This window comes from Lygodium microphyllum, chromosome 20 (genome assembly GCF_053477565.2).
Source record: "Lygodium microphyllum isolate KBCC chromosome 20, Lygodium_microphyllum_v1.1.10, whole genome shotgun sequence".
NCBI lineage: Eukaryota > Viridiplantae > Streptophyta > Polypodiopsida > Schizaeales > Lygodiaceae > Lygodium > Lygodium microphyllum.
Window position 1 is genome coordinate 64,113,503 of NC_141154.1, and position 72,089 is coordinate 64,185,591.

A 72,089-nucleotide genomic window follows, 5' to 3' on the forward strand; every position below is an offset into this window, starting at 1 on the left:
TCTTTGCTTCTTCTAACAACCTTTCATGTCGAGTTCACAAATGTTGGAGGGGTTTTTGTCGAAAGGTCGTATCCAACAGGAATTAGAAATAGAAGGAAGTAGAGATAGGAGATGGAAGAGAAGAAAAAGAATACACAAGAGGTAAATACAATAATGATAAAGCATAATGAATCAAATCAATATGTATTGACAGAACCTAAAATCCTTTGTCTGGCACCACTCAGAAGCAATCTCCAAGCATTAGATCTCCTCAAGCTCCTTCATAGACCAAAAATTTGGATTAGAAATAACAGCTCCTTCTCTGCTGCTTGAAACCTAAATCTAATTGCTCTATTGGCTTTAAAAGGGGGCTAAAACCTCAGGACACTTGCTCAGGAATCTCCTTGATCACTCCTTCTTCTTCTTCCAGTTCAAAGTGCAGTTTTCAGCTTGTCAATAGTGATTGCGATGTGCACGATTTTGCCAATTTGTCTTTTTTATGAAAAATCTCATAATTGACTAAAAAATCAACTTGCTTTTTGCATGCCATCCTAATCCAGAAGCTTTTCTAACTTTTTCATATTTTTACAATAAATAATAGGATAAAATTATCAAAAAAATCTAGTATTTTTGGATAATCCATACCACTCACACTAGTACCAATGACTCAGATCACATTTACTCTCTTGATCAATAAGAAAGTCGGATGATGATGCATTCCATGCTTTTTCACATTGTGTCCGCATAGCATCACGACACCATGACTAGTGAGAGTTCTCTGTAACAAGTCAGGATTAATTTTGGAGGTTTCTTGAAGGAGATATTGAGAAAGATGGAGGTTCTTGGCCGAAATAGTAGGTCGTGGTCAAATGGAGGCCCATTGGCCAAGGGTTCCTTATGACAATGAGCCTAGAACTAAAGTAAATGTTACCCATGATTCCAATGACTTCCAACAGTTATCAAAGAAAATTGGTAACATGAATGGAGGTCTAATCCAACTCACATATTCAATGGATGAAAAATTGGGTAAGATGAATACATACATGGAGCAACAAAACCATAGGATGAATGTCAAATTTGAACAGCTGGTCACAATAATCAGCAACTTGGAAAACAAATTGCAAAGCAATCCACCTTCCCATGCTGAAGATGTACCTATTGTTCATAGTAATTTGAGGCTCACAACAGCCCATCAGCACATATACCATCCACTTTTGAATATGGAGGACCTTCTAAGGTGAATGAAACAGTTTAGCCTCATACCAATTCTTGGAATAGGAACAAACCCAACTTTACTAGTTCAAGAGATAAAGGATAGCAATATTATTCCTTGCATAATGATAGAAATGAGTTTGTACATGGATGTCATCCCTTTTACAAAGATTTTAGTTCTCAACATACCCAAGTTCATCATGCAAGAGATGATCAAGGGCAGTATGCACATGATAAAGAAAGGAAATGAGATAATTTCCAATATGCTAAAGATCATGAAGATAGGTTGCCACATGGGATATCCACTCATAACCAACATTCACATGGGAACTCATTGTTTGGTCATCAATCTTTTGGAAATAATGGAGATGGGCAGCATTCATCTACCCCTAATCATGGACAACAAGCAATGAGTGATCATTTTAATAGACAATAATATTTTGGATATACCAACCATAATGGGCAATACTATCATTATGACAAGGAATACAAGGACAATATCAATATATCCAATTTCAAAGGAGATAACCGAACTTGAAGAATGGCTCAACAAATTGGAAATGTATTTCACTCTCTACGCATGCAATGATCAAGCAAAGATTTGTTATGCAGTCCTACACCTAGAGGGTTATGCATATACGTGGTGGAGATACATGAGCAAGGAGAGAATTTTTAGTCTTGGGAGGACTTCAAATTAGCCATGATTCAAGTGTTTGTGTCACCAATGGAGAAGGAAAGGCTTGAAAGGAAATGTTATGATCTTAGGCAAAGGGGTTCTACCATGAGGGAGTATTCCAGCCAATTCTTGAACCTTTCTATATATGTTGGAGGCATTTTTGATTCTACCAAATTGAACAACTATATGTTTGGCCTTGATCCAAACCAGCTGAAGTAGAGACAGCCAAGCCTACAAATGTTCATGCAGCTATTCAATATGCTGAGAGGTACAACCAAAAGTATAGAAGAGATTTGACTTCATTTCAGTCCAAAATAGGAATGAATTATTAATCAAATCATCCTATGAGATTTGGATAGCAGTTTAGCCAACAAAGAGAGGGATTTAGGGCTGAAAATAGGTTTCAAAATAAGTTCAGCAAGGTTCCAACCTATCCTACAACATATGCTTCAAAACAGGGCAATAATTTCAAATATAATGCTGATCCAAAAGGAGATTTCAAAAGGGCTAAAGGTGCAATTAGGCAATATCCCAATAACAATAGTAACAAGGCACTTCCCAATTATAAATCGAAGGGTCTATGTTATAAATGTGGGGAGAAATGGTCTCTTGAGCACAAGCAGAAGTGCAAAGGATATATTTCAAAGTCTAATATGCTGAATATTGAAGACTCTGATGAAGAGGAGACACAAGAAGGACATCTTCTGCAAGTAGAGGCAGTTTCTACTTGTATAGAGATGCATGAGCATGATGATCAGGACACACAGGAGGAATTATAACTAGTTGGTAAATTTCCTTGAGGTCCAAGTGGTCCATTTGATTCTGGTGGATTAGAGATTGATGATCCTTCTATGGTTTCTTGTCATCCCATGTTATACTCCATATCTCAGGATGCATGGATGGGTTCTAAAGGTGAAAGTACGCTTTGGCTTAAGGGTACTATAAATTCAAAGGTTGCCCATATTCTCATTGATATGGGTAGCACACATAGTTTTGTCAATGCCAAATTTTTCTTTGGATCTAAATCAGATGTTCATGGAGTTTACTTGGAATGGGTAGCAAGTAAAACTTAATGGCATGGAGAGAAAGTAAGTGGAAATAATCAGCAATAAGAAGATGAAGAAGGAAATTTGTTATAAGATCCAAGATACGCGCTCGACTTTCTTATATACTTAAAATATATATGGTGAATATTATGATAGCACAGAGGGAGAATAGATGAGGGAAAAGAAAGATGTAGAGAGAGAGAGAGAGAGAGAGAGAGAGAGAGAGAGAGAGAAATTGACACATACTAGGGAAAAAAAGATGGGCCAGTGCCCCCCTTGTGGAGTTATATTATTGATAAGGAGCAAAGATCCTCTGTTACACATAAACCAATTCTTACTTGTAGATCTTGGAAACAAGATCATGGTTCCTTGCATGGTATACAACCAGGTAACACTTGCACAACTTGGAAGTTGGCACCTTTTGATCCTTATTGAGTCTCCTTCTCTCCTACACAATATGTCTAGGGCTCTCCTCTTGGCGCTTGATTTCAACAGAGCTTCCGTAGCACTTGCACCTTCTCTTCGCCTCTTGGAACTTGATTTTAGTAGAGCTTCTGCAATACTTGCACCTTCTCTTCACCTCTTGGAACTTGATTTCAACAGAGCTTCTGCAGCACTTTCACCTTCTCTTCTCCTCTTGGAACTTGATTTCAGTAGAGCTTCTGCAACAGTTGCACCTTCTCTTCTTCTCTTGGATGCATGCAAAGTGATGCTTCCTTCCTCCTCCCTCACACCCAAGGAGAGCCTCATTTTTTATAGGCTTTCAAGAGCTTCTCTTCTTGGAGAGAGATTTGAGTTGATCTTCATGCAAGATGTGGTTGTTCCAGGACCTACTCTGCAGCACTAATTTCAAAATATCTCTCTGTGCCTTGTTCAGATGAAAAATATCTAAAACAAAAGTTGTAGATCTTGTTGTTTTTGATAACCTTCGTGACCCATTTTTAGATATCATTTTTCTATCGCGAGATATTTTAAAAATGCATTTTCCATGTCTAAAAAGACAAAAAATGGCCTTTTAAACTATACTCTTAACTTGTGGTCCATGCAACCACCTTGAGTCATAGCTAAGGAGAGTTCATTAGATTGCCTTGGGCCTCAAGCTTAAGATTGGATTCCACACAAAAGCTTGTGTCATTTTAGACCTTAGAAAGAGAAAATCACTTCTCTCCTCACTTCCAGAGGATCATGTCTCTCATCTTTCTTAGTGAGAGAATTACCTCTCTCGTCTTTCTTAATAAAAGAAAAGACCTTAAACCTTGACTTGTAGGGGAGAGGATGACCCCCAAATGAATACAATGCTCATTACACACACAAATAAACGTTCCCAGGCACCCTCGGATGCACACATAAATACATATACACAATGCTAATGAACTTCCTCTCCTTAGAACTCAATCCATCTTCATTTATGTGTAACTCCTTGGTTCTTGTGTGCACTCTTACACTTGGCAAACACTTCTTTTCCCCTTCATAACTTGTACTACTTGTACCAGATATCCCCATCACAGTGCTCTGATCACCCCATTAAGTGATGCACTAGGAATACTGGTCTTTAAATGGTCTCATGGCCATGCTAGATTGTCATCAATACTTAAAGAAAAGTGATTCATTAATTTATTGACATAAATTTATTAAATAGAGAATGCGTAATAAGCAATCAATTTAGTGACATCCCTCTATCTTCTAAATAGTTGACCTCAATTGAAGAGGGGATACAGGTCCTTAAGAAGATTTGGAAAGTCTTGTAGTTCTCTCTCAATCATAAACTGAGCATCCAAAGGAGGATAATTCTTAAATTTAACCAGATACTTTCATAATACCTTACATGACCTTAAAGTATTGTTCTGATGGTGTAAAATTCTTACAGGCACAAGGAACTCTTCTTTTTCTTCTATGTCAGGTAAATCTTCCTTGATTGGTTCCATTGGATGTTCTCCAATATAGGGACGTAGCAAACTTATATGGAAAGCATTATGAATGTTCCAATGACTTGGTAGTAGATCCAAACAAAAAGTCACATTGTTTATCTTATCTGTGATCTTGAAAGGGCCATAATAGTGATTAGAAAGCTTAACCACTTTATCCTTTTGACCTTTTTGCTTCTTTAAGCGAGCCTTCTCAAACTTAAGAAGAACATGTTGTTCCAACTTGAGATCTAACTTACAACGATGATTATCAGCTTCACGTTTCTACTTCTCTTGTGTTCTTTAGATAGCAGCTTTTACTTGAGTGAAAGTTGTATCAATGTCTCTAAAAAATGCATCTACTGCAAAGATCTTATCCTTCATAAGAAGTATGGGTGGTAAATAAGGCTTACCATAGATGATCTCAAAGGGTGCCTTACCAGTACTAGAGTGTACCGTGTTATTATATGCAAACTCTACTAAAGGCAAATACTTTTCCCATTCTCTTTCATTATCAAAGACATAGGATTTCAAAAGGTCTAGAACAATAGAATTAGCACATTCACTCTACCCATGCGTTTAAGGATGATAAGAGGATGAAAATTTTAACAGAGTCCCAAGGTTCTCGAAGAGAGGTTGCGAAAAGAGGTTGGTCATGCGGGGATCTTGATCACTTATAATGGACTTGGGCATGCCATGATGCTTGAAAATATGAGCAATGAATAGCTTAGCCATATGATTTGTCTTTGATTATCTTTTGGATAGGTATAAAGTGAGCTTTCTTATTGAATCTATCAATGATAGTCTAGATTGCATCGTTGCCTGCTTGTGTGCGAGGAAGCTCCATGATAAAGTCCATGGTTATACTTTCCCAAGGCTCATTGGGAATAGGTAATGGATTTAGTAGACCAGGTGGTTTATGTCTGTCATACTTTACTTTTTGGCATATCTTGCACTTGCAAACATATCTTTCAATGTCACCTCTACGAGTGGGCCAAAAGAAATATCTTTCCAATGCTTGAGTAGTGGGTAGAATACCCGTATGTCCAGCATATGGAGATACATGTGCTTCATCCATTACCTTGTGTCGTAATGGTAATGCTATACAAATTGCTTGATGATGATATAAATAACCATCTCAAATTGAGTAATGTGTAATTGACTGACCTGAGTTAAGCGGATCCCATATTGTTGAGAAGTCGGAATCAGTTGCATACATTTTGGGTAAATCCATGAATTCGTTATGGTAAAGAGTTGTGATTGCATTCAATCGAGATCTCCGTGATAGAGCATCTGCTAACACATTATTAGTTCCAGATGTGTGAAGGATTTGAAAATGAAACATAGCTAAGAAATTTTCCCAATGCATCTATTTCTCTAAGAGCTTCTTCTGAGTGAGGAAGTATCTTAAACTTTGGCGATTTGTTTTAATAACAAAATCTCCACCAAGTAAATAGTGTTTCCATACTTGAAGAGCATGTACCACCACCATAAGCTCTTTCTCATATACTGGAGCATGTAGCTCATGATCCTTGAGGTGTCGGCTCTCAAATGCTACTGCATGATGCTCTTGGTTAAGAACTAGTCCAATGCAATCCCCAAAAGCATTGCAATGAACTTCAAAAGGTTTTTAATGATTCAAAACTATGAGAATTGGTTCTTGAGTCACAAAAAACTTAATTCTTTCAAAGGCTTGTAGTTGCCTTGATCCCCAGTGAAAAGACATTCGCTTCTTAGTAAGGTCATATAGAGGAGATGCACCATATGCAAAACCTCATATGAACCTCCTATAGTATGAACATAGGCCCAAGAGACTTCTAACTTCATGTATAGAAGTAGGTGTAGGCCATTTAACAATGGCTCGAATCTTTTCAAGATCCATTCTCACACTCTTCTTAGCATTGACCTGTAGTCTATGCTTGCAAAGCTCTTGAAAAACAATAGATATATGTTTTCTATGCTATTCTTTAGATCGTGAAAATATTAGAATGTCATCAAAGAAGACACTTGTGAACTTTGAGTGAGATCTGAAAATTCTCTCCATCATTCAATTGAATGTGACCTGTGCATTAGTCAAACCAAATGGCATGACTAAGAACTTGTATAGTCCAAACGTTGTACGCAAAGTTGTATTATGAATATCTTCAGGTGCTATTTGTATTTGGTAATAGCGGCTCTTGAGATCAATGAAAATAAAGATACTAACCCCTTGCAACTTATCCAAGATAACATTTATCCTTGGGATAGGAATATGATTCTTGATTGTGATCTTGTTCAAACATCTGTAGTCTATGCACATATGGAAAGAACCATCTTTCTTTTGAACAACTAAGACTAGAGAGTAGTATGGAGAAGAGCTAGGTTGAACTAACTCTTTTTCCAACAATTCGTTTACTTGTTTTAGGATCTCCTCTTGATGACTTGCACTTACTTGGTAAGGCAGTTGGTTAGGTGGTGAACTTCCTAGGATAAGATCAATTGTGTGATCTTCCGAGCGCTTAGGAGGTAACTCTCCTGGGAGTGAATCACTAAAAAAATCTTCATATTGTTTAACAAAATCATGTCTAGCTTGATCAATTAAAGAGAGGGGTTCTTTTAAAATCTGAGACTTAGAAGCATTAGTTGGTATTGCGTGTTCATTAGAGGCATCAAGTGTCCTTGAGTCATTAGCTTCTTTTGACTCTCTCACAAAAATCATGTATGCATAAATAGCTTTCTTCATTTATTTAGAGATGCTAACATGACTAACCATTGGAACATGCCGGTCTCCAGTATCAACGATGCATACTATGTTCTGACCCTTGAATTGAAATGCAAGGGTCTTCTTAAAAAATTTAGGAAGAGGTCTAATCTTGTAATGCCAAGGCATGCCTAAGATAACATCACAGTTTTACCAATGGGTACAAGTAGAAAAGATTATTGGTCTTGGTAATCCCCAATTCTGAGATTCAACTTCCCTTGGATAGGAGTAGAATTGGTTGTAAGTCCTTCAAAAGATGGAACCTGATCCAATTGGTGTTCCCAATTGATCCGGTGGAATTTATAGGTTCTCAATAGTACCTATTGACACAAAATTATATGTGGGCCCTCGATCAAAGAGTATCAAAACTCATTGATTGTTGAGTGTCCCCCAACCCTTTAAAAGTTGTCTTTTCTTCTCATTTGAATGAGTGTTAGCTTGCACATCCAAAGTAGAATTTAAGGATGGTGGAGGAGGATCTTTAACCACATTTTCTTTCTTCCTTTTGTGAGGACAAGCAGGCTTCATATGCCCTAACTCACCACAAAGAAAGCACCTTCCTTCCTCTTTGTACTTTTGTATCTCAAAGGGTGAGAGATACTTGCACTTCTTCTTGTTACCCTCTAGGTTTGAATATTGATCATGGGTAAAGGTAGGTCTTGTTTGATTAGTCTTATCCCTTGGTTGATCATAGAGCTACTCTTGTCTAGCTCTATAAGAAATCATCTCCAACTTTCAATATGTACCAGGTGTATGCCCACTTTCAGCTATGATAGTAGACTCCATCATGTGAGATAAGGTTTCATGTGGATACACCTTCATGGTTTTGTGTAAATGAGGGAGTAGGCCAGCTTCAAACTTCCTTTTCTTCCTTTCATAGCTAATCTCCATGAAAGGAGTAACCTTGAAAAGAGTAGACTAAAACTTGTCCGCATATCTAGTGACCTTCTCATGCTCTTTCTGGCCTAGCCAATCCCACTCCTTCTTGACATCATTCTCAAAATCAGGAGGCAAGAACTGAGCATAAAACTTCTTCTTGAAATTTTCCCAAGTCATGGGTTTTCTTCCTTCTAAAATGAGAGTCAACCACCAATTGTTAGCGGTGTCTTTCAAGTGCAATGCCTACATGCCTAAGCTTGGACTTTTTTGAGAAATTACCATTAGTAAAAGCAACTTCAAATTGCCTGACAAAGGCTAATGCCTTAGCAGGATCTCTCTTACCGGAGTAAGAGTCAAACTTTATGTCCTTATCCCTAGACTTGAAGGTCTTAGTCTTCTTACACTTGCTCCTTTTATGGTCCCTCTTTGTCCATTTGCGGATTGCACGAGACTTAGAACCAAGAGAGTAGAAACTAGAAGACAATGTGGAGGAGGAGGAACTTGAGTAATCAGGGGAGTAGCTAGTTTCTGAGGGAGATGACTCTCTCCTTACCTCCCTCACTCAAGGTGAGGCCTTTTTACTCTTCTTGATCCGAAAGTCCTTCTTCATTCTAGGAAGCTTCTCAATAATTGGTTGCTTTGCACCTTCACCATCAATTGGTGCAATGGTGTTTCATCCAGTATCACCATCTTTTGGAGGATTCAGTCCTTCATAAGTAGCTTCTTCCCTTGCCCTTAAGCTATCAATCAATTGACGTACTTTGGGAATTTCCAGCAAGCTACGATACTATGTCAATTGACCTTGTAATTTCTCACTTGTAGGCACTTCATTAGTTGCCATCTTTACCTTCTTCTTGCAAGGATCACTTTACTTTGAGAAAAGCAAAGAGACCTACTCTGATACCATTGTTATAAGATCCGAGATATACACTCGATTTTCTTATATACTTAAAATATATATGGTGAATATTATGCTGGCATAGAGGGAGAATAGATGAGGGAAAAGAAATATGTAGAGAGAGAGAGAGAGAGAGAGAGAGAGAGAGAGAGAGAGAGAGAGAGAGAGAGAGATATCGACACACAGTAGGGACCACCAAAGAGAGAGAGAGAGAGAGAGAGAGAGAGAGAAAGATGGGCCAGTCCCCCCCTTTGTGGAGTTATATTATTGACAAGGAGAAATCTCCTCTATTATACATAAACCAATTCTTACTTGTAGATCTTGAAAATAAGATCACGGTTCCTTGCATGGTATACAACCAGCTAACACTTGCATAACTTGGAAGTTGGCACCTTTTGATCCTTCTTGAGGCTCCTTCTCTTCTACACAATATGTGTAGGTCTCTCGTCTTGGCGCTTGATTTCAACAGAGCTTCCGGAGCACTTGCACCTTCTCTTCTCCTCTTGGAACTTGATTTCAATAGAGCTTCCGCAACACTTGCGCCTTCTCTTCTCCTCTTGGAACTTGATTTCAACAGAGCTTTTGTAGCACTTTCACCTTCTCTTCTCCTCTTGAAACTTGATTTTAGTAGAGCTTCCACAACAGTTGCAACTTCTCTTCTTCTCTTGGATGCATGCAAAGTGATGCTTCATTCCCCCTCCCTCACATCTAAGAAGAGCCTCCCCTTTTATAGGCTTTCAAGAGCTTCTCTTCTTGGAGAGAGACTTGAGTTGATCTTCATTCAAGATGTAGTTGTTCCAAGACCTACTCTGCAACACTAATTTCGAGATATCTCTCTATGCATTGTTCGGATGACAAAACATTCAATACGAAAGTTGTAGATCTCGCTGTTTCCGATATTCCCACTGCCCATTTTTAGAGATTATTTTTCTATCACGAGATATTTTAAACATGGATTTTCCACGTCTAAAAAGATAAAAAATAGCTTTTTAAACTATACTCTTAACTTGTGGTCCATGCAACCACCTTGAGTCATAGATAAGGAGAGTTCATTAGATTGCCTTGGGCCTCAATCTTAAGATTGGATTCCACACAAAAGCATATGTCATTTTAGACCTTAGAAAGAGAAAATCACTTCTCTCCTCACTTCCAGAGGATCACGTCTCTTGTCTTTCTTAGTGAGAGAATTACCTATGTCGTATTTCTTAATGAAAGAAAAGACCTTAAACCTTGACTTGTAAGGGAGAGGATGACCCCAAATGAATACAATGCTCGTTACACACACAAGTGAATGTTCCCAGGCATCCCAAGATGTGCACATAAATACTTATACACAATGTTAATGCACTTCCTCTTCTTAGAACTCAATCCATCTTCATTTATGTGTAACTCCTTGGTTCTTGTATACACTCTTACACTTGGCAGACACTTTTTTGCCCCTTTATAATTTGTACTACTTGTAGTAGATATCCTTGTCAGAGTGCTATGATCACCCCATTAAGTGATGCACTAGGAATACTGGTCTCTAAATGGTCTCATGGCCATGCTAGATCATCATCAACACTTAAAGAAAGGAAAGTCATTAATTTATTGACATAAATTTATTAAATAGAGAATGCATAATAAGCAATCAATTTAATGACAAAATTAATGCTATGTCTTGCATTTTCACACTTCTTCCATCAAAGGCAGATGAAAATCAGCAATCTACTTCACCTAAGGAGCAAGATCCATGTCTATGTAAACTTTTGGAAGAGTTTAAGGGCATATTCTAGCCACCTACATCATTTCCTCCTCAGCAAGAAGTAGATCATCCTATTGGTTTAATGCCTGACACAACACCCATCAATAAACCTCCTTACAGGTTATCCAAGTATGAGAGAGAAGTAGAGAAAGAGGTTAAAGACTTGTTGGAAATTCATGTGTCTCAACTTAAGAAATACATTGGACCTAACATACAAGCTCTTGAAGAACTACTTCCTCTTGATGAAGATGGCTTAATCATTTATGAGCCCGAAAGAATTGTTGGCAAGAGAGAGAAGGTTCTAAGGAATCGTATTGTTATGGAATATATTGTCAAGTGGAAGATATTTCCTATGGAAGAATCATCTTGGAAACATACTTTATACTTGGATTAGTTTCCATGGCTTCTTCAAGAAGATAATTAGTTCATTGCACACTGGACAACTTGTTGTATTAATTTTCTATCATGAAAATAATTGAACTATCAGCATCAAAATAGGATTTTGATTATATGGATGGATACCTTATGAAGTATGCTTCATTTCTATCTCTCAAATGTGACAATTTGACATTTCAGTCCAAAGTTATGGGTCATTTACTATCACTATCCTATTCAGGACAACATTCCAGATTTCCAATGTTTTGAGCTTATTTTAGAGATTGTTTTCAACGAAAGATTATCTTCTTCACTGGAAAACTTCAAAAAGGATATTCAGCATTGGCCTCTTACTTCTCTTAACACTTACAATTCATTTTTCCTTTCACTCTTCAAAGTTTTGAGGATAAAAGGGATGGATTGTAATAAAGCAATTATCACGTTGCTTTAATTAGGAAATTAACCTAGTTTGAACTGGAGTATGAAAGGCAAGAGGGTGCCAATGTAAAGGATATTTTTCAATAATTTTTCACATCTCCACTTCTTGGAGCTTGTAGGTATTTCCTTCCCCACCATTGTAAGGGGTGAGTTCCTTACAACAGCCATCATCAATTGATTCTCAAGCTTCCATGGCTTCAACATCTCTTGTAATTATTGGTTGTAAGACATCTTGAATTAAGAAATGGCAAGCTATAGTTCTAAGAATTTCTTGCTAATTGAGTATTTCTTGTTAGTCTTGAGTAAATTTCGATTGAAGTGGTAACCTTATTTTCATAAGATCTCCTTCCAGCGCTCTTTCCCTCTCTGCATTAGGGGCAATCCTATTTTTGCTTGCTAGGGCTAGCACTCATCACTGAATCCCATGCGCATTTCTATGCTTTGTTGTTGCAACTTCTTGGCTTGCTACTCTTGATTGTAGTTCACTATACCCTACAAAGCTTCCCACGCTAGCCTCCTCTCCTCTTCTAGTTCTACTATGACATCCTAAAACATCCTAATGTGGTGGTCTGTTTGGGCATGTAGATCGTAATTGGTGACTAGTCATTGGATCTCTATCATTCGGGAGACCACCTAGGTCGAGCTCTTCGTCCCGTGCGTGGTTAGTGCTTGTCTCTACCATGTCAATTGTCTCTCTCTCCACCACGTGTCGATGAGATTGATTAGATCAAGTAGATCCACTCCTCCAATGGTGTCTATCCTTGTTGTGTCTGGCTTCTCTATTGCGTCTTTTGCTTAGTCCTACACTTGGGGTTTCAATCATCAGACTATGTCATCAGGTCTTCTCCTACTGGTGGGTTTATTCTAGGGTTACGTTTGAGTGCGCTCCTTGTTAATTACAACCAATCCTCAATTTGCAGTCACTCAGTGTGTACATGTGCTCTCTTTCATGCGTTGTGCACAATCAGACTTTCAACTTTTCTTAGGTGTACTTCAAGTGTTGAAAAACAATACGAGTGCGAAGGTAAAGTGACTACGCGACTCTCACGCTCTTGTTTACGGATTTGGCCTGATAGGCTATAAGTTTGGTCTCTGGCTGTTCTCACTGGTCCTAGGTTCTTTAATGCATCATTTTGCTCAATCAAGATCCGTTGGGGGATCTATGACTCAGTCTGGTGCTACTTAGCGGCTTGGATTGCTAGAGTCACTTCTAAGTTTGTGTTTCGCTAATTTACATATTTCTTGCACTAAAAAGGTGCTTTAAGCATCTATATGGCCTTTGGAGTTTGCAGGGCAGTGGTTTGGGTCAATCAGGGTCTTCAGGTAAAAAGATTGAAAAAATCCAAATTCAACCTAGCAAGTCCGAATTGTAGGGGGGGCTGAATGTCCGATTTGGCGTATCCGAATGGACGAGGGCCAAATGAGAAAAGGACCGAATGCAATTGGTTTGAATGTCAAACTTGGACCATCTGAATATAGTTGTTCGAGGTCAGTGGTGGCCAAACGGCCAAGAGTAAGTCAAGTGGGACGAATGCCACGTTGGTTTGAATGGTCAATTTGGCTGGGCTGAATGTCACATTGTCCGAGTGGGGTTAGGTGGAGTGGTGAATATCCAAATGGTAGTGGGCTGAATGACCGAACACAGGAGGATCGATTTTGGGGTTCGGCCTAGAATAGCTACCGAATGTGACACTATTTTGGCCGATACAATGATGAATCGATCAAATTGCAAGATTTACGTCATGTCATGTAGCATGCACCCATCAAAGTTGCAGATAGAGGAGAAGAGTCATTTATATATGCAATGTGTAAAAACACCTGGGTGAAGTGACTAATCCAATGTGGGCAATAGCTCTCTCTCTCTCTCTCTCTCGCAATGCAACAATTGTGCAAATGAGCTCTTCCTTGGCCTTTTGGGTTATAAATCCTTCGCCGGCTAAGGCTTGACCTCTCCAATCACTCTTAGTGACATAAATCCTTTTGAGTACTCTTTTTTCACTTTTTTCTTGATTTGTGCCCTAGTTGGGCCTATTTTACACTCGAGGAAGTTACAATATATATATCCTCCACATTACATGTGTTCAAGGCCTATTTATAAATATCCTTATGTGTGATTTTTTTCTAAATAAAACTAACCCTTTTCTATTCAATCTATAAATAACCCCTTTATATTATACCCTTTTGTATGTAAAAGATGTATAAAAATGGTATTTTAAAAATATCTTTTTTCGAACCCACGTGATGCACACATATATTCATGAGTAACTTACTTGAGATTTTGCAGCAGCAACCCAAAAGCTTTCCACTTTGATTTCTCGATCTTACCTACTCTAAGTGCAACAAAAATCAAAATTAAAGTACTGAAATGATTTTTTCTACTTTCTTAATCATCAAAAGCACAAAATACTTACTTGCTTCAAGGATTAAAAACCCAAAACCTACTACCTATCTCAAGCTCTAGTTCGGGGATGAACCCTTACTTTGATACTCAAGTGAGGAGCGCAAGCACTCAAGCTTGAAGCCATGGTCCGGACAATGGAACCAAAATGTTGAGATGAGCTCACTCTCAACCACTAAGACCCACGAACCACTTATTCTTTCAAGTATTTCAAGCGGAGCACTAATGGCTGCCTCTCACATAGCCGACATGCTATCTCTCTCTACGAGTTTAGTGAGCTTACCTCCATGCCTGATCGAGTTGCCTCCTCTCCTGAGCACTCCGGTAGCTCCATGATCCAAGTGCAAGATTCAAGTGAGCTTGATCCTCAAGCTCCACGCCACAAGCTCCATTGCCACAAGCAAGAGAAGATAAGAGAAGAGAATAGAAGAAGAGAGGAGAAGATGGAGAGCTTCTCCACAACTGTCCCTCACCCTCACACACTCTCTCCCTTACTCTCTCACAATCCCTCTCTCAAGCACAAGCTCAAGCAATCAAGAAGAAGAAGAAGAAGAGGAGAGATACTTTTGGCCATATACAAGAATGAGCTTCTCTATTCACCTTTTAGCTTTTATACATAACCCTAAATCCCTTTCGAGCGATCATCCCTTTTTTACAAAATCGGCCATTATGGCAAGGTTCTCTTTTCCATTTCCTTCTATTTTCCTTATCTCTTTACCTATGCTTGTCTAGATTTTACAATTTGCATAGGAGGGAGCCTGGCATTCTTTTACAAAATTCCAGGAGCGCCTTGCATTTAAACATGTGCCTTCTACCTTTTGCACTTGCCTTGGATTTTCAGGGGCTGTCCTTACACTTCTTCACTATTTCTTTCATTGTGTCCACATTTTTAGATTTTTCTTATATGCCATCGTACCTTCTTTTTCTTTGCCTTGGGCTAGGGTTAACATGAGTGATCAGCATAAAAAACATAAAAGCCAATGCTGATAAGATACTCTTTGATCTTGTCAAAGCATCCTTTAGGTGCTTGCTTTAGCCCATAGAGCACCTTCTTTAACCTACACACATATGTGGGATGCTCTAAATCCTCATAACCTGATCATTGCTCTATATAAAACTCTTCTTGCAATTCACCATGCAAGAAGGCATTGTTTACATCCATTTACTTCAAACTCCAATGTTTGGTTGTTGCTAAAGCAATCACACATCTAATAGTTGCCATCCTAGTAACTAGAATGAATGTTTCTTCATAATCTATGTCATATGTTTGAGCATAGCCTTTTGCAACCAAGCTAGCCTTATATCTACTAATAGAACCATTTGCATGATGCTTAATTTTATAGACCCACTTATAGCCAATAGCTATCTTACCCTTGGGCAATGGTACTAGATCCCAACTCATGTTGGCCCCTCTAATGTAGCCATCTCCTCATCCATTGTTACATCCCAATAAGCATGACTAACAACATCCTCAAAACAAGTAGGCTCAACATCCTCAACCACCTTTGCCATCTCCTCATCCATTGTTGCATCCTAATGAGCATGACGAACAACATCCTCAAAATAAGCAGGCTCTATATAAAGTTTACTTCCAAGGAATATGTCTAGACTATTTTTGTGCCAGTGCTATAAGTTACGCAAAACGAACCCTGTTCTCTAAATTGTTTAGTTAAGGATGTTGATTTTAAATATCACACATAAATGTGATAGGACATAATAAAATAACTAAAGAAGAACGCTTATTGGGGGAAGCAGGTGGGCAGAACCCCCTAAGCATAATGGTGAGTTGCATAACCTTCAAAATCAAATCTTTTAATAGGGTATCTAACCCCACTAGACCTATATACCACTGGATCACTTAGTGGAGCATTTACATAATGATACTCTCTATATAACTTGTTGGATGTAAAGGTGAATGTGCCTAATCACCTATGTATTACTACACTTATAATACTTGCACACATGTATATTGTAGGTGGTGGGTGTCTATCACTATCACTTCATTCTTTATTCTTTTAGTAACATTTTAATAAAGGGAAGGCCTTTCATACATTGTAACTATTGGAGTTTCGACATCTTGTGTGTCTCTCTCTCTTGATCTTACTCCTTCCATCATAGCTCTTACTTCCACTCACGTGCTTCCACTCTAGGTTCACTCCCTTCAACTGGTATCAAAGCCATCTTCCTTGAGAGCTTGAGCTTGTTGATGTAGCATTGCTTTAGCTTTCATTCAAACACCTAGAGTAGTTCACAATCATGGGTAGCCATAGCTTCAACCTTAAAGCTATACATTGAGCCCCGGCTTCTTTCCATCAATTTAAGCTTGTTCCAAGGCTTTGTTGGGATCTATTGGAGCTCCCCTTGTGCCACATTCTACTCAACAATGGTAGTAGAGATGACCAGTAACTTAGTGTGAATTGTGCTAGTTTACTAGCCTCCAACTCCGATTAGCGTACTTACTATCTTTAGCTCTTGAGCTCCTGACCACTCTTGGGAATTCACTTGGCATTGTAATTGGAACTTTGAAACCAAGTTTAAGCATCATTAGAAGCTGTGAGACCAACCATTGTCTCATAGTTTATGATAGTTTGTTGTAATATAGTTTAAGACACCAATTATCTCATTATTGTTAGGAGGTCACTTATGCTTCTTGAAAAGTCTATTTGATGCCAGATCACTTTGGGATGCTTTGTTAATGTTATGAGATATCTATGAATCTTAGATATCTGAATGTCATTCACATGATTTTTTGAGCTTTACTTTCTCATTTGGTATTCAAATTTTTCTTCAGTGGGAGCTACTTAGCTTTGTGTATTGAGCCACATTCACAATGAGACAATGGAACTCATTATGACATGCACATGCTCTCTTTAGATATAGTTATCGTATCATGTGCCGATTTGATATTTTGGCTTGGACATGGTGCTTATGTCTGTCAGAATGTTGTTAGTGGTATTTATATGCTTTTGGATTATGTATTGAGCTTTTCTTAGTGGGTTATGCATCATGAAATTCTCTTCATTTAGACTTGAGTCCTACCTTGTGCATGATATCTATGCCTATTGCATATATGGTTTCAGATACACTGCAGTTGTGATAGTCTTTAGTGCCAATTGTTCCTAGCTTCTTCTCTCTTGGTTGCTCATAGTTGGTTGTTGGAATATTCTTGCAATTTATTACAGCAAGCTGTCATTTAATTTTATGCATTCTATTTGAGGCTAATCACCTAGACTTGATAGTCTTTTGCTTACTCGTGGTGGAAAACTCATTACTTTGGCAATATCTCCTATCTCTTACTTGATTTAGCAGTGGTTTTGGGACTAATTTGCAGGTATTATAGCATCTTAGCTTGCCCTTCTCTATGTAATTTCTTGGTCTCATTATGGCTAGTGGTTCTCATGACAATGCTATCTTTAATATTGAGAAACTAGATGGGACCAATTACAACTATTGAAAGACCCAAATATGGAAGGTTTTAGTGCAAAAGTTGAAGGTTAGACCACTCAAAAATGGGATTTCTAGACCCAAAAATGTTACGGCTGAGGATTGGGATGAGATGGTTGATCTATGTAAGCCCACAATCATTTAATCACTCTTTAAGAAAGTTTACTACAATGTTGCAATTAGAAATCAAATTGGATATGAGCTTCGGATACAGATACAGAATCTTTATGACAAGTCCTACCACGGGGGATCCACTTAGAAATCATCTATATAAAGTATGTTCAAAGGATATTAAGAAATACCCTTTCTTTACATGCTATAAGGCCTTAAAATGACCCCTTTTAATTTAGTAAACTTACAATTTTTTTTCAAATTGTAAAAAAATAATTGTAAATATAATATTTCAAAAGTTACTAAATATAATATTGTTTCTTTTGAACTCACGTGGTATCTTACATATTCTATAAGGTGGACTCTACAAGAGTTCTACATCTCAAATATATTGGCTGAAATAATTAGTCGACCTTCGCATGAAGGAAGGGACTTCCATGTCTACACACTTGAATGAGTTTCACTCCATCATTAGCCATTTAGCTTTGCAAGAGATTGAGTTCAAGGATACTTTGTATCCTTTATTTCTACTTGGTACTCTATCTGAGTCATGTGACACTTTCTGTATGGCTCTATGTGCTAAGGATGGGTTGAACTTGCAGGATGTTGAGAGTGCCCTCTTGGCAAAAGTGGTGAACAAAAAGAATATGGATACTTCCCATACGTCACATGCATTAACTATGAGAGACTAGCTACACAATGAAAATGGCCATGGTAGAGACTCTAACAGGTCTTAGCCTAGAATTCTGGACAGTAAGTCCCATGGCCACAAGTCTAGTCTTACTTGTCATTATTGTGGGGAAGAAAGTCATATTCAGCCACAATACCATAAAATGCATGAAGAAAAGCTACAGGAAAAGGAAAAGGAAAAGGGTAAAGTACATGACAAGAATGATGATTCTAGCATTGTTCCTAACAAGTCTAGTGTTAAGATTGAGGAGATTAATATAGTGCAGCAGATATATATGATGAACTTATCCTAACAGCTTTTTCTTTGGATGCTTCACAAGTTGAGTGATGCTTTGTCAGTATATACTCAATGTTGGTTGATAGTGGTCTTACTCCTATTGCATTGTGATGATTGGATCTATCCATTTGGGTTGTGATGACTTGGCATTGTAGATACTTGGTATTGGTGATGTCTGGCCGTGTTTTGGTTTAGGAATCACATTCACTTTTCATGATATACATTATGTAGCAACTCTCATGAAGAGCCTTATCTCTACTGGTACCTTTGATGATGCACGTTATTTTATCTCTTTTGGTGATTCCTCATAGAATATTACCCATGGGAATCTTGTTATTGCACATGGTGCTAAGTCTAGTACCATCTATCCTTTGCTTGTATCTAGGTCAGTTGACCATGTTTTGACTGTGGCTATATTTCCACATGTATCTCTTTGGTATCGTTGCCTTGGGCACATGTCTTTGAATGGAATGAAAATTCTTACCAATTTATAGTATCTTCTGCCCGTAGACTATAAGTGTTTTGAGTCTTGCGATCATTGTTTATATGCTCTTTCTCAATAGTACATTGTAATAAAAAAGAATTACTCACAATAATACTCTCTTGGTCGTGGATAACCCTCGCAAGAGGTATGCCTAATATGAAGAGTCACCAGAGCCACTACAGTGTCCCTTGAAAGCTCACTACTGTTACTATTACTTCAATCTTCACTTTAAGTCTTCTTCTGCTACTTTTTCTTCTTCAAGCTATTCTGAGCTTGTATTCTTCCTCTTTGAAGACTACAAAATATTTTCCAAGCTAAAAATTCCATCCATTAGAATACTTATAGAAGCTAAGAAAGGCTTATGGACCAGATATAGAAGCTCTAAAGAACACTACATAACAAAAGGTCAATAGAAGGCATAAAAACCATACAACTCAAAATAAGATCACTTCAAACCATTAAAAACCATTTGACACACTCGCAATCATTAATAAAAATAATTTTTCACAATCCCAATCTCATAAACAGGAAGAAAACATACCAAAACACAAGCGAAATAGACCCTATTAGAATCAAATCGACACATAAAAAAACTTATTGAAACATCGTATCTCAACCAAAAACCATCATGAGCTTCTCAAACCTTCTCAACCTATCCCAACACACTCCAAAACACTTCCAACATATCTAAAATCAATCAATCCATCATAAAAACAACCATTTATCTCATAAAAACAACAAAAATCAGCCCAAAAAACAAGTCAATTCAACCTTCAATATATCCCCACACTTAATTAGGGAGAATCCTCACAACCTTGAAACAAGGAAGAATACTAAGCTAAAAAACTAGCTCAATGCTTCGATCTTGAACATCAATCGATTAGTATCTATGAACCAACCTCGACCCCATCAAGCTCCAAAATAATGTGAAATAATCTAGATCTATAAAAAAGATTGATAAAAGAAAAACACCTTGAAGCATGAACCAATTCTTAGCTTACAATCACACAAATTAGTAAAGGATATAAGAGGTTCTTCCTTTCCACCACAAGTCTTCAAAACTTGAGCCATATCAATAAATTATCATCTTTAAATCTTTTCAGCTTTCTTGAACCATATCTCTAGATGGACACAAATCAAACACACCCACACACTAATACATAACACATAGAAATCTAAATGATACCCTAATAAGGAAGAATTTAAAGAGATTCCATTAAATCTCAATCACCAATTATATCCATAAAGAAACCATCAATGAATATATTCTCTTTTAAAGGTCTGATGATTTTGAAACCTATCCATGAAAAGGGATTCATCCACAAATATCTTGGGAGTATTTTGAAAGATTTACAAATAGCATATCCTCTCCACAAGGACAAGATATTTGCTCAAAAGACAAAGATCATAAAAATACAAGATATCCAACTGTTAGGGATCAACATCTACATTGGCATTAATACACAACTTTGGTATTGGCTTCTAATCATTATGAGAATGATGATGCATGTATGCTAGGTATCAAGAAAAATGAGAAGTTAATCTAATTGAAGGATCAATAGATTGATGATAGATTTGGACAAACTATAAATTATTTTGATAATCTTGTATAAAAGTCTACCAATCCCATGGAATCACAAGCCAATTAATCTAAGGTCATGTCAATGAATCAGTTTAACTCTACCCTCTATGTCTAGATATCTATAAATCAAAACCAGAGTGCTACTAACCAACTGGGGGGACTAAGAATAAAAGATGTGGATAGAGAGAGAGGAAGAAGCATCAAGGGATAAAGGGATAGATGGAAAAAATAGTTAAAGAAAGAAAGGATTAAAGATGGAGACTTGGATATTTTAACTAAATCAGATAAAAAAGAGGTTAAGATATATGCTGGAAAAGTAGAAATGAATGTGGTAGATGGTGAAAGACAAGGAGGAACAATGGAGAAAACACGATCCACAATGAATGGGCAATGAGTAAAGATAGGAATTTAGAGAGCACCTTGTGACAATTTGAAAAGAAGAGGAGAAATAACATGGGAGTTGATTGAAGTATGGATAAATAAGACTCAAATATATGGGCCATTTATTAATAAGCAAGGGAATGCATTGATGGACCTAAAATAGATTGGTGATTTTGTAAGCTTCAAAGAAGGAGGTATCAAAAGGTTGGTGATTGATGGACCTAAAATAGATTGGCGATTTTAAGCTTCAAAGAAGGAGGCATCAAAAGGAGATTGTTTAAAAACATGGACTAAAATATTCTCCCTCAATTGATTATTATTTTGTAAATGTGCAGGGGCTATCGATTGCCTTTGATTCAGTACAATAGACTCTATCATGAAATGCCCTTAGGACATGCATCTACTTTGGAAGAATAGGCTTGAAAAATCTCATTCATGTGTGTAACTCCAATACATAAAGAACAACTTGCAAAATAACATCTCCCACATACCAAGACATATTCTCATAATTTGGAATCAGAAGATCACCTCTAAGACACATGTAAGACATCAGCATGGTATCAGGTATAACTAGGTCCACAAAAACCATTCAATAAACTTTTGCTAGGATACCTGAGGACCAAGCACCACTCCGGTATAACTAGGTCCACAAAAACCATTTAGGAAACTTATGCTAGGATACCTGAGGACCAAGCACCACTCCATCCATCCTCCAAAGGGTATAAATCCATAGTGGATAGCTTCATATAAAGGGCTAACTTTTGTTGTTGTTAATAGTGCACAAAGAAAGAATGATCTGGGTAGGATGTATTCCATAAAATTCTCAAAATAAGACCACAAAAGGTACATTTATATTAAAGCCTTTCTGCCTTAGCTTGGAATAAGGGACACAAAGTTGCATTACATTGGAGAACATCCAAGTCCATAGCTGATAAAGAAGGTAATGATTGTATATTAGAAGTTGGAGGAATGGAGTGTGATTAAGCCAATTATTCTTTTAACTCCTCAATCTTGGTATTTTGATTCTCAACTGTACAATTTAATTATTGTAACTCTACTATTTGGGTAGAAATTAAAGCTTTAAGCTCCTAGGTCTCCTTGAAAAGACGATCTTTATCCTGATTGATAGTAGCTAATTGAGCCTTTGCTTCAATCAATTAGGCCTGCAAAGAGGATATTTCCACTTTTTGGTCTTCTAGCAAATTTAGTCTATGACTCCATTTATTTGAAAAGATTAGAAAGAGTTTCCTTAGCTAAGATAAGCTCAATATTAACCTTATGTAACTCCTCCTTGTATTGATGTATCTTCTCATAAAAAGAAGAGTACAATTGTTGAACACAGGCTGTAACTGATATTTCTATAAAACTGTGAATGTCCTTACATAGGAAAGGAATAGTGTCTCCTACCACTAAGCAATGCAAAGAAGGAATTGGTATGTCCAAACTACCATCTTTGTGTGCCCTAAATAAATTTGGAGATGTTAGACATGCTGGAAGGGTACTACTTGATGTAATAGGGATTGACACTGGAGGAGCTAAAACAGGATCATACAAGCAAGAATCATGTGTGACATTGATAATATTACCCCTAGTCACCCCCTAATAAAGTATTGATCCATTTTGGCAAGTAGATAATAACTCCAATCATTGATTATTCTCTTGAGCACCATTTTGGAAGCAATGAATAAATTCTTAGACATATAATTAGATGGGGTTTTAGCAGGCATAAACCTATCCTGAAGGAACTAACACAACTTTTTCCAAAAGGGATCAAAGATCATGGAAACACAAACTCTAGAGATAGTGATGATCCATTTAGTATCCAATAAGTCCTTGGTCTAGCTGTAGAGGGAACTCACACTCAACCACCAAGACCCACAGACCGATTATTGTTTCAAGCATTTCAAGCGAGCTCTAATGGCTATCTCTCACCTAGCCGATGCGCTATAGTGAGCTTACCTTGATGCTGATATGAGTTGGCTCCTCTCTCGCACACAAGTGTAGTGAGCTTACCTTGATGCTGATATGAGTTGGCTCCTCTCTCGCACACACTGGTAGCTCCATGATCCTAGATGCTAGCTCAAGCATCCTCAAGCCTCCTCCATCTCCAAGCTCCATCCACCATAGCCGCGCACGTGAGAAAAGAGAAGAGAAGAAGAGAAGAGGAGATGGTGAAGAGCTTCACCCTCTCGATCCCTCACTCCCACACATTCACTCTCTCACACTCTCATACTCCCTCTCTCAAGAGCACGCACAAGCAAGGAGAAGAGAAGAAGAAGAGAACTCTTGTTAGCCACACATCAAAGAATGAGTTTCCATTCACTTTTTGAACTTTATATACAAACCCTAAAATCCCATGGGCACTCATCCCTTTTTTACATGACCGGCCATTGTGGCAAGGTCCTTTCTCTATTTCCTCTTCTAGCCTTATGCCTCTAGTCTACACCCATCTAATATTTTACAATTGGCACAGGAGGGAGCCTGGTGCTCTTTTACACGAGTTTTTGGAGTTTTTTGAGGTGTCTTTCATTTAAAATTATGTTTTTGGTCCCAGCTTAGCTTTAGAGGCCGCCTGTGTGACTTTGCTCTTTTTCCATCCTTTTTTTGCTTTTTCATTAATTTTTCCACCTGATTGACTTGGGGTTAACATTATCCCCCTCCAAGACGGGTGCCAATCCCATGGCACTTTTGGCTGCTATTGGGGTTTAATAGGAAGTTGGCAAAGTAGTCGTGTGAGGGTAGGGCCTCCGAAGTTGATGGTTTGTCACCTTTGTGATGCCTGAAAGGAAAAGGTGCGGTGCCCTACCTAAGGGGGGGTCTCTCCCTTATGGTGTAGTGCATTGTGCTCGTGCTCGTGGAATGGGGAGTTGGGTCTAACCACAGGCTAGCGTGCAAAGGGAGGTGCGGTGCAAGTAGCTTAGGGTGATAGGTCTAACCATAGGTGAGTGTTACCTCCCTAGGTATGTCTTGCCCTTGATGGGCCCTAAGCATGAAATGGGGGAGCAAAAAGGGCTAGGGGGTTAGGAGCGGAGCCAGCCGACCGAAGCCACCGGGCACGCCTAACTTGAGGACCCCTAGGTGCAGTGATCGTGCTTTATGTGGTGCTAAGTGCTTCTGCAACAAGTGAGTTGTTTTGTCCATTCCATGTGTAATGTTCTTCTTGATTTTTCTTCCATGCTTTTTTTATAATAATAAAAAATAGTTTTACACTAGTAGAATGATAGCTAGTGCCTAATTCTCATCGTCTGAATTAGGTGGAGAAGGGGGTTGGATGGATTTTCTCCAAAACTGATAGCTTTGCATGTATCCTTTCAGATTCATACAGACATGGAGGGAGGTGGTGGAGAAGAAAGGATGATTTCATCTAGTGAACTGGCTATCGTTCATATCTTCCAGGAGAGCTAGGCAAAAAGAGGGGAGGAGGCTAGCCCTCATCATCAGACGCACCATGGCACAATTATCGATGGCATTAGGGTCAAAGAAGAGGGGAGACATTCCACGTTCTTGTGGAGTCGGATCATGCTTAAGTAATAATTTAAGTAACCTAAGATAATTACATGTAGTTATGAAAGCTGGATTGGGGCATGAAGAGAAATCCATGAGGAAACACATCATGGAGTCATCCAAGCTTTCTGAGTTGAAGAGGAGGGCATGTTCGAAGGAGACAACATTAGAGTTGTAGATGATAGGAAAATCATAATGCCCATGGAGGGTGGTATCAAAATCCACACCTACCCTACGAGGGTACGCCATGAACATGGGGTTGTTCCTCTCGTAGGCCAGGGTGTTGCAAATAGCCATCCAGGCGAGCATGTTGATGTCGCACACCCGCCTCCTCCATAGGGCTTGGCAATTATATCCCTGTACGGTATGTGGTACTTCAAACACTTTGTTTTGCCAAAACTCAACTTCATTTCCCCAAAGAGTGGGGGTTTTCTCCCTTTCCTCTAACCACTTTTTTCCTAGTCGGCTACCAATCGCGATCACCTCCTCCATCACCTTGGGCGGTAGACCCTCCGCAGGTTGTTGGGCATGAAGAAGCTGAAGGTGAATGTGTCTTTTTCTCTTTCTTGCTGCTCCCAAACTACCAGCTCTGCGTGGAATCCACTAGGAATGTCATCAAGGCATGGTGTGTAATATCTCCGCACAATAAAAGTTAGTTGGTTGGTTCGTAAGTTAGTTAGTCAATTAATAAGTTAGTAAGATTACTAACTAAAGACTAACTAAGGTAAAAACTAACTAACATTAATTGTTGATAATTTTTATTTAATTTAAAATATTTTATTTAAAAAAATCAAGAGTCGTAAATTCGATATTTTTCTCAAATTGGCAAGGACCGTAGTCACCCTTCACGTAAATTACAACATGAACAAAACTTATGAGTTATATTAATCACTAGGATAATATGCATAGTTTGGATAGTCTAAAAATATTAGATTTTGGGCAAAGCTAGTATATTTTAGATATTATCCTAAAAAAACGATATGGAACTGGATGTCATTTAAAAGAAAAGACAAGTGATATTTTAGTTAGTTTGAAGATTTTATAAAAAGAAAAATAAAGAAAAGTGACTGGCGAAATCACGCGCGCCGCGATCGCAGTTTATAGGCAGTAGACAGCACTTCGAACAGAGAAAAGAAGAAGGAGTGAACTGAGAGCTTTCTAATCAAGTGTCTTGGAGTTTTACCCCCCTTTCGGAGCCAATGGAACCATCAGATTTATGATCTGAGCATCAGATCACTGATCTTTCCAAGATCCCCCTCCACAAAGAGCTCCACTTCTCAACCACAAGCCCTCTTCTCTAATTCACTACAAATATGAGGCATGGGAGAGGCATAAAAAGCATAAGGAGATCCCGAGAGGCTGCGAGAGAGAAGTAGAGAGAAGGATACCCCTCCAAGAGATTGTGAGGAAGAGCTTGAAAGAGAGCTTGAGAGAGAGAGAGAGAGAGAAGAGTCACCCCGAGAGGCTGCGAGGAAGAGAATTAGCTCAATTCCCTCTATCTTGATCCTCGACTTAACCATCTTCTCTTACGCTCTCCCATCTTGAATCTATTCTACCTCCTTAATCTCTTGAGTCTACCTGCGGACGATGGCCTCCAAGCGAAGAATGTCGCGTGCGGATGACAATCCTGCAACCAGCAACCAAGCTTCGGGCAAAGGCATCACCGTCAATCCAACTACGGTTCCGGTCGTAAGTAATGTATTTTCAATTGATTGATGCTTGCTTTGATTCTCGTTAGGCCCCATACTATTGCACGAGTATAGGTAATGGGAAATGATAAATTTCATCTCACCTATTCGGAAGATGGAGTTTGTGAAGTGCATATATCAAGGGAAGATAATTGCACCTAGTTACATATGACTTATTTGCTAGTAGAGCAATTACAAGGAAGAATTAGTCAAGCGTTATGAATGGCATAGTCGTCAAAAGAACGACATTAAAAGATTGGGCATATAAGTGCTAGATTAAAGTATAGTCAAGGGTTATAGATAGCATAATTGCTAAAAGAATATGACATTAAGAATCATGAATGGAGAAGTACTAGTTTAAAGTTTAGATACTTTAAAAGTACTTAGCCTAACAGGCCAAATACTAAGAAAAACTAGATTCTAGGTCAATGCGAGGCCTATTGGAGTCTAATTACTTGAGATCATCTCACACTTATCTTATCAAGTATTTATATGTTATGCCTATAACATGCTTGATATATGAGGATAAATTTCTATTTGCCTCATGACTTGACTAAGAGCTAGTACAAGAAATTAATCATAAGGGTTAAAACTAAGATATCTTGAGATCCGTTCGATAACAATGACTTTTGCTAATCCAAACTCAGGGTTGGGTTATCAATCAAGGTAAGTGACCTATAGAACTTACATCATGAATAGTGTTTGAACCCTTAACATATACCCTAGCCGAAGGAAGGAAGTGTTAAGAATATTTTTGCATAATATTGCTCTTAGATCCCAAGGGAAAGAGCAATTATGCAATGGGAAATATTATTTCATCTACTCTTGCATTGTTTTGGAAAGAATGCAATTGGTTTTGTTGGTTGATCAAACAATATCCTAAATGCTTTTACATTCAACTGGTTGTTAGTTGTTGTTTGGATGATTATTCCAAGTGCTTATGATTTATGGTAAATGCATGGCAAGGGTCTGTGATGACAAGTCGCCATGGGATTAAAGGAATGTTTTCTTAGAAAATGATATTAGGCTGAATGCCTTGTTTGTGCTTGATTCCTAAAGGATTTAATTAAGGAAGGATATATTGTACGGGTGGATCACCTCCATGGTCGCACCACGTATTAACCCGAAAAGGGCACTGCTCGATTCATGGGCCGAAGGTCGAGTGGTGAAAAGGCCAACCACGGGAATGATGTTTTGCTCCTAGACAGCTTGCGGGTCAGTTGGAGCTCTGGACACCCCTTGCTAGTCAAGAATGGAGTTGAAGACCTCCGTGGCCCCCAACATCCGGGCATATTGGGAGATCCTATTCTAGATAAAGGATTGAGTTTTGGTGCCATGTGAATTGGACCAGTTACTTCTGCAGGGCAGAAGGGATACTTCTGTTGGACAAAAGCGAAACATAATTTCTCATGTATGGGCGGGAGACAAAGATTAACTTGAAGATAAGTTGAGGAACTTGTTTGATCTTGTTTGTCAATAGATTGCTTTGCTCTGTTTTCGTGTTTGTGCTATAATTTACGCGAACGAACCTTGTTCCCTAAAAGGCTTAATTAATGAAGCTGATTTTAAGTGTCACACATAAATGTGGTAGGACCTAATTAGAAAACTAAAGCTATTAAGGGAAGCGGGTGGGCGGAACCCCCGACGGGTCCGTCCTATGGCAGGGTGGTCCCAGAGAACTAGGAGGCTTCTCACAAGTCTTTATCATCATTCGACCTTTAGATATTGATAGGTTAGAACCCGATTCATGCTGTTTTAGGGGACCGGAATGGGACTATGCCTTATGGGCAGAGAGGTTGAGCAACACATCCCTCTCGTTTCCCATTCTCTTTGAACCAAGTGCGGCATAGATCTGCTTCGGGTTGGGTATCTCTGCGTAAAGTAGGATGTCCAAAACCCGATGCTAGAATGCTAATAGGAGACCTTGACAACTAGGAACCCGAATTTCAGGTCGATCCTAGTGGGTTTGGTCGTGAACGTTCCGTTGCGAGGCGGATTCGGGAAACCCTAGGCGACAAAACTCGGAACATTCCCTGGGAGTGCCGAGCAGCGACGCTTAGATTCGTTTCTCGATAGACCGCTAAAAGAGTGCCTGGAAAGCCGATGGGCAGGCACCTCACATGGTGGGAGGGGTGCGGACGGCTGCATGATTGGCTTGGCCCTTAGTTTCTTCTTGGTTTCTTTAGCTAACTTTCTCCGTCTTTCCCTGAGTGCGGCTTGTCTCTCCGTAGATGGATCAACCTGTTGTTGCTCTTGGGAAAGCGGCGAGGGGGGTTTTGGGATCACCTCTTCTTTGAATCTCCCCATATCGAATTCAAGCTCAGCCCCTCCCCCTGCCAGTCTCCTTGTTGTGCTTCTTCTTCAAAGCCCATTGCGTCAATTTCCTAGGGGGTTAGGCTAGCTAGTAGTAGGTACTTTTGTTGCTCTTCTAGGCTGAGCATAACCTCTACAAGTTGGGGTGGCATCTGCAGCCTTGCGTGCAGAGCTCTGCGTGCAATACTGAGTTTTTTCTGTACTACCTCCAATGACTCTCCTTTTTCTGGGTGGGTGGTGTCCATTAGTGTGTTAATGAAGGCCTTTTGCTAGGCATTGAAGGCTGTCAGGGTGGCTTCTGCTTTACTCTCTGTAAGGATCTTTTCTTTCTTTACTAGAGCGAGGCATTGTGCTAGTGTCTTTACCCTTTTTTCATTCTGCACTGCCCATTCCTCTACTCTCTTGCTCATCTCTTCCATGCTCTCTCCTTGCTTCTGTACCAGGGTTACGAGCTTCTGCTCTTGGTAATTCAGTTCCTTGCTCATGCTCTCTTGCTCTTTCTTTCCCAAGTGTAGCTGATCGGACTCGATCTCCTTTTGTTGCTGCTCCATCTCTTACTTTCTCTCTTCTTCTTTGGCATTCAATTCCTCCATCATTTGCTTGATGTTGACAGTTTTACCTCTAATTCCCCATGTTGCATCAAGAGGAGCTTATACTCTCTCTGCATCTACACCAATTCCTAATTTTCATCCTCTAGCCGCTGCTTATAGCTCTCCTCCATGTCCTCCTTGGCCTTCAATTCTTGTTTGAGATCAGAGATCTCTCTTTGCCGCATGGCTATTACACAAGTATTTTCGAGTTGTAATGTAGCTACCGACTCCTTTTTTGCCGCCAACTTAGCCACAACTATCTTCTTTTCCTCCTTAGCCTTCTCTAGTTAGGAGCGCAACTCGGCAACGTACTCATCGTAATTGGCTGGTGGCGTCACTGTTGTGTGGATTGGAGTGGTCAAGGCCTCCACTTTTTGACATTTCTGGTCCTGTCTCGACTCAGCATTTGTGGCTGGTCTCTTTTGCCAAGTGGCCGTGGTCTCCGTGCTCTTTCCCTAGGCCATTTCTTTATTAATAAAATACTGCATCCATGCCATGAAGTTGGAGACATCTACGCTGGTGGGGATGCTTGGGGTGAGGGTGGTTGGTTTGGTGGGAGGCACCATGAGGGTAGGGATAGGGTGGATAAGGGCCTTGCCTTTGCCTTCAAGTACAGTGGGGGCGGTGTGATTTTTGGTACTTGCGTGCTGGAACCAGGCCCTTCTTCCCTCAGCGGGCTCAAGGCTCCCAGATCATCAGCCCTGCTCTACTACTCGATTGACCGGTGTGTAGCTTTGGCCAAGTCCTCCTCCTCCTTCCTTCTCAGTTCCTCTTCTTCCTCAGCAGCTCTTCTTTGCCTTTCTTCTTTAGTTTTCCTGCACTCTTCCTCCAATTTCTCTTTATCTTCCTTTTCTTTCCTTTTCCTCTTCTCGGCCTCCTGTTTTGACACCTTTTTAGCCTTGTTGACTTCTTTCTTTGTCTTTTCTTCTTCTTGTTTCTTCTTCTTCTCCCTCTCCCCTCAGCCTCCTTGAGGGATTCTCTTTTTGCCATCTCTAAATCCTCTTTCTCCTTCTTGCGGCCTTCATCCTGCTTCTTTTTCTTTTGTGCCGTCTTCTTCTTGGGTTTCTTGGCTTGATTTTTGCCCGATTTCTCTTCTTGTTCCTACCCTTCCTCATCATTCTCGGTCTTGTCACACTGAACCTCTCTTGGTCCTGGTGAGGGGGTGACCTGTTAGGCGTTTCTCCTTCTCCTTCTTCTGCACCTTGTGTCTCCTTCACTGCCTCCTAGATGAGTGTAGCCAAAATGCTTCCATAGCCAATGAATGAGGCCTTGGACGAGGCCTTCTTTTTTTCTGTGGCCTTGGAAGCTGGGGACTCCCCACCTGTTGTTGTACTTCCTAAAGCTAGTGCTTTAGTTGCCTGGTCAATGGTTTTGCGTACATATCCATTCCAGTCGACTTCATCCAAGGTGTGAGCTGCTACATTCTCCACCATAGGCATGCTGATTCGATGCATTAAGGAGTTGTAGCGCTGGATGGAGAAGAGCACGTGCACTAGCTTCGCTTGTAGTCTGGCTTCCACATCAAGAATGTCCTGGATGCTGATGCCGTCATTAGTTAGCACATCCTCCCTTTTCATTTTTAGCATGGCATAAACATCCCTCTTATGATTTTTCTCTATTTCCAATCCCAACGCCTTCTCCACCAAGGCTAGGTTTAAGTGAACCTACACCTGTTTAGCATTTTCTCCCCTTCCCACCATCACGATTCTGCACTCCTGGTCAGGGTTGTATGTCCTGAGAAACTCCACACACTTCGTGTGGTCAGGCTCTTGCGCAAATTTCTCAAGGTACTTGGTGAGGTTGCACTGATCGATGACTCTCTTGGTTGCTTCCTCCTTGGCCACCACACCCTCTATGTTATGAATGGTTCGGAACTTGAGCTGGTTGTAGGTGCGATTTTCAAGGGTGATGTGGTATTGCGTTCTTTCCTCCTCTGTGAACGAAAGTCAGTGGGCGCGGTCTTGCTGCGACATCTTTTGTTCTTGTCATGATCCCAAGTTTCCATTAGTGATTTCAAAATAATAGTCTGTTGGAAAAGTCATAATTTGTTGGAAAAGAAAGACTCTATATGTTTATTGAATGAAAGCATTAAAATCCAATCCAATGTAGAATCTTCTCTTTAGACTTTAACTTTTTTCCCTTTATTTCAAAGTTATCGTGCCATTTTTCCTACCTCACTCATTGTTTACGTGTTTATGTGTTTTGCTTGATTTTCCTTGGTTTTAATTTGATTCACCTCACCCCCCTCCTCTTTTAGCTCAAGAAGAATCCTTCCTAGGATTGAAGGTTAGGAGGTCAAGGGCATTCTACAATGGGTCTAGGAGTTACCGGCATAGGAACCAAGTGTAGAAATTGGGGTTGTACTCTAACTAAGCTTCGCAGTTTAGATCAAAAGGCCGAATGCCCACGTGTGAGATGTAAGTGACAATATATGTTAGAAAGTCACAGGAAGCGATGCAGCTAGCAATATGTAACTCTTCCTTAGTCAATAGGCGATCGAGGTAAGGATGTCCTTTGATGTGCTCTTCCATGGGTCGGCCACACGAAGAGTGGTTAACACTCTATACGAGGTTGGCACAATGTAAGTGGGGTCGTACTTTGCTATTTTGATTGTGCAGTGCTCCTCAGCATTTGTCATGACTTGGCACCCTTAAACTTCCCACTGCAACCTAAGAGTGTACTAGTGTCTCAAGAACAGGGATTCAGTATCAGTAAGTTTTGATAATTTTGCAATTTCTTGATCAGTGATGGCAGAAGTGGTTCGCTGATCATATGACGTGATGAGGCGTTGTTTGAGGGCTTGCTCTTTGGAGATCTTGCTGTTGAGCAATTCAGCAGCAGCATTAGCGGAGTTAGCTGCTTTTGCGAAGGCAAGTTCAAACGTCTCCCCAAGAACAAGGCATCGTACAAACTTTGCTTGCAAAGGGTTTGGGCAACAGGCCTAAGTCCAAGCGGTTATAGCTCAGAGCTAGCTCTCTGAAAGTGGCATCTAGTTGTCTAATGCAATCAACCACGTAATCCCCCGTATCTTCTGCTAGATCTGAGGCCAGTGTAAAAAATGATTTTCACTAATAGGAGGGTTTAAGACGTGCTGGTGGTTGGGATTTGATAGCACTAGAGCCTTTGACAACGAATAGTTGTGGTTACGGGTGTTCTTGAGATTGCGATTGGACCTCTTGGATTAGGGCTGTGGAAGTAGCAGCGATGTCCGATGGACTGCTACCTTCAGAATGGATCACGGTAGTCGGATTGGCTCTAGCGGGTGATGACTCATGTGATAATGTTTGTCGTTTGGGCTGATAGGCTTGTTTGAATCTCTTGGGCATGTGCATGGATGAGCTTGATGGATGTGGGTTTGGAAAGCATTGCGGCTTATGGTTTTGAGGTTCTATGGGTCTTGGGGTGATCAAGCTTGAGGGCGGCGTACGAGTGGTTCCTTTGGTCATGTGGGCTTTAGGGATCCATATCTAGGCATTTCCCTCATAGTAGCCTTGCATGTGCAAGAGGGCTTTATGGACCCATCTTTGCTTGATCATGCGTCAATTTCTATGAGACTATGCCTTGGTTTCCTAGGTTTAGAGTTTCGGGTCTTATGAGGATGTGTGTGTTGACTCCTAGGCGGCGGTTGCGGCTGTTTAGGCTTCCATTGAAACCTAGGCTGTTGGGCCTTAAATTTTGCTGCTATGAGCAGTGGTTCTTGTGAATTGGTGGGTGGTGGTTGAGCACTACCCCCTCCTTAGATTTGGCTTCTAATACTTCTACCGGTGGCCTTGTGGACTGTGATGAGGTCACGCAACCCTTGCTGAAAGCTTTAACAATGCAAACATTGCCTATGGAGAGGTGGATGCGCTACAAATCATAATCAACATTGCAATGAGTTTGCTTTTTGAAGATTCACCCTAGCAGAGACTCTGTGCTTGCGTCTTTGGTGTTTGGAAACACGTAGAAGATCATTGGTACAGTCTCAAACACTTGATAGAAACGACGGCTCTGCACTTACCGAGAAGTGCGTATGAGCAGCCCCCATATGGGCTTAATTTGGCATTAGTGGGCTGTAATGATGGTTTGCCAAGTTGGGTCCAATGATCGTGAGTCAAGACATTGAAGTCTGCTCCCTTGTCGATTAAGGCATTGAAGGCGCATGTTCGCTTGGCAGTGACTGTGATGTGCAAGTATGTGGGCTCTACAGCTTCCTCATCCTTATCATTGATTTCAGTGATTGTGGCTACTCGTACTTTGACAGACAGTTCCAACATTGGTGGCTCATGCAAAGGATGTGTGGGAGGGTAGTACTTCTTAACACGACTGCCATTGAAGAAGCCTATTCCCTTGCCGTCTAGAGTCTCGAGCTCAACGTTTCCCGTTCGGCTGATTGTATGAACTTTGAAAGGTCCAAGACCTCTAAACTTCATTTTTTGCTTATGCCCCTTAACTGAGTATAGGAGCACTAAGTCACCTTGTTTGAAGTTGCACTACTTGACATGCTTGTCAAACCAGCTCTTGTGTTGTGCCTTCTCACATATGAGCACATGAGTGGCTAGAAGACGAGTCTCCGAGAGGCATTCGAGTTCAACTAGGTGTTGCATCCATGCCTCCTTTCCTTCCCATCATTCTTGAAGTGCTATTCTCAGGCTAGGCATGAAGAATTCTACAGAGAGAATTACTTCTTTTCCGTAGGTCAACCTAAAGGGGGTCTGGCAGACAGCCGTTTTATAAGCTGTGTGATAAGTCTACAAGGATGCCATTAGCTTGTTATCCTAGTCCCTGCGTGAGGCAGAGACTACCTTGGTCAAGGCGTTGTCAAGAATATTATTCATGGATTCTGCCTGGCCGTTTTATTGAGGGTAGTATGGAGAGGGTTTTTGAATGGATAATTAGGAAGGTGGATAGGAGATGTGCTATCACTTCATTGATGAAGTGTGTGCCCTGGTCACTGACTAGTTTGATGGGGCAGCCGAATTGTGAGATTACCTACTCCCACAAGAACTTGGCAGTCCTTTGAGCATCGTTCTTTCGTGTTGCTCTCACCTTTGCCCATTTTGTTAGGTAGCCTGTGGCCACAATGTTGTATTTGGCCTGCGAATACTGTGGAGTGGGGTTGATGGGTCCTATGAATTCGATTCCCCATTTTTCGAAGGGTTTTCATGCAATGATTGGGGTCAACTCCATTTGATCCTTGCAAATCGAGACCTTTGTCCGTTAACACTTGTCACAATGCTTAATAAATCGTGCTGCATTAGGAAATAGCATTGGCCACCATAGTTGAGACTACAGCACCTTGCGGGCCATCGTGTCTCTACTAAAGTGTCCACTAGCAATTCCATTGTGTGCCTCTGAGAGCACGTCGTGCACCTCATGCTCACACATGCATCTGCATAGCAATCCATCTTGCCCTAAGCGATACAGTTGGCATGCTATCAACTGGTAGGGTTGGATCTTGAGAATGAGTCACCTAAGTCTTACCTTCTCTATCGGTCACTCAGGTAGTCGATGCTCAAGCACTTGGACTATGTCATTTTTCCAATATGGCGTTAGATCGGCTTTGAATAAATCTTTCTCGCTGGAAAGGTTAAAGAGATGGGCATTTGGCAATTCATCGGCAATACCTTCTCCAGTGGCTTCTCCTGTGGTGATGCGTGACATATGGTCAGCCATGTAGTGTTGTTTTCCCTTCCATGCAACCACGGAGAAGTCAAACTCCAAAAGCAGAAGGAGCCACCAAGCTATGTGTCTTGTAGCACAAGGTTTATTCACTAGATATAGTGTTGAGATAACAAGCTCAACACATGCGGACATTGATGATGGACCGCCTGGTTAGATGGGTCCACATATCTACACTTAGCACGTCAGTGGTCATTATGACTCTCACATGGCCACTGACTCATTACTTATTATATTCAGGTTGTTACACCTATTTACAGCTGGCATAGTTATAGCGCCAGTCAACTAATGTAGTCGGTTATGCATTGTTTGACTTAGTAGGCCACTTTCCTTTATGTTGTATCTTATCTATACTTTGTGTACATTGTAAAGTGTGTGGAAGAAGAAGAAGAAACCAGCAAGAAAACGTTTTGGCCTCCATCTCTCTTCTTGTCTCTTCAGTGAGCTTCTCCTTGTGCATTCTGTGTATGTTCGGCGCAGCATCTTAAGCAAGTTCCCCCACCACGCGATTCTTGACATGGTATTAGAGCCGCACAACTGAGAGAGGCTGATTTCGAAGGCTGAAGGGAAGGAGAAGAAGTAAGGTTCGAGCAAGCAATCCACGGGTAAGAAGCTCTCCCATTCTTCCACTCTCTCTTGGATAGTGCCTATGGAGGCACTGGAAGCAGGGTTGAGCAAAAATCTCACATTGCAGTGAGATTTGGTGTGCGCAAAGAGTGCTGTGTATTCTGCAGATTAACCCTTTAGGGCTTGTTCGCAGTTATTTTGGGCATCTGAGGCCGTTTCAGGCCCCATTTTAGATCCGCAAGGTTGCGAACAACAGTTTCAGGGTACACTGTGATTTCAACTGTATTGACTGGAAGTGGGTGCACAGGTTAGAGATTTCAGATCTGTAAGTTCAAAGGTGTTTACGAGCGAGTAAACACAAGGTTTATCTGCAAACTGGTTGCAGATTGCATGTATTGTTGAGCAGACAGTGAAAAAGGCTGTCTGGTGTATTGTGTGCATTACAGGTCGAGGGTTGCAGAAAATTTGCTTGCTGTTGGTATTAATTTTGTGATAATGGCAGAGAACAGTGGAAGCCACATCATTGAGAAGCTTGACAAGAACAACTACCCTTCATGGAAGTTCCGTGTCACAAACTTCCTTATTGGAAAAGGCCTCTACGAGTTTGTTTCAGGTGAAGAAAAGGAGCTGGAGATGAGTGATCCTCCAATTGCTGCAGAAGAGACAAAGGCACAGAAGGAATGGAATGCAAAAGATAAAAAGGTTAAGTATTGGTTATCTGCAGTAATTGACAATAATATGCTGGGACATATTAGAAATGCAAAGAATTCATATGTAGCTTGGACCATACTTGAAAGTATGTTTTCTCTAAATACAAAGGCACGAAAGATTCATGGTGCGCAGATCGGATGCTGTACGCTCACATAGTGAATGCCGGAAGGTCCCCAAGAACAATAAAACTCTACTTTTTGCACAAAATTCAATGTAAAAAGCATGAACGACATGAATAAGAGACCAATTGGGTGCAATCTCCCCCCATGCCTTGTGTGAGCGCTCCACAAAGCATGTATTTTTTGTATTAATCCTCTTCAAGCTCAAATAATAGCCCAAATTACAAAATAGCAAGCTTTTAGCTTTTGAGTTTGCTTTAGCATAAAATAGGAATAAAGCTAACGGGCGGTGCCCAAAGAGTCTGGCATACCCAATAAAGTGTCCAAGTACAAATAACATAATCATGCGCCCATGCGCATACAAAATAATAATAAATATCCAACTCCTCAATAAATAGGCGCAACAAAATATAGGCGCCATGCCTAAAGTATGCACCCATCAAAATATAAATGATAAATCAAATACTCGCTATCCTCCAATGCTTTCCTCTGCCACTGCTGCTATCTCTACACATCAACTGAAGCATTCACAATCGTTAGTAAAATAATACAATTAAATCGACAAAAGTGAATACCTAGCAGTCTTCAGCTACATAAATAAATCAATTGGTTAGAAATCAATCCTAACCTTAATTTATTACAAGTGCGCACTCTAACCTCATAAACGTTTATTAATTTAATATGCATTTTGCGGAACCACCCGCTATGGAATCACCCATGTACACACTAAATTAATGAAACGCCCGAAAAGGACAGGCGTCCCCATCAACTTCTTGCACAAAGAATCCACTTTGTGTATGAGCCCTGGTCATCAAAGTTTACGGAATCCACCGTGGCACGAAATCCACCGTGAAATATGCCTCTTGGCATCATACCCCCGGGGTGGGATAGCAATTGACCTCAATCGCTATTAGCTCAATGTGAAGCTAATAGAGTGGGGAAAGCATTTAAGTCTCTAGCATGCATCCATTGTGCTTCTTCTACAGGATTGTTCTTAAATTTAACTAGATATCTAGAATATCTTCGGCCAGTTCTAGTGTTCATAAAGTTAGTATCTATGATAGCTTCAGGTTTAAGTATTTCAGTCTCTTCCTCTAACAAAGGTGGATTTTCATAAACAGGGTGTACAGGTAATTAGCCTTTAAATGGTCGTAATAAACTAATGTGAAATGTGTTGTGAATTTTCCAGTGAGGTGGTAATTCTAACTTGAATGCATTGTCATTAATTTTGTGAATGATCCTAAATGGTCCATAGAATCTAGGGGCTAATTTAAAAACTGGGTGTCTATCTACACTTTGTAGTCTATGTTTTTCTATTCTCAACCAAACATAGTCATCAACTTTGAAATTCATTGCTTGTCTTTTCTTATTGGCTTGTTTGGTATATGATTGCTGGGCTTTGGCAATCATGACTTTAACCTCATCAAAAATAGTATTATGCATACTAGCAATATCATCAACACTCTGAATTTTATTTGACAAAGATGCAACAGGTGTAGACAATCTATAACCATAAATCACTCAAACGATGCTTTCTTTGTAGATGTGTGTGGTGTATTGTTATATGCAAACTGCAATAAATGCAAATGTGTATCCCATGTCTGTGGTTTAGAAATAGTATAAGCACGTAAAAGATCTAGAATAGTAATGTTAGTGGCTTCTGTTGGTCCATTAGTTTCAGGATGAAATGCAGATGAGAAATCAATTTTTGTGCCTAGGTTAGCAAAACAAAGTAATCCAAAAGTTGTTACAAAATCGAGAATCACGATCAGAAATAATAACTTTTGGTAATCCATGGTTAGTGAAAACAGTTTTCAAAAACAATTGTGCTACTTGTGATGCTGTTAAAGTTTTCTTACATGGAATGAAATATGCTTGTTTACTAAACCTATCTACTACTGTCCAAATCATATCATGGTTAGATTTAGTATTAGGTAAACCAGTAATAAAATCCATAGAAATTTGTTCCCAAGGTCTTGATGGAATAGATAAAGGCATAAGTAATCCATACTGTTTACCATGATGTCTCTTAACTCTTTGACAAATCAAACATTCAGAAACAAAGTTAGATACATCAGTGTCCATATGTGGCCAATAAAAATCTTCAATTAATGTACGTAAAGTAGATATGATACCTCTATGACCTTGATATGGGGGACAATGAATCTCATTCAAAACAAAATATCTGAATGGAACTGTAACACATAATCTCTTTTCATAAAACATAAATCCATCATTATAAGATAGTGAATCAATAGGAATCAAATTATTTTGAACTAATTTATTCCAATCAGCATGAAAATTAATGTCCTAATGATAAGTATCTTTCATAGCAATCAAAGAATCAAATGATATAACAGAAATATTATGAATGGCAAGTCTTCTACTTAATGCATTAGCCCCACTACATTTTCTTTACCGGGTTGATATTGAATGATAGGATGAAAACTTTGAATAAAGGATGCCCATTTGATATGTCAGTCAGATATTTGAGGTTGGCTAAGTAAATGTTTAATACTTTGTTGATCGGTCTTAATCATAAATTCTGAGCCCATTAAGTAGTGTTTCCACTGTCTTAAGGCTTGTACCATGGCTAATAATTCTTTGTCATATGTGAAATATTTCAGTTCAGAGGGTTTCAGCTTACAACTAGAATAGGCTATGGGATGATTGTCTTGCATAAGTACGGCTCCTATTCCTGATCCACTAGCATCGGTCACTACTAAAAAGAATGGTCTATTAAAATCAGGCAGCTGTAGTACATGAGCATGGGTTAATGCATGTTTCAATAAGTCAAAGGATTTCTTTTGATTATCAGACCAATGATAAACAATACCTTTCTTCAGAAGTTTGGTTAATGGTAAAGCAAGTAATGAAAAATTACGCACAAACTTCCTATAGAAACTAGCAAGACCTAGGAATGATCGTAACTCATGCACATTTTTAGGTACAGGCCAATTCAATATTGCATCTATTTTCTTAGGGTCAACTTTAATTCCATCAGATGATACAATATGACCTAAATACTCAATTTCTGTTTTAAAAAATTCACTCTTTTTCGGATTTGCATACAGTTGATTATCTTTTAATAATTGGAAAACCAATGACAAATGCTCATAATGTTCTTTCTCATTTTGACTAAACACCAAAATATCATCAAAGAAGACAATTACACAATACTGATATTTCAAAAATATACGATTCATCATTCTACTAAATGTAGCAGGTGCATTAGTCAATCCGAAAGGCATCACTAAAAATTCATAATGACCAAACTGTGTCCTAAATGCAGTCTTGAATACGTCTGACTTATCTAATCTGGCCTGATGATAACCAAATTTAAGGTCTATTTTACTAAATATGGCAGAACCTTGCAGTTTATCCATAAGGTCATCGACTCTAGGAATTGGATACATATTCTTTACAATGATCTTATTTAAAGCTCGATAGTCAATGCACATATGATAGGTATTATTCTTTTTCTTTACTAATAGAACATGTGCACCAAATGGAGAACTACTAGGTCTAATTAATCCTCTATTTAGTAATTCCTCAACTTGACTTTGAATTTCTTTTTGCTCTATCTAGTTATGTCTATATGGTGCTTTACAAGGTGGTTGGGTACCAGGAATCAAATCTATTTTATGGTCTTCTGGACGTGAAGGAGGTAAACCAGGTGGTAGATCTTCGGCAAAATAGTCTTTAAAATGTGCAAGAAATTATTTATGCCTAGAATGCATATGATTTTCTTTTACTTGCAGTTCATTCACCCAAATGATATAAGATTTACTACTTTTGCATAATGCACGTTTAGCTTGAGTATGCGAAAGTAGTGGAAAAGCATTAGATGCATGCATACCATACAATGTAACATGTTTTCCTTGAAATTTAATATTAATTGAATGTGTGGAATAATCTATATCAGGGTTATGCTGGTGACGCTAAGGCATACCTAAAATAATGTCACTCGACTGTAATGGGACAACTAGAAAATTTCTTCTTTCAGTGTATTGACCAATTTGAATTTCTAAGTCATGCACTTCCTGTGTACCATTATACCTAGTGCCTAAGAATGCTGCTTTGATGCGATAATGCATAGGTATAGTCTGTAACTTCAATTCCTTTACTAGCTTTACAGAAATAAAATCATGAGTACTACCATCATCATGCAAAATAATATTTTCCTTTCCATGCACTAAACATTTCATAGTCAATAAAGAATGTGGAGTTGGCATACCTGGTAAAGTATCCGAAGAAGTAGTAGTGTCGTCCTCATCTTTCATGAAATCAGGCATTTCTTCATGTTTGTCTTCTTCCATTGCTCCAAGATAGTTGATATGGACAGGTGGCTTCTTTGAATGACAATTTGCTGCTAGATGTCCAGGCTAGTGGCATTTATAACACACTATAGGATTGGCTTTGGTTACATTTTTTGCAATGGCAGGAAGTCTAGGGACATTAGGATTTGGCTGTGGAATAGGCTTGGGGTTTTGATTGACATTGGATGGTAAAGCAGGTGGTTTTGCCCAATTTTTACGAAAAGATGATGAAGGAAAATGACCTTGATTAAATCTTCTAAAATTTGAGTTGAATTGCTTAGATCCATAGTTACCATTGGCTTGGAATTGCTGTGGACATCTGTCTCTACCTCGCATCTTGTCTTCAGTGTCGTAAGCTAATGAAATTGCTTCTTCAAGAGTTGCAGGCGTGAACATATTAACTTCAGCGTAGTAATGCCCACGGAGTCCAGACATATACTTGCGCTTGTGTGTCGCTTCAGGTACGTCTTCAAGCATATGTAACTGGAGTAATGAATTCCAAAAGCGCTCGGTGTACTGAGGAATAGGCTCACAATCCCATTGCTGAAGAAGATCCCATTGCTTTATGGCTTTTTCATGAAATTGTGGAGGAAGGAAATTCTGCATAAACTTCTTCTTGAAATTCTCCCAGGTAGTGGGACAATCTATACTCTTGCATACCTCAGTCCACCAAAGAGATGCTCTATCCACTAAATGATTAATGACACACTTGATTTTATCTTTTTCTGCATAGGTTTCCTCATGAAAGTAATCATCAAACTGACTAATGAATGCAAGAACAGTTTTTCCCTCTCGAGTGCCATTGAAAGTACGGAATTTGAAATTTCTTTTACTTATCTTTGATTCCTTGCGGATGGATTGAGCTTCGGGCGTTGCATCAATGGTACGTCAGATAAGGTCTTCAGATTGAGGTTCCTCTTTGTCAGTAGTTGATCTTTGTAAATTAGCCAATTGAACTTGCAATGCTTGCCTGGCTCGTCGTTTTTCATCCAACTGTATCATAATTAAGTCCAGCTTTTGCTCCATCGTAGGTTCAGGTAGGTCGCCTTCAGGCATTAAATCATCCATATGTGGTTCTGTCATCTTGTAAAACTCAAAAGACCTCTCACTCTCAAAATCAAGTTAGCGGGATAAGCGTAGCTTAAGGTCGGGAATACAAGGCTTATATATTTTTGGGTGTGGCTTTCACAATCTTTGTCTTCAACTATTGCGGGATTTGTAATCTTTGAAAAATCTGTGTTTTATCCTTCTACGTGTGCTAAAAATGCTTCAGCAAACCTGCGTATGCGTAGAGGACCTTCCAATGAACAACTTTGCAGTTCGGAGTTTCTGCGCAGGAACACCCTTTCTATGAGTTTTGAACAGAAGTCAGTTTTGACTTCATATGACTTGTCTAACTTGCAGAGTACCAGACTTATGTGACTTGCAGAGTATGAAGACTTGTAGAACTTAGTTGCTTTATGTAACTTGCAGAACTTCGACTTGATAGACTTGCAGAGTTTGATTGGTTGCGTGTGACTCAGAATTGAGAGGACTAATGTGATTGGAGCTTAGGTGATTAAGCTTGAGGCTTAATCAGTCAAAAACGGCGAATCGTGGGGGGGGGGGGGGGTGTTTTTCTTCAGGCGGCGAAATTTTCGGACATATTCAGACACCTCGTGATGGGATTTTTGAAGCTTAAAGCTTCTCTTAAGCTTTCTAAGCTTTAAATTTTAAAGCTTTGAAGATACCAAGATTGAAACTTATCTCTGCAACTCCACGACTTGAAGAAGAGGATGTAGGAGTGGTCCTCCGCCTCTGCAAGTTGGTCCTTCGCGATCTGATGATGGAAACAGAGGCTCTTGATCGCCAGGAATCCACCTGTATTGACCGTTCACAACTAGATTGACCATAGAGTCCGATCGTTCTAGGAGCTCCGCCTTCGCACAAGATGGGTAGCGATTGGAAGCTCTTGATCTCAGCTTCGCTCTGATATCACTGTTGTGCAGATCGGATGCTGTACGCTCGTGTAGTGAATGCCGGAAGGTCCCCAAGAACAATAGAACTCTACTTTTTGCCAAAATTCAATGTAAAAAACATGAACGACATGAACAAGAGACCAATTGGGTGCAATCTCCCCCCATGCCTTGTGTGAGCGCTCCACAAAGCATGTATTTTTTGTATTAATCCTCTTCAAGCTCAAATAATAGCCCAAATTACAAAATAGCAAGCTTTTAGCTTTTGAGTTTGCTTTAGTACAAAATAGGAATAAAGCTAACGGGCAGTGCCCAAAGAGTCTGGCATACCCAATACAATGTCCAAGTACAAATAACATAATCGTGCGCCCATGCGCATACAAAATAATAATAAATATCCAACGCCTCAATAAATATGCGCGATAAAATATAGGCGCCATGCCTAAAGTATGCGCCCATCAAAATATAAATGATAAATCGAATACTCGCTATCCTCCAATGCTTTCCTCTGCCACTGCTGCTATCTCTACACATACTCTGAAGCATTCACAATAGTTAGTAAAATAATACAATTAAATCGACAAAAGTGAATACCTAGCAGTCTTCAGCTACATAAATAAATCAACTGGTTAGAAATCAATGCTAACCTTAATTTATTACGAGTGCACACTCTAAACTCAAAAACGTTTATTAATTTAATATGCATTTTGCAGAATCACCCGCTATGGAATCACCCATGTACACACTAAATTAATGAAATGCCCGAAAAGGACAAGCGTCCCCATTAACTTCTCGCACAAAGAATCCACTTTGTGTATGAGCCCTGGTCATCAAAGTTTACAGGATCCACCGTAAAACCTCACAGAATCCACCGTGGCACGGAATCCACAGTGAAATATGCCTCCTGGCATCAATTCAACTCAAGCAAGAGTTGAATACATTGAAGAAATAAAAGATGTCTATCAATGAGTATGCACTGAAGGTAAGGAGCATTGCAGATGCATTGGTAGCGATTGATGCAATGCCCGATGATGATGATTTGGTGTCGTCTACCTTGGGTGGACTTAACAATGAAAAGGCTTGGAAGTCTTTTGTAACTTCCGTATATGTCAGAAAGCCATTTCCAGATTTCGATGAGTTGGTCCCTTATGATCATTGAAGAGATCAACATGCAGAGTGAGACATCTGAAAGAAGTGGTGAACAGGTCCAGGATTTCTACTCCAGTTCACGAAGGGGACATGGCAGGTTCTCCTCAAGAGGTCGTGGTACAGGACGTGGTAGTGACAACCAGCAAAACAGATTGAATCAGCAATTTGGAGATATGCAAGTTTCAGGAGGTCATGGTAGCTTTAGAGGCAGGGGGACCTTTAGAGGAAGAGGTGGATGGCAGAATAGAGGTTCTAACAACTCTGGTATTGTGTGTCACTACTGTGGCAAAACAGGTCATATTGCAGCCCAATGTTATGCTAAGAAAGATGATATCCGTAGTGGTAAGTTGCAGTAAGGAAACTATGCATCGTCTTCACAACAGAATGAAGACAAAAATGAACGTCTGTTTGTTATACATCATACTGAATGCTGTCACAGGAAAGGGAACACGTGATGATGTTTGGTATGTTGATTCAGGTGCATCCAATCATATGACCAGCCATGAAGAATGGTTTGGAGAGATGCAGGATTTGCAAAATGCAAGTTGTGTGCAGACAGGTGATGATTCATGCCACCCAATTTCACACATTGAAAAAGTTCCCTTGTCCTTGCATGATGGTAAGACAAAGAGTCTTTCAGATGTATTACATGTGCCATCTATTACAAAGAACTTGGTGTCAGTCGGTCAGATGGTAGAGCAAGGGCTACAAGTCAGATTTAATGCAAAGGGTTGCTTTGTAGAAGACTTCAATGACAAGTGCAGGTTAGTTGCAAAGGGAAGTAGAGTTGGACGTATGTTTACTCTGGATAGTGGAATTCCTACTATGAATGCTGCTATGTATGCTAAAGGAAAAGGTGTTGTTGCAGACATTGAAATTTGGCACAAACGCATTGGACATGCAAGTGTACAAAGGCTGAAATTAATGCAATCCAAAGGGTTGGTTACAGGTTTGCCTACATTTAGAGTTGGAGAATTTCATAAGGTATGCGAAGCATGTCAGTTTGGTAAGCATGCAAGACAACCCTTCTCACATGATAGAGATGTAAGCGGAAATATCCTTGATGTTGTGCATACAGACATTTGGGGGCCTACACAAAATGTATCTCTTGGAGGCAGTTCATACTTTGTCACATTCATTGATGATTGTTCTAGAAAGCTGTGGGTATATTTTATGAAGGAAAAGAGTGAGGCCTTTGAGCACTTTAGAACTTTCAAGGGTGCAATTGAAAGAGAAACATGCTTGAAAGTAAAGTGTTTGAGGTCAGATGGAGGGGGAGAGTACCTCTTGAATGAGTTCAGTGATTTTCTGAGGTCTCATGGGATAAAGAGATAGTTCACATGCAAGTATACCCCACAGCAAAATGGGGTTGCAGAAAGGAAAAACATGCATATTGCAGAAGTTGCATGTGCTGTGATGGCTGAAAAGAATATGCCTAAGCATTTTTTGTCTGAGGCTATTCATACTGCTGTTTATATTATGAACAGAACTCCCACAGCTGCAGTTCATGGTATGACTCCTGACGAATGCTTTACTGGCAAGAAGCCTGATGTATCGCACTTGAAAGTGTTTGGCTGCATTGCGTATGTTCATGTGCCAGATGAGTGGTGGGGGGACCATCAAGCCTTGCTATATGTCAAGAATCGCGTGGTGGGGGGATTTGCTCAAGATGCTGCGCCGAACACACACAGAATGCACAAGGAGAAGCTCACTCAAGAGACAAGAAGAGAGATGGAGGCCAAAACGTTTTCTTGCTGATTTCTTCTTCTTTTTCCACACAGTTTACAATGTATACAAAGTATAGATAAGATACAACATAAAGGAAAGTTGCCTACTAAGTCAAACAATGCATAACCGACTACACTAGTCGACTGGCGCTATAACTATGCCAGCTGTAAATAGGTGTAACAACCTGAATATAATAAGTAATGAGTCAGTGGCCATGTGAGAGTCATAATGACCACCGATGTACTAAGTGTAGATGTGTGGACCCATCTAACCAGGCGGTCCATCATCAATGGCCACATGTGTTGAGCTTGTCATCTCAACACTCCCCCTCAAGCTCAACTGCATCTCTGCAACTCCAAGTAAGCTTCAAAACTTTTGAAGCTTCTTTGTACCCAATGCCTTCATGGAGATGTCAACTATATGATCATGTGTGCTAACATACACCAAGTCAATCTCACATGCTAGTATATTCTCTCCCACAAAGTGGTAATGTACCTCAATATGTTTTGTCCTGGCATGGAACACAGGGTTCCTAGCCAACTGTATACTGCTCATGTTGTCACAATAAATGACAACTGGACCTTCCACCTGCACATCCAAATTAGCCATTAACTTTTGTAGCCATACTACCTCACATGCTGCAACAGTATCACCTCTATACTTAGCCCCTCAGTACTCGACAAAGCAACTGTAGATTGCTTTTTGCTGCTCCAAGCAACTGCTACACTACCAAGAGAGAACATGTATCCGTTGGTAGATCTTCTATCAGACATACTACCAGCCCAATCTGCATCTGTGTATCCAAACACGTGTACATCTGTACCTGCCTCATAGAAAAGTCCATAATGTAATGTGGACTTCACATATCTCAATATGCATCTGACTACATCCAAATGTGGCTTTCTAGGTACTTGCATAAATTGACTCACAAGACCAATAGCGTAGCTCAATTCTGGCCTTGTAATGGTCATGTAGATCAAACTTCTCACTATCCTCCTGAACATAGTAGGGTCTTCTATCTCATTCCCAACATCAGCACTTAACTTTACATTCTGCTCCAACAGGACTGAAAGTGGTTTGCATACAATCATACCATACTTGGACAACATATCCAAGCCATACTGTCTTTGGGACAACCATATACCATCATCACATCTGATCACCTCAATGCCAAGGAAGTATCTTAGCTCACCTAAATCCTTCATCTCAAACTTTTTCTTCAAAAAATCCTTGACTTCAGCAATCCCACTATCACTATCACCTGTAATAATCAAGTCATCCACATAGATGACTATGATGACCAAACCTGCATCTCCCTTTCTCACATAAAGTGAGTGATCAGCATCAGAAACATAAAAGTCAATATTGACAAGATACTCTCTGATCTTGTCAGACCATGCTCTAGGTGCTTGCTTGAGCCCATAGAGCGCCTTCTTCAACCTGCACACATACGTGGGATGCCCTAAATCTTCATAACCTGTTGGCTGATCCATATACACTTCTTCTTGCAAATCACCATGCAAGTAGGCATTCTTCACATCCATTTGCTGCAACCTCCAACCTTTGGCTGCTGCCAAAGCAATCACACATCTGACAGTTGCCATCCTAGCAACTGGACTGAAGGTTTCATCATAATCTATGCCATATGTCTAGGCATAGCCTTCTACAACCAACCTAGCTTTGTACCTACTAATAGAACCATCTACATTGTGCTTAATCTTATAAACCCACTTATATCCAATAGCTTTCTTTCCCTTTGGCAATGATACTAGATACCAAGTCTTATTGGCCTCTAATGCAGCCATCTCCTCATCCATTGTTGCATCCCAATGAGCATGACTAACAGCCTCCTCAAAACATGTGGGCTCAACATCCTCAACTAATTTCACTATATAAGCATAATGGTGAGCTGCATAACCATCAAAACCAAATCTTTTAACAGGGTATCTCACCCTGCTAGACCTGCATACCACTGGATTACTCAATGGAGTCTTTGCATTGGAGTCTCCATCAAGAACTGCATCAATGCCTTCTGACACTTTATTCTTTCCTTTGTCTTTACCTGTAGTGCTACTAGATGCACTTGAAGATGTAGAGGTACTCCTTAGTCTCCCAGACCAAGGACTACCAGATGATGTCTCTAGTCCACTAAGAGTATGTGATTCTTGCTTTTTAGTCTGCACATGAGTGTCATGATCATCATAATCATCCAATGCATCACCACTAGATGCATACCAACTGCTCATTTCATCAAAGATGACATCCCTGCTCACTCTGAACTTACATGTGACAGGGTTATAACAGCGATACCCTTTTTGCTCTAAAGAGTATCCAATAAAGACACACTTTTTAGCCTTTGGATCCATTTTCTTCCGCAACTCATCTGGCACATGAACATACGCAATGCAGCCAAACACTTTCAAGTGTGATACATCAGGCTTCTTGCCAGTAAAGCATTCTTCAGGAGTCATACCATGAACTGCAACTGTGGGAGTTTTGTTCATAATATAAACAGCAGTATGAACAGTCTCAGACCAAAAATGCTTAGGCATATTCTTTTCAGCCACCATCAAGGCGCGTGCAACTTCTACAATATGCATGTTTTTCCTTTCTGTAACCCCATTTTGCTATGGGGAATATCTGCATGTGAACCGTCTCTTTATCCCATGAGACATCAGAAAATCATTGACCTCATTCGAGAGGTACTCTCCCCCTCCATTTGACCTCAAGCACTTTACTTTCAAGCCTGTTTCTCTTTCAACTGCAGCCTTGAAAGTTCTAAAGTGCTCAAAAACTTCACTCTTTTCCTTCATAAAATATACCCACAACTTTCTAAAACAATCATCAATGAATGTGACAAGTATGAACTGCCTCCAAGAGATACATTTTGTGTAGGCCCCTAAATGTCTGTATGCACAACATCAAGGATATTTTTGCTTACATCTCTGTTATGTGAAAAGGGTTGTCTTGCCTGCTTACCAAACTGACATGCTTCGCATACCTTATGAAATTTTGCAACTCTAAATGTAGGCAAACCTGTAACCAACCCTTTGGACTGCATTAATTTCAGCCTTTGTACATTTGCATGTCCAATGTGTTTATGCCAAATTTCAATGTCTGCAACAACACTTTTTCCTTTAGTATACATGGCAGCATTCATAGTAGGAATTCCAGCATCCAGAGTAAACATACGTCCAACTCTACTTCCCTTTGCAACTAACCTGCACTTGTCATTGAAGTCTTGTACAAAGCAACCCTTTGCATTAAATTTGACTTGCAGCCCTTGCTCTACCATCTGGCTGACTGACACCAAGTTCTTTGTAATAGATGGCACATGTAATACATCTGAAAGACTCTTTGTCTTACCATCATGCAAGGACAAGGAAACTTTTCCAACATGTGAAATTGGGTGGCATGAATCATCACTCGTCTACACATAACCTACATTTTGCAAATCCTGCATCTCTCCAAACCATTCTGCATGGCTGGTCATATGATTGGATGCACTTGAATCAACATATCAAACATCATCATGTGTTCCCTTTCCCGTAATAGCATTCAGCATATGCTGCATAACAAACAGACGTTCATTTTTGTCTTCATTTTGTCGTGAAGACGATGCATAGTTTCCTTGCTGCAACTTACCACTGTGAATATCATCTTTCTTAGCATAACATTGGGCTACAATATGACCTGTTTTGCCACAGTAGTGACACACAATACCAGAGTTGTTAGAACCTCTGTTCTACCATCCACCTCTTCCTCTAAAGCTCCCCTGCCTCTAAAGTTACCACGACCTCTTGAAACCTACATATCGCCAAATTGCTGATTCAATCTATTTTGCTGGTTGTCACTACCACGTCCTATACCATGGCCTCTTGAAGAGAACCTGCCATGTCCCCTTCCTGAACTGGAGTAGAAAGCTTGGACCTGTTCACCACTTCTTTCAGATGTCTCACTCTGCATGTTGATCTCTTCAGTGATCATAAGGGAGACCAACTCATCGAAATCTGGAAATGGCTTTCTAACATATACGGAAGTTAAAAAAGACTTCCAAGCCTTTTCATTATTAAGTCCACCCAAGGTAGACGACACCAAATCATCATCATTGGGCATTGCATCAATTGCTTCCAAGGCATCTGCAATGCTCCTTACCTTCAATGCATACTCATGGATAGACATCTTCTCTTTCTTCAATGTATTCAACTATTGCTTGAGTTGAATCTTTTGTGCCTTTGTATTTACAGAAAACATACTTTCAAGTATGGTCCAAGCTGCATATGAATTCTTTGCATTTCTAATGTGTCCCAACATATTATTGTCAATTACTGTAGACAACCAATACATGACCTTTTTATCTTTTGCATTCCATTCCTTCCGTGCCTTTGTCTCTTCTACAAAGTTGGAGGATCACTCACCTCCGGCTCCTTTTCCTCACCTGAAACAAACTCGTAGAGGCCTTTTCCAATAAGGAAGTTCGTAACACGGAACTTCCATGAAGGGTAGTTGTTCTTGTCGAGATTCTCAATGATGGGGCTTCCACTATTCTCCGCCATTATCACAAAAATAATACCAAACAGTAAGCAAATCTTTTGCAATCCTCAACCTGTAGTGCACAACAATACACTAGACAGCCTTTTTCACTATTTGCTCAACAATATATGCAATATGTAACTAGTTTACAAATAAACCTTGTGTTTACTCATTGATAAACACCTTTAAACTTACAGATCTAAAATCTGTAACCTGTGCACCCACTTTCTATCAATACAGTCGAAGTCACAGTGTACCCTGAAACTGTTGTCCGCAATCTTGCGGCTCTAAAACGGGGCCTGAAATGGCCTCAAATGCCCAAAATAACTGCGGAAAGCCCTAAAGGGTCTATCCGCAGAATACACAGCACTCTTCGTGCACACCAAATCTCACTGCAATATGAGATTTTTGCTCGACCCTGCTTCCGGTGCCTCCATAGGCACTATCCAAGAGAGAGAGTGGAAGAATGGGAGAGCTTCTTACTCGTGACTTGCTTGCTCGAACCTTGCTTCTTCTCCTTTGCTTTAACCTTCAAAATCAGCCTCTCTCAGTGGCGCGGCTCTGATACCATGTCAAGAATCGCGTGGTGGGGGGACTTGCTCAAGATGCTGCGCCGAACACACACAGAATGCACAAGGAAAAGCTCACTCAAGAGATAAGAAGAGAGATGGAAGCCAAAACGTTTTCTTGCTGATTTCTTCTTCTTCCACACACTTTGCAATGTACACAAAGTATAGATAAGATACAACATAAAGGAAAGTGGCCTACTAAGTCAAACAATGCATAACCGACTACACTAGTCGACTAGCGCTATAATTATGCCAGTTGTAAATAGGTGTAACAACCTGAATATAATAAGTAATGAGTCAGTGGCCATGTGAGAGTCATAATGACCACCGACATGCTAAGGGTAGACGTGTGGACCCATCTAGCCAGGCGGTCCATCATCAATATCCATATGTGTTGAGCTTGTCATCTCAACACTTATGATCACTGAAGAGATCAACGTGCAGATTGAGACATCTGAAAAAAGTGGTGAACAGGTCCAAGCTTTCTACTCTAGTTCAGGAAGGGGATGTGGCAGGTTCTCTTCAAGAGGCGGTGGTACAGGATGTGGTAGTGACAACCAGCAAAACAGATTGAATCAGCAATTTGGCGATATGCAAGTTTCAGGAGGTCGTGGTAACTTTAGAGGCAAGGGAAGCTTTAGAGAAAGAGGTGGATGGCAGAACAAAGGTTCTAACAACTCTGGTATTGTGTGTCACTATTGTGGCAAAACAGGTCATATTGCAGCCCAATGTTATGCTAAGAAAGATGATATTTGCAGTGGTAAGTTGCAGTAAGGAAACTATGCATTGTCTTCACGATAGAATGAAGACAAAAACGAATGTCTATTTGTTATGCAGCATATACTGAATGCTGCTATAGGAAAGGGAACACATGATGATGTTTGGTATGTTGATTCAGGTGCATCCAATCATATGACCAGCCATGTAGAATGGTTTGGAAAGATGCAGGATTTGCAAAATACAAGTTATCTGCAGACGGGTGATGATTCATGCCACCCAATTTTACATATTGGAAAAGTTTCCTTATCCTTGCATGATGGTAAGACAAAGAGTCTTTTAGATGTATTCCATGTGCCATCTATTACAAAGAACTTGGTGTCACAGTCAGTTAGATGGTAGAGCAAGGGCTGCAAGTCAGATTTAATGCAAAGGGTTGCTGTGTAGAAGATTTCAGTGACAAGTGTAGGTTGGTTGCAAAGGGAAGTAGAGTTGGACGTATGTTTACTCTGGATGTTGGAATTCCTACTATGAATGCTGCCATGTATGCTAAAGGAAAAGGTATTGTTGCAGATATTGAAATTTTGCACAAACGCATTGGACATGCAAATGTACAAAGGCTAAAATTAATGCAGTCCAAAGGGTTGGTTACAGGTTTGCCTACATTTAGAGTTGCAAAATTTCATAAGGTATGCGAAGCATGTCAGTTTGGTAAGCAAGCAAGACAACCCTTTTCACATGACAGAGATGTAAGCAGAAATATCCTTGATGTTGTGCATATAGATATTTGGGGGCTGACACAAAATATATCTCTTGGAGGCAGTTCATACTTTATCACATTCATTGATGATTGTTCTAGAAAGTTGTGGATATATTTTATGAAGGAAAAGAGTGAAGCGTTTGACCACTTTAGAACTTTCAAGGCTGCAGTTGAAAGAGAAACATGCTTGAAAGTAAAGTGCTTGAGGTCAAATGGAGGGGGAGAGTACCTCTCGAATGAGTTCAGTGATTTTCTGAGGTCTCATGGGATAAAGAGACAGTTCACATGCAGGTAATACCCCACAGCAAAATGGGGTTGCAAAAAGGAAAAACATGCATATTGCAGAAGTTGCACGTGCCCTGATGGCTGAAAAGAATATGCCTAAGCATTTTTGGTCTGAGGCTGTTCATACTGCTATTTATATTATGAATAGAACTCCCATAGCTGTAGTTCATGGGATGACTCCTGAAGAATGCTTTACTAGCAAGAAGCCTGATGTATCACACTTGAATGTATTTGATTGTGTTGCATATGTTCATGTGCTAGATGAGCTGCGAAATAAGCTTGATCCAAAGGTAGAAAAATGTGTCTTTTTTGGATACTCTTTAGAGGAGAAAGGGTATCGCTGTTATAACCCTGTCACATGTAAGTTCAGAGTGAGCAGGGATGTCATCTTTGATGAAATGAGCAGTTGGTATGCATCTGGTGGTGATGCATTGGATGATGATGATGATCATGACACTCATGTGCACGCTGAAAAGCAAGAATCACGGACTTATAGTGGACCAAAGACATCATCTGGTAGTCCTTGGTCTGGGAGACTAAGGAGTAGCTCTACATCTTCAAGTGCATCTAGTAGCACTACAGGTAAAGACAAAGGAAAGAATAAAGTGTGAGATGGCATTGATGCAGTTCTTGATGGAGACTCAATGGCTCAGAGAGCTTGGATGATGAGCTTGGTATTCCTTCTGTCAGGACACCAGGTGTGCAGAGAGCTCATAATAATGTAAAGGCTCCATTGAGTGATCCAGTGGTATGCAGATCTATTAGGGTCATATGCCCTATTAAAAGATTTGGTTTTGAAGGTTATGCAGCTCACCATTATGCTTATATGGTGAAACTAGTTGAGGATGTTGAGCCCACTTGTTTTGAGGATGATGTTGGTCATACTCATTGGGATGCAACAATGGATGAGGAGATGGCTGCATTAGAGGCCAATAAGACTTGGGATCTAGTATCATTGCCAAAGGGCAAGAAAGCTTTTGGATGTAAGTGGGTTTATAAGATTAAGCACAATGCAAATGGTTCTATTAGTAGGTACAAAGCTAGGCTAGTTGCAAAAGGCTATGCCCAGACATATGGCATAGATTATGAAGAAACCTTCAATCCAGTTGCTAGGATGGAAATTGTCAGATGTGTGATTGCTTTGGCAGCAGTCAAAGGTTGGAGGTTGCAGCAAATGGATATGAAGAATGCCTTCTTGCATGGTGATTTGCAGGAAGAAGTGTATATGGATCAGCCGACAAGTTATGAAGATTTAGAGCATCCCACATATGTGTGCAGGTTGAAGAAGGCGCTCTATGGGCTCAAGCAAGCACCTAGAGCATGGTCTGACAAGATCAGAGAGTATCTTGTCAATATTGGTTTTTATGTTTCTGATGCTGATCACTCACTTATGTGAGAAAGGGAGATGCAAGTTTGATCATCATAGTCATCTATGTCGATGACTTGATTATTACAGGTGATAGTGATAGTGGGATTGCTAAAGTCAAGAACTTTTTGAAGAAGAAGTTTGAGATGAAGGATTTAGGTGAGCTAAGGTACTTCCTTGGCATTGAGGTGATCAGATGTGATGATGGTATATGGTTGTCCCAAAGACAATATGGCTTGGATATGTTGTCCAAGTATGGTATGGCAGCATGCAAACCACTTTCAGTCCCGTTGGAGTAGAATGTAAAGTTTGAGTGTTGATGTTGGGGATGAGATAGAAGACCCTACTATGTTTAGGAGGATAGTAGGGAGTTTGATCTACATGACCATTACAAGGCCAGACTTGAGCTATGCTATTGGTCTTGTGAGTCAGTTTATGCAAGTACCTAGAAAGCCACATTTGGATGCAGTTAGATGCATATTGAGATATGTGAAGTCCACATTACATTATGGACTTTTCTATGAGGCAGGTACAGATGTACAGGTGTTTGGATACACAAATGCAGATTGGACTGGTAGTATGTTTGATAGAAGATCTAATAGTGGATACATGTTCTCTCTTGGTAGTGTAACAGTTACTTGAAGCAACAAAAAGCAATCTACAGTTGCTTTGTCGAGTAGTATAGAGGCTAAATATAGAGGTGTTGTTGTTGTAGCATGTGAGGTAGTATGGTTGCAAAAGTTATTGGCTGATTTAGATGTGCACGTGGAAAGTCCAATTGTCATTTATTGTGACAACATGAGCAGTATATAGTTGGCTAGGAATCGTGTGTTCCATGCCAGGACAAAACATATTGAGGTACACTACCACTTTGTGAGAGAGAAGGTACTAGCATGTGAGATTGACTTGGTGTATGTCAGCACACAAGATCAGATAGCTGATACCTTCATGAAGGCATTGGGTACAGAGAAGCTTCAAAATTTTCAAAGCTTACTTAGAGTTGTAGAGATGCAGTTGAGCTTGAGGGGGAGTGTTGAGATGACAAGCTCAACACATGCAGACATTAATGATGGACCGCCTGGTTAGATGGGTCCACACATCTACACTTAGCATGTCAGTGGTCATGATGACTCTCACATAGCCACTGACTCATTAGTTATTATATTCAGGTTGTTACACCTATTTACAGCTGGCATAGTTATAGCACTAGTCAACTATAGTGTAGTCGATTATGCATTGTTTGACTTAGTAGGCCACTTTTCTTTATGTTGTATCTTATCTATACTTTGTGTACATAATAAAAGTGTGTGGAAGAAGAAGAAGAAACCAGCAAGAAAACGTTTTGGCCTCCATCTCTCTTCTTGTCTCTTGAGTGAGCTTCTCCTTGTGCATTCTATGTGTGTTCGGCGCAGCATCTTGAGCAAGGCCCCCCACCACATGATTCTTGACACTTAATAGGATATCGTAGTTCACTCCCTTCATGATTATAAAGTCGATAGAGAACTGGACACCTGTGATTTTCACTAGCCATTTTTTAAGTACCCCAAATGGCTTCACTCTCATGCTATTTGCTAATGTGACATTAAATTGAGCTGTCTCGACAGGTGGATTTTCCCAAGTCTGAAGTACTACGTGGCTCAGTACACTAACCCTAGCTTCCGTGTCTACAATCCCCTTTCTCATCGTGTCGCCTAGGGCTAGGACCAGTAATACTGCATACATCTCGATGCCTTCCCAGAAAGCATTAACGTGCAAGGATTTTGGCACAGAGTGCAGCGTTAGACTCGGTGTTTGTGTTTTTGCATCATCATGTAGATTAGCAGCTTGTTCTCACGACCCCTCAACCCACTGCTTTAGGTCTTGCCATAGGATGGGATGCTGCTTAAGCAGGTCTCCCAGGCTTAATGTCACATGGGTGGTCACTAGCGTGGTAAGGAGGTCGTTGGCTGCTCGTCTCTCTCCTAAACCGAATTGTCATGGCCAATGGCCGTGATTGATTTGCGGGCCTGCAGCATCAAGGCTTGGCCTAAGCGGTGTTGCTTGTGGTGCGGTCGCATCTCTTGACTTTGGTCAAGGAGGTGAGACTTGCGTGCTTATGCTAGGGAGATCATCGATCTCATCCTCTAGGATGGGCTTAGCGTCCCTTAAGTGCTCTTGGGCCTCTTTCACCCAGTCCTTCACTTTCTCTATGGCCTCTAGTTGGCGCTTTTGGATGTTGGTATTCCCCTACCTTGGCACTTCCCTTTTCGGCCATCTTAGAGGAGGCTGAAGCTTCTACCTCTGCGTCCGTGACCTTCTTTCCAACAGACAGAGTTGTAGCACTCTCAGTTTTTAGTGAAATCTTGGCTTTCGACCTCTTCTTTCTCTGCCTGCAACTCTTCTTCCCTATTGAGGCTGCATCGAGGTTGCTAGGTCTTGGCAGTGATATGCCGGCCTGCTTCATCTGGGCACGGGTCATGATCCACAATGGTATAGGTGTGGCCTCCCCATCGAGGTTCTCGATACCAAACAGCCCCAATAGGACAGATGGTACGTTGGCTAAACTTGAAGAAGGTTTTCGCTTTTCACAAATCGACAAAGAGATGGGTGATTCCACACTCAACACACCTTAGGTCAGCTTTGTCTCTGTTCTACTGCTCCCTCTCAGGGCAACATGATGAGACATGACATGGGTGACCACAAGTCCAATAGATGATTGGATCCTGTGTCTACCCTCCTAGGCCTCCACCTCATCCTCTCCCTAACGCCATCACCGGTACTAGTTGATAGTCCATAAGGACTGTGTTGCCCTCATCGTCGTGAGAGACATAAGGGTATACGTAAGTCTCTTCCTCATTTAGCTCTTCCATGTAGTGGACTAGAGTGTCACTCCATGGATGGGTCACGTAGGGACCAGGAGGTCTAGGTATGCCTGTAGGATTTATGTCCATCCTAGGAACAACCGGCTTAATATCATTAGGTGTAGGAAGGGCCAATGAGGCTCCCCTTCCAAAGAGTGGCTGCGGCCCGTTTGCTAGGTAAGGCTGGCCATATGGTTGCGAGTACGGTAGTCTTCTCGGCAATCTGTAATGCGCGACGTCATGACCAAACCTGCCGTAGTTAGTGCAAGGTCTCGACCTAGGCTCTTGACACTTGACTGGCAAGTGGTTTTCACCACATACACACATTGGACGTGTGGGCGCGTTGGTCGTCTCAACATGTTTTGCAGCTTGGCTATCTCCATCTTGACATCAACCAAGTCTTGGTTTGTCTCGGTTGCTTTCCCCTTATCTTGGGATGATGGGACTGATCGTTCACTAGAGGTTGACGCTCTCTTTAAACTTCGCGAGTTGGTTTCTTCTGAGTTTGAGCTCCTGGAGCTCCGCTCTTTCAGTTGATCGTCAACTCTGATGGCTTTCTCAAAAACCCTAGCTAGCGTGTCTCACTGCAAGCTCGAGTTGCCTGCCAAAGCCTTATATAGTTCCTCATTTCAAATTTTGCTGATGAATACAGTTGAAACTGCTCTTTCAGTCATTTGTTCACCCATAGGGATTCTCTTGAAGAGACTCCTCATGTGGGTTACATAATCACAAATGTCCTCCTTCTCTTTTTGCTTGACATTCATCAATCGTACTAGCAGATTGTCGGAGTATCGAGGCTTGGCAAATCTCTTGATGAAGAAATTCTTGAGGCCATTGAAGTTGGCTCGCCTTGCGGCATCTAAGCTTGTATACCAAGTCCTACCCTTCTTACCTAAGCAGAGCCTGAATGCTTGAGAGCGCTAAGTCAGGTTGCTAAGGCCATTGGCTTCGCAAACTTACTCGAAGTGATCTACAAAGCTATATGGATCGCTGTGGGGTTGGTACTTTTCGAGCTGCTTTGCGACTATTGGGATGTTAGACTGGCTCTTAGAGCCTTGGGTTGCTCATAATCCTACCAGCAGTGATGTCGCCAATGTTGCGGCACTTTGCTCTGCTGTGGTGTTGTCTAGCAGTCGCTTCATGAGAAGCTCACTCAGCATTAAGTCTCCTTCTAGGGCTCTCTCGTGATCCGTTTGGTTTCTACCGGCTAATTTCAGCACCCGTTGCACGTCACGCAAATTAGTGCTTTGCCTTTGGGTGCTAACCTACTAGTCTCTATTGTATTTGACTATGCTTTGCAATGCCTTGTGGGATAGCTTTCTCTCTTCTTCTAAGTCTACGATGATAGCATCTGTTGTCCTACCGCAGTGCTCATACCGGGCGTGCACATTGTAGCTACGAATAGCCTCTGGGAAGACGTCTAAATCGAGTTCCTCATTAGACCTACGGTCTGAGAGCTTTCTTCTGCCATAGTCGAGTTCTGGTGCTCCACGAAGCTATTGATCAGATTCAGTAGGTTTGTCAAATCCACTTCGTTGGCGCCACTTTCTTGGTCCTATTTCTCGTGTTGATGGTTTGTCTACGTCTTTGGGTCCTCTCCTATTGGTGGGTTCCTTGAGTGGTTTATTTAAGTGAGTTCCTTGAATTATTAAATACAATCCTCAATTTATCTCCACTCAGTGTGTGTGTTCTTTCCAGTGCACTTATGCTCAATCAGGCTTTCAGCTTTCCTTAAGTGTACTTCAAGTGCGGAAATTCAAGGTGAGTGTAGCAAGCAATCTCTATGTGTCTTACGCACTCTCGCTTCGTTTTGGGCCTGATAGGCTTTGTTGATCAATTCTCTAGCCGTCTTGACGGGGTTTAGGGTTTTTTTTGTTACATTGCCTTGCTCGTTTTTTGGTCCAATCAGGGTTTTATGGCTCAACAAGTTGCCTCTAGGTCTTTAGGTCTCAAGACAGCCTACTCAAGCTGCTAAGTGGCTGTGCCTTACGATTTTGTCTATTCTGTGCGCCAGAATCAAGTTTTAAGCATTAGGAGGACTTGCAACAGTTTGTACTGCTAAGCTCTAGCCGAGTCAGGCCAAATTTATGAAAATTTGAGACAAATTCACACTCGGCCCAACTAGTCCGAATTGCAAGGGCCGAGTGGGTGATTCGAACGGGCCGAGACACATGAGCCAAGGGCCGAATCACACTAGTCCGAGGACCGAACTTTTCACGGGCCGAGGGCCGAGTCTTGTCGTTTGGACGGGCCGAGAGCCGAATCGGGGGTCAAGGGCTGAGGGGCGAGTTGGTCAATGGGGCCAAGTGTCGTTACTCAAACGGGTCGAGTAGTCCTTGGGCCAAGGGCCGATTAGGGTTTTCGGGCCGAGTCGACCGAATAGCAAGGGCCGAGGGCCGATTCTGGGACTCGGCCCAAAAACGGCCACTCGGACGGGCCAAACGCGGTGCGATGAATGCAGTGCGACGACGATTTCGATCAAATCTCACGATTTAGATAATCACTCCAAGCACAAACTTCCAAATCCTAACAAGGCTGCAAAGGGAAGTGATTGGTATACCTGAGGTTAGCGGTAGGCTCTCCGATGACGAGATCGAATTGAATCTTTGCGGGGGCTCTCTCTCTCTCTCTCTCTCTCTCTCTCTCTCTCTCTCTCTCTCTCTCTCTCTCTCTCTCTCTCTCTCTCTCTCTCTCTCTCTCTCTCTCTCTCTCTGCAATGGTTGCAAATGAGCTCTCCCTTGGCCTCTTGGCTCTCAAACCCCTTCCCGAGTAAGGTTTTGATGCTCCTAATCACTCACTTGCCAACATTAAGCATCCCAAGCAAGCTCTTTACCATTTTTTGCATGATTTATGCCCTGTTTTGCAATGGTAAACCGTACCCTTTCTCGATTCAACTTACTAATCCTATCCTACGCTAATTGTAACAAGAATCAAAAGCAACAAACTAAAATGATTTCTCCATGTTTTCCAATCATCAAACGAACTAACGGGACTGATAGCTTCATGAGATGTAAACATACAAGCACCCTAATCATCGTATCAAGCAAGAAAATAAAAATAAAAATATGCATCGTAGCCCAGACTACATTAGTGTGTGACCATCAAAATAGAAGAAATACCACAAATTACACCACAATAACACAACTGAATCAAGACGAGATTGCACCTGACAACATGGACAGATTAGGAGATTGTGTTATCGTCATTCCCAAATAGCGTGTTCATTGATTAAATGAGATATGTGTAGTGAAGATGGATTTAGAGTTAATGGTAGATGAATTTTACCAGTTATTAACAATGGGTGAATTGTTTTATTAGTAATCAATCTTAAAAATAAAATCATGATTCATTTTATTCGTTAAGAAAAATTACTACATGTTCACGATGCATTAAACCAATCTCGCACTTAGAACCTAACTTTGAAGGTCTCTAAATGTATATTCATTTTAAAAAAAAATTGTATGTGAAGTATTTTTTTATTAGTGTGTGCAAGAGTGATGGTTGGTTCATTTTATTACAAATTAAAATGTGTGTGTTTAATGCATGAAGCCCATGCAATATGAGAGGCAGTCTCATTTTATTTAATTGTGAATGCACCCTAATTTGAATGAACACATGAAAATTGACTAGTGGAGAGGAAACCACAGCCACATAAAGCAATCCAAATTGACTAGTGGAGAGGAAACCACAGCCATAAAGCAATCCAAATTACAAACCCACCAATCTAAAAATTTATAACATAAGGAAAACGTACAAAAAATATCATATGTAAATTTTCTATATATTTTGAATTTTTATATATTTTTTAATTTTTTTAATTTTATTTTTAACAAATGGTAATAAAAATATTAAAATTTAATCATGTAATTTTTGTATTATAAAAAAAATTAGGGATTTTTGCCTATATTTTTGAATTTTTAGATATTTTAAATAGAATCTTTAGATTTTTATTAGCTTTTTCAATTTTTTATTTCTTTATTTGTAAATTTAGCTTTCATTTGTGAACAAAGATTTCAATGAATTTTTAGGATTTTTTGCTATTTTTGGTTTTTTTGAGATTTTATTTGAAATTTTTATGGTTTATTTGGATTTTTTAAATGCTTTTTTTAGCAATTTAAAATTGTAGAAACTCATGTACCCGAATCCACTACACTACACATGAATAGCAACAGCTCCACAGCATGGCTGAGGTCCCACGCACATCCTCGCGCGTGAACAATAGCCCTAGACAACACACTCGCTTTCCAATAATAGACCCACACCCGAATAGCTCTTAAAGTGAAAAAGACACATGCCACACAAGTCAAACCACACAAGACAGGGGCACTAGTGGTGGTCGGTGGGTAGGGGAGGCATCTTCCCAAGGGGTGCGGTCCAACATGGGAACAAGGGGGGAGATATAGGTCTATGGGTGGTTTTTTTGTGTTTGAAAGGGCGAGGGAGATGGGGAGGTGGGTGGGAAAGGGGTGGAAACATGGGCTATGGGGATGGGGAGGAGGAGAGGTTGGAGAAGGAAGCATGGAGGTGGTGGTGGTGGGGATGGGGAGGAGGAGAGGTTGGAGAAGGAAGCATGGAGGTGGTGGTGGGGAAGGGGAGGAGCAAATGGGGTTGAGGGAAGAGGCAGGGAGGGGTAGGTGGTGGTAGGAGTGGGAGGACAGAAGGAGGAGGAGAAGAGAGTGTCGAAGAAAGGGGGGAGGGGGGGGGGGGGGGGGGCGGGAAGGGACTAGGCGGAGAGGCAAGATGGGCAGGGACGAGAGGGAAGGGAAGGAGGTGGGGAAGGAGGGGAGATGGGAGGGACGGGGCAGGTGGGGCAGAGAAGAAGAAGGAGAAAGAGGGGGAGGAGGCGTGGAAGATGAGCAAGGTAGTACTGTGGGGAGTGGCGAAGGTGATCAGACAATGCTATAGTGGGAAGAAGGTGTAGCACGGTGTCGAAGGTGGCCAAGGCAGATGTGGATGAGGTGGTGGCACATAGAGGTGGTATGGAGGAAGAAGGTAGGAAGGTAGAGGGAATGGGGGAGGAAGAAGGAGGAGGAGGTGCTAAGGGGGGGCAGACTAGGCCAATTAGGGGGGACGCAGAGGTGGCGAGGGTGGAGGGAAGGAGGGGGAAGGGGGAGGGAAGATGGAGGTGGAGGAGATGAAGGAGGGGGAGATGGAGGAGGAGGAAGAGGAGGAAGGTAGAGATGGGGAGAGAGAAAGGAGAAACAAGAGAGAAGAAGAAGAAGAAGAAGAAGAGGAAGGATTCGACATTTTTAAAAAAATTAAATAAAAAGGCACAATTCCCCTTCCCCCCATCCCATGCACAAGCCAAGGCTGGGTAAAGAAAATTTGCAGTGTTGGGAATAAACAGAGAAGGAGGAGCACGGGTGTGAATCGCGGCCACAAGACATTGTGTTGAGATTTATGCAATCACACTCCTAAGACAACCTCTTTGTATGGAGCAGTAGGGCAAGGGACATGCAATGGCCTAGAAGAGGCTACATGTAATCCATCGGCACACTATGGGAAAGTGCTACCATCATGGAACCATAAAGAAATGTACTTGACTATCATTTGAATGCAATGCTATTGTACTTTGTATTTTCAGTCTCGTCTCTTCTACTTAAGACTGTGTTTATGAGTCTAAGCTAATCTATCTTGCAACCTAATTCACTTGAGTAACAGTCAATCAGTCTAGTCTCAATTATCATGCCTTTTGTCACTGACTTTCACCCTCGATAGCTAAACCTTGCTCAAGGATCCATGTTTCTCAACATCGTGTCAGAGCAGCCAAGGTGAGCTTGGTCTAGCTCAGCTTAGTGTTCCTCAAGCTCCCCACAACCTTTGGTCAGCTCATGTCGCAAGATGAATTCATCTCTCACTCCATTTTCACTCTACCTCTCTCGATTGCCATAGAGAGTGAGCACTCTACTTTGCTCGAGCTCCTACATCTCCTCATACAAGCCATATCTCAACTAGTCTTTTTCTGGGGAGTTGTTCCCCAAACCAAGGTGTTGCCTCTCAACACCACAAGTCTCGACATTGGTCACTCCCTATCCCGGCATTGTGTGATTTCATGTTTGTTATCCAAATCTGTGCCCTCTTTGATCATACAACTTCCGCCATTGATATGAAGTGTGATTCAACTCATGATCTTATAGATTTTTAAGGACACTATATGAGCTTCTTCCTCACTAGATATCTCGAGAAGTGATCGCTTATGAATGCTGCTACGACTGGAAAACCAAGTCCTGTTAGAAACCCTCAAGAAGGCATAGCCACTTTTCAGTAAAGCTCATATTTCACTTCATTTTCTCACTCCTCTTAGTTCAACCAACCCATTGCTACTCTGTTCTAGTGTATAATATACAATAATATTACCACATCAAATCAGCACAAGGAGGGGAAGATTCAACCATCAAAGTTCAAGCTCAACAAGCATAATATCTTTTGATACTCATTAGTGCTTCTTGGCACTTGTGTCTCTTGACACATCCAAGCAACTCATTTGTTGGTCTAATCTGAGATTTTTGGTGCTGATTTGTTGTTGCTCCTACCATCCAGTATGGGGAAAGATTCACCGTCATGCCATTTCAAAGGAGCGTGCTTCCACACTTGGCAAACAAGAGTCAAGTTGATGTTGATAAAGAAGGGCCTTTGGTCAATAACCAATGGCCAAGAGAGGAGACCTAGAGATGTTGATCTTGCAGCAATATGGAAAAAGGGTGATGACAAAGCCCAAGCAATCATCAAGCTTGAGCTTGATGTAAGTTATATTCACCATGTAGACACATGTGATACATCTCATGCCACTTGGGAACAGTTGGACACACTATTTAGTGCCCAATCTAAATCTTCGAAATATGGATTGTCGATTGAGTTTTTTGTTGAGATATCGAGCTCCACTCGTGATACGCCAGGGTGACCGTTGTGTATTTATGTCACCGACTTGTCAGTTGTAGACGCGGTTGGTACACCGCCCATGAATAATAGCTACATGATAGCTATCCTTATCTACTCTAGTTCGTGACTCAGTTAGTATGCCACCTTAGTTAGTTGAGTTTGGTTTGAGACACATATATAGGGTTCTTCTATTTCTTTGTACTAGAGTTCTTTTGGCTTACACAACTAAGAAGAGGAAAACTATTTTCAGCCTCCACCCTTGTGTGTATTCCCCCATTGTGCAAGCAAGAAAGCTTCAAGTGAGACTCCTTCCTTCTCTCCCACAATCTTGACATTTTTCACATTGGATATCAAGGCTAATACATTCCTTGTACTCACCTTAATTATATGGAAAGTTTGCTAACTCAACTTTCAAGATATTAACTAAAAAATGGAAGAAGTCATATGTATTGGAGTCTTGCTCAAGATTCTTCCTCTAGAAGTTGGTAATGTCTCCCCAAAGCTGGTAGACATCAAAGCATCACTCCTAGAAGAAGAGAAGAAGCTCAAAGGTAAAGAGGGAGCAAGCACTTCAAAGGAAGAACATGTTCTCTATGTCGATAACAAGTACAAAGGGAAGAAAGACATTGTCTATGACTTTTGCAAATGAACGAGACACATTGAAAAATTTTGTAATGCAAGGAAAATATCATAGATGGCCTGCCTAGCAACTACTAAAGAAGAAGAAGACCATGAAGAAGAAGACACTCAAGAGCAGAAGGACAAGCCTCATTAGTCCTTCTATTTTCACTTTTCAGACTAAGAGCTGGGTTTAGGACCCGATTTGGACCCGTTCTTGAAGTGATGAAGCTTGTTTTTGGAGCTGAAAAGTGTTCGAGAGGCGGTAAAGAGCCAATTTTCATGAAAAATCAAACAATGGCGGATGGACGAGCTAGAATTTTCCTAAATGCATTTCAACGTTAAGAATCCAACGCAAGTCTCAGTTCGTCGATCGAAGGTCGTTTTATTAGCAATCAGAGACAGAGACAAGAGTGAAGAAGCAACAGTCAGAGTAGAGTGCTCTCTCTCTTTCATTATCATTCCACACACTACTTAGTGAATGTACAACCTAAGGTCACAAAGGACCATTCACACCAAAGCACTTAAGTCCTAAGCATTGACTTATTTAATGTCTGCATAGTGTGGTACAGCTGGACAACTTAAGTGTCGAGTATGGTCATACCAAAGATAGTAGATTGAGCTTGAAGTCTTAACACTCCCCCTCAAGCTCAAGACAACATCTGCACACCAAGCAGCTGTCTAAAAACATTGAACTTATCTTTACCCAAGGACTTGGTAAAGATATCCACAACCTGCTCATCAGTCTTTACATGCATGAGATCAACTCGTCCTACAAGAACCATCTCTCTAATGAAGTGGTAGTGTACCTCTATGTGTTTTGTTCTAGCATGATATACTGGACTCATGGCCAAGAGTACATTACTCAGATTATCACATAATAACTTCACTAGAGCATCTACCTGTATGTCCAAATCAGGCATAAGCTTGAGCAGCCATGAAATCTCACATGCTGCCAATGCAACACCCCTGTACTCTGCCTCAGTACTCGACAAAGAAATCGTAGATTGCTTCTTGCTGCTCCAGCTAATCATGCTGCTACCAAATCCAAAAGCATATCCACTTGTAGATCTACGGTCATATGAGCATCCTGCCCAATCTGCATCCGTGTATCCAATGAAAACACATTTATGCGCTTTTGGATCCAGTTTCTTCATTTTCTCATCTGGAATGTGCACATAAGCAAGATAGACAAATACTTTCATGTGACTTACATCCGGCTTATAGCCATACAGCTTCTCAAACGGTGTCATCTCATGAATACCTGCAGTGGGAGTCCGATTCAAGATATACATGGCTGTCATAACAACCTTAGCCCAATAATAGAGCGGCATTTTCTTCTCATTCATCATGGCACGAGTTGCTTCCATCAAGACCTTGTTCTTTCTTTCAGCTACCCCATTCTGCTGAGGAGTGTAACTGTAGGTAAGCTGCTTGCGTATGCCATTTTCAACCAAAAAATCGTCAAACTCATTTGACACATACTCCCCACCGCTATCTAATCTCAAGCAATAGATATAGCAGTCAAATTCCTTTTCAACCTGCTTTTTAAAGTGCTGAAAAAAAACAAACACCTCATCCTTTGTTTTCAGGATATACACCCAAGTATAGCGACTGTAATCATCAATGAATGTCACGTAATACTTCGAGCCTCCCATAGATGCATTATGGGCTGGTCCCCAAACATCAGAGTGCATTAACTGCAATGGACGTGTACATGACCAATATCTGAGTATTGGAACTTGGATAAACCTGTAACAAGCTGTTTTTTTTGCATAATTTGCAGTCTTTGCAAATTTACATGCCCCACTCTCTTGTGCCAAATTTTCAAATCTCTGATAGTGCCAGAACCATGGGCAAACATAGCCGAATTTAGCTCTGGCAAAGTAGCATCAAGAGTAAACATTCTGCGATTCCTGTGACCGTGAGCTATCAACTTGCATCCATTTCCAAACTCTTCAATAAAGCAGCCATGCTTATTGAATCTAACCTGCAAGTTCTGCTCACCGACAGATAGTAAGTTCTTCGTAATCAATGGAACATGCAATACATCATGCAATTTTTTCTTTCTGCCATCATGAACCACAAGAGGCACTTTGCCTTTATGTTCAATCCTATGCTGTGTGTCATCACCTGTACAGACATAGACATGTTTTTCAACCACCATATCAGTGAACCAATCACCGTGAGGGGTCATGTGATTCGATGCCCGTGAATCAATATACCAAACTGCATCATCAGTATATTTTTCACCAGCTCTGTCTTTTACATACTGCATGGCAAACAATCTATCTCCTGAAGTATCATTTGCCTAACTAGACGTAGCAAAGTGTCCATGTTGTTTACTTTTCTGATTGCCCTGCTTCTTCCAGCAGTCCTTTGCAATATGACCATACTTCCTGCAGTAATGAAAATCCTTATCCTTATTCAGATTGTCAGATGGACGCTGCTGTTGCCAAGAGCCTCTGCCTCTAGGGCTAGATCTCCCCTTGCCTCTAAAGTTTTCACCACCTCTTGCATTCGATACCTGCTGGTTGTTATTGCCATAGGGTGCATTCTGCTGGCCTCCTCTACCAGATCCATAGCCTCTACCTCGGCTACCACGGCCACATTGATTGGAATAGAAAATTGCAACCTTATTTTTAGAACTGCTTGACCCTATAGCCAAGTCAAGTTTAACCTCCTCATGTATAAGCAATGCAACTAGCTCATTAAAATTAGGCATTTCACCCTTCACAAACACAAAAGTGTCAAAAGACTTATACTCAGGCCCCAAGCCATTCAAAATCACACCAACCATGTCTTCATCTTCAACCTATGAACCAACAGATGCCGGTTGATCCGCAATGGTCTTAACCTCCGTGACATAATCCTGTATAGATCTGCTCTTTCTCTCCATGTTGTTGAACTTCTGCTTCAACTGTATCTTCCTGGCACTTGTGGTTGTGCCATAGTACTTGACCAAAATGTGCCATGCATTCTTAGGAGAACTGCAGTTCATTATCTGCATTACCATGGCATCTAAGATACATAACGACAGTCAGTGCAAGACATTGGGAGCTCTTTCTGTCCAAGCTCGGTGTAGTCATCTCTGATCAGTTGTAGGTCGTTTTGGGAGCTTAGGTTCAACTTCTGCTCCAGTCACTAGCTCCCAGTAGCCTTTCCCTATTAAGAAGTTCTCCATGCGGAACTTCCATATGGCATAATTGTTATTGTCGAGCTTTTCCCCCACTATCTAGGTTATGTTGTCAGTCCTCTCTGCATTAGCCATATTGTACCGAACAATATTTAGTCACTGCCTGACTTCCTGCAAGCCAACAAGTTTGACTGACCAAGTTCAATCCTCAACTGTTTATGATAGTTTTTTGCAATTAATTGCAATAAAAAACCATGGTATTTCAGCTTAATGACAGCTCAAAACAGTCCACAAACAAGTGGTCTAACCCGTAGGTATAACAATCAATACATATGCTATGTAGTTGCTTCAGCTTAAACTCCTACAACCTCACTACCAGGGTAAATACATACAGTCTGAAAACTGTAAACCGCGAGTAACTAGCTGTAATTTTAAGGCCAAAAACATTGAGTATACATGTCATACATGTCCCATAATGCTTGCAGCAGTTCAGAGATCTATCTCTGCATATGAGTTCCCAGTCAAGTTACTCTGACATAGAGTATGACATTTGTTGCAAGTACAAAACAAGATATACTTGCTGTATATTTTAGCCACTAAAAAAAACAGTCACTGTCAAGGTATTTCAGTCCCAAAGACTTTGCAAAATGCCATAACCTTATGCTACCATGCATAGAACTCAATACATGATCTTGACCTCATCCAAGAATGATCTGTCTCCAAGAGTCAGTAGCAATGAAGGCATTTACTAGTTATTTACTATTCATGACATTCAAGAACCATGTCAAAGCATCTTGCTTCAGCTCCATACATTTGCTTCAACTCTCTTTTCAATGCTCACAGCATTTGAGAGGCATATGCAAGTCACCGTGTACCTGAAGCTAACTAGAGTGACTGATACACTTCAGAGCATAGTGATACATGAAACCCACACTACTCATGATAGATTTTAGCCTGTCAATGACTTCTCAAAACTGAGCATTTCAGTCAATAACTTCAGTCCACAACCATGTCAGTCAATGCATATGTCTTCACAAATATGTCTATGCTCAACAGACCCTTTTGAGCATGCCCGGAAGCCTCAATCTTTTACTTACTGTCAAGTGCTTGCTGAATATTCATTGTACACAGTAGTGAACTGTCTTTTTCAGACCTGCAGTCTATCTGTACAGCTTGTAGATGAGCTCATATGCAAGCATTTGTTTACCATTGATGTAGACCACCTTCCATTGAGTGTAGACATGGTTTATATCACCTCGGGAACCATCAACAACCTGAATCTCTGCGTGCAGGAGCAGCCCTTGGATCTGGCACAATCACACAGCCTGTAGATCTAGTTCCAGCAGCAGCAAGTCGTGTATCTAATGATGCTATGTAAGCACTCTCATGTGCCTAATGCAACCTTAGAAGACTCCCAAATTAGCCACCAATGGCCTCTTGGACAATGGCAAGTCTTCTTCCACAATGCATACCTTGTGTTAGAGCAATATAGGAAAATGATAGTCAGTCCTTTGTTCTCTTCAACCTTGACAGTTCAATCTTCAGGTGGTCTTCTTCCCATATGCACTCCACAGAGCCCAATCATGAGTGCTCTGATACCATGTTAACAATTAGAGACAGAGACAAGAGTGAAGAAGCAACAGTCAGAGTAGAGTGCTCTCTCTCTTTCATTATCATTCCACACACTACTTAGTGAATGTACAACCTAAGGACCATTCACACCAAAGCAGTTAAGTCCTAAGCACCGATTATTTAATGTTCGCATAGCGTGGTACAGCTGGACAACTTAAGTGTCGGGTATGGTCATACCAAAGATAGTAGATCGAGCTTGAAGTCAACAGTTTGACCCCCCATTTAATCCTCGCAAGGGTTGGTATTGTAAAACAGCTACTGGATCCGGGAGTCAAAAAGTGCGTGACAGGGCCCAAGTTTATAGATTTCAACGTCATGAAGTCAGCCGTCTAGTCGGAGTCTGTTTGCACCCCCAAACAGGTCGAAAACCCTTCCATAGTAGTATGAAAGTGGTTTTTTTTAAAGTGAAAATTTTATAAATGAAATGAAATGAAACTCTAAATGAAAAAAACATATAAAAACATGTCATGATGCAGGGAGGGGCGTTTTTTGATTGACATCCCATTTCTTGGGGATGTATGTGCCTCTTGGATGCTCAATCATGTAAAGAGAGAAGGGGAGATCCTTGATCTATGCAGAGAGGGAAAGATTTTGATGGTAACCATATGCAATATGATGAAGGGAACAAAATTCTGATTTTTAGTCTTTCTCTCTCCTCCCTCTCTCTCCTGCATAGAGGCGCTTCATGTGGCAAGAATCAAGAAGAGGATCGGGTGATGGATGCTTGTCCGAGAGGCATCGGATTGTTCAAAGAGGTTGAAGAGGCTGAAGACTGAAGATCCATGTTGAAATCCATGGCTGGTGGGTTGATACACAGTCCCAATTAAATATTCAAAAAACCCAAAACACGCAAAAAGGCGGTATGCTTTATTTTATGAAATAATTTTGCTTGTTTTTTATCATTCATGGTCTAAATGGTGTGCGCATGGGCTGAAATTTTATTTGAATGTTCCTTGCATTATGTTTGAGGGCTACAATAATTTTTATGCAAAACCCGTATTGATTTACAGCAATTATAAATTTTTAAAACCCGAAAAAACCACTAATTTTGATGGAAATTGATAGTTTTTTTTAAAGTGGAAAAAAATGAGTGGACATGGGATAAAATAAGGAGAAATGCCGAGTTTTAGTTTCAATGATTAGTTATCAGAAAAAACCTAAAAATATCTATTTTTATTAAAAATAAATAGAAAAAATATAAGAAAATGAGAAAAAAAGGGTTTCTTGCATTTGAAAAAAATGAAAAAATAAGATCTATGTATGTGAATGTCTGAGAGGCTGAAGCATGAGGTTAAGCTTCAGTTTGGCCCTTGTCCTTTGTGTTAAATTGTGTATTTATTGCTTTTACATATAAAAAATGACATTAAAAACCCTCTACACCTATGCACCGCGGCAAAATTTAAACGGTGAGGGGGAGGATGATGTTATACCATAGCTTAAGCACTGAAATAATACAAAGTTAGATTTTTTTCTTTATGCATAACATTTAGGATGTGGTTTATTTGAAAATAATGGATTTAGCAACACAAGGGTTAGCCTTGGTGCTAGGTTCCTAGAACGCAACATTGCATATTAGCGGAAATTCATTAAAAGGACTGTTTTTGCACGACACATAGGCTAATTTCAAACCATAATTGTTTGTGCACAATCATCCACCATTGCATGAAGCATATACACATGATATCTATTCCTGGCATGAATAGCACTTGGTTGAAGTATGAGTAACCTACGCTAGAGAGAGTGAGGTACCCAAGCTGTAGGTCTAACGGTGGATCTAAAGGGGACAAGTAAGTGAGGATTGGTACGTTCCTGGAATGATATAATATTGGTACCAAGAGCGGAGTCTATTTCATATGTGTTATATGTGTTAGCAATGCATCGAGGGGCTAATCCCCAAGGTGTAGGAGGGTCACAGTGGGGTTGCGGCAACCAGTGGCAGAGGGGTGCCCTCTATGTTATTCTACGTGGTGAATTACACCAAAATATGTAGGGTCTCCCTCTGAGGAGTCTGAGAAGGTTAAGGGTTGGACTACAAAACGTGATACAAACACAAAATGTATGTACGATGGCAGGGCAATGTGTCTTATAGACGCTCTTGACTGTGAGGCCATGGGGTTGTCTTGTGCATGTTAGAGGTCCGGCTAGTACTATAGCCAGTGTCGGCCCATTTTAGGTCCCATCATAGACTAACTTTTTAAAGCCTTATATGTACTTGCATTAATGTTCCAATCATAAGCTTTGTAACCCTCATGTAAGTGTGCACTAAAACCTTTACACACTTAGTAAAGCCTTGTGACATCCTCTAGTTTTTATGGTTGTTTTTCCATGTCTACACTTAGCAAGGTTCTACTCACAATAGCCTCTATATACTCAGTGCTTTTCACGGTTGTGATCGAGGAGAGGTGTTCAGATTTATACAATTACATGTCAAAATGCAGTTTCAATGGCAAGAGGGTGCATGGACGTGAAAAAATATAAAAAATGTGTATATAAATAAATAAAGATAAATAATCACAAAATTCATGTGCCAGAAGGGAGAAAATATAAAAAATGTGTATATAACACAATTAAAAATTGATAATATCAAAATTTATGTGCCAGAATGAAGGGAAAACAATGAAAAATGTCTGGTTAGACACCTGCTCAAGGATATCCAAGCAATACACCATTCTGATGAGAAGAAAGTATGTTCACATGGAAAAATAACAAAATTCGCGTAGAAAAATACTTGCAAATACACCAAAAAATAAATAGCATCCAATTGGTGCATCAAAATGATGGGATGTAAAAAGGAAAAATATCCAAGAAAAGGGGAAGATCAGGGCTATCAAGTCAAACTGCAATTTCGGTGTGAGAAAGATGCGTTCACATGGAAACACATCCAATTCACAAAAAATATTTTTGAATAATTGAGTAACCATTGCTTGAAATAGATAATAGTAAAAAGGAAAAGTGTCAGGGTCAAAGGGATGAATTAGATTGTAAGGTCAGATTTCAATTTTGGTGAACATAAGATATATTCACATGGAAGAATGACAACTAGAAAAAAGACTAAAAGGGCAAGGAAACACCTTGGAGACGGGGTAGGACATGATGCTTGGGTGGGGAAGGGATCCCAACAAGGCATGAAGAAGACATCACATCACTTAAAGATCATATGATGGTATAGAGACGAGATGCACCAAGGATGCA